The sequence below is a fragment of the Phasianus colchicus genome, chromosome 29 (assembly GCF_987193195.1).
Source record: "Phasianus colchicus chromosome 29, bPhaCol1.hap1.1, whole genome shotgun sequence".
Taxonomy (NCBI): Eukaryota; Metazoa; Chordata; class Aves; order Galliformes; family Phasianidae; genus Phasianus; species Phasianus colchicus.
The window spans coordinates 1,131,812-1,202,644 of NC_143464.1; the positions used below are offsets into that span (position 1 = coordinate 1,131,812).

The 70,833-nt window shown below is 49.6% G+C and overlaps 5 protein-coding genes across 5 annotated transcripts in view; 2 read left to right on the plus strand and 3 right to left on the minus strand.

The window, feature by feature from the left end:
* The first annotated feature begins 26,423 nt into the window (after positions 1 to 26,423).
* On the plus strand, positions 26,424 to 27,356 carry LOC149914463 (olfactory receptor 14J1-like). Its single transcript, XM_090126653.1, has one exon. It carries the CDS (start codon positions 26,424 to 26,426, stop codon positions 27,354 to 27,356), a length of 933 nt encoding a protein of 310 aa, XP_089982779.1.
* A 5,023-nt stretch (positions 27,357 to 32,379) lies between these two features.
* LOC149914464 (olfactory receptor 14C36-like) lies at positions 32,380 to 32,994 on the minus strand. The gene has a single exon (XM_090126657.1). It carries the CDS (start codon positions 32,992 to 32,994, stop codon positions 32,380 to 32,382), a length of 615 nt encoding a protein of 204 aa, XP_089982783.1.
* Positions 32,995 to 40,251: 7,257 nt separating this feature from the next.
* LOC149914465 (olfactory receptor 14C36-like) lies at positions 40,252 to 41,208 on the plus strand. Its single transcript, XM_090126361.1, has one exon. It carries the CDS (start codon positions 40,252 to 40,254, stop codon positions 41,206 to 41,208), a length of 957 nt encoding a protein of 318 aa, XP_089982487.1.
* Positions 41,209 to 49,758: 8,550 nt separating this feature from the next.
* On the minus strand, positions 49,759 to 50,715 carry LOC149914466 (olfactory receptor 14C36-like). Its single transcript, XM_090126644.1, has one exon. It carries the CDS (start codon positions 50,713 to 50,715, stop codon positions 49,759 to 49,761), a length of 957 nt encoding a protein of 318 aa, XP_089982770.1.
* Positions 50,716 to 67,767: 17,052 nt separating this feature from the next.
* LOC116241207 (uncharacterized) overlaps positions 67,768 to 70,833 on the minus strand; it is a 9,262-nt gene continuing 6,196 nt past the window's right edge. Inside the window, exon 3 of the mRNA XM_090126362.1 lies at positions 67,768 to 68,736. Coding sequence (XP_089982488.1) covers positions 67,768 to 68,736 — 969 coding nt within the window. The remainder of the gene's footprint in view (positions 68,737 to 70,833) is intronic.

Sequence of the window (70,833 nt, forward strand, 5' to 3'; positions counted from 1 at the left end):
AAACTATTGTAAGAATTAAAAAATAATCAAGGAAAAAGAATGGAAATATTGCATGATGCCATTCCCAGCTTTTCTTGAGTTTGTGGTACTTATGTGAAGATGATGAAGATATAATCAATGCTGAAAAAACATATATATAAATAACTTCCTGAGGACAGCCTTGAGCTCCCAGTTCCTCATGCTGTAGATGAGGGGGTTCAGTATTGGAGGCACCACCGAGTACAGAAATGAAACCACCAGGTCCAGGGATGGGGAGGAAAGTGATGGGGGCCTCAGATGGGAAAACGTGGCAGTGCTGAGAAACAGGGAGACCACGGCCATGTGAGGGAGGCACGTGGAGAAGGCTTTGTGCCGTCCCTGCTCAGAGGGCATCCTCAGCACGGCCCTGAAGATCTGCACATAGGACACAACAATGGAAACAAAACATCCAAATAAGACAAGGACGCTACACATAATAAGTCCAAATTCCCTGAGGTAGGACTGTGAGCAGGAGAGCTTGAGGATCTGGGCAATTTCACAGAAGAACTGATTGATGGCATTGCCTTGGCAGAGAGGCAGGGAAAATGTATTGGCAGTGTGCAGCAGGGAATAGAGAACCCCAGTGCCCCAGGCAGCTGCTGCCATGGTGGCACAAGCTCTGCTGTCCATCAAGGTCCCGTAGTGCAGGGGCTTGCAGATGGCAACGTAGCGGTCATAGGACATGATGGTGAGAATGAAATACTCTGCCGATATCAGAAAGACAAACAGGAAGGTCTGGGCAACACATCCAGCATAGGAGATGTGCCTGGTGTCGCAGAGGGCATTGGCCATGGCTTTGGGCAGAGTGGTGGAGATGCAGCCCAGGTCGAGGAGGGCGAGGTTGAGGAGGAAGAAGTACATGGGGGTGTGCAGGCGGTGGTGGCAGGCTACGGCTGTGCTGATGAGGCCGTTGCCCAGGAGGGCAGCCAGGTAGATGCCCAGCAAGAGCCAGAAGTGCAGGAGCTGCAGCTGCCGCGTGTCTGCCAACGCCAGCAGGAGGAACTCGCTGATGGAGCTGCTGTTGGGCATCTGCTGCCTCAAGGCATAGTCACCTGTTTGAGGAGGGAAAAAAGGGAAAATGTTACTCCAGATTTCTCCAAGCAAACCGTACTCAGTGACTTCTGAAACCTCCTACACTGCCTCCGTCCTTTCTGCAAGACCTCTCAACTCTGGCTGCTGCTGGCTGATGGTGCCACAGAGTACAAGGAACTCTGCTGCAGGCTGTGGATGAGTCAGCTCTGTTCTACAGCAATAAAACAATTGAAAAATAGAGTAATCTCAGATTAAAAACCTGAGGTATCAAGGAGCTTTCCACAAATTTCTCAAAACTGGACAGCAGAGCTCTGTCAATATATTTTCTTCAGTTGCCTCAGCATTCATGAAAAGTGTTTTTAAGGTAGAAATCCTTGATCACTGTGAGACACTTCAGGTGTCAGTGTCACTTTTGATGTCAGAGAGGCAAAGAGCATACCCTGCACTTCCAAATGATTGGTCCACCTGATCTGCTCTGTGTTTGCACCACTGGAGGATGGTCACACTCTAGGAGTTAACCTGACAAGACTCTGGTTGCCAGTAAGAGCAAAGGTTAGTTGTGCAGAACTCCAAGTCTCTTGTCTTCCTTACTGTACCAGAGGAAGATCTCAGCTCTCCCTTTCTCTCCTGGGACACTGCCGTCCAGCAGCATTTCCATGGCCTTAGCACTGAGGCATCTTCTCCATGGTGCTGCTGGAGAACACAGAGCTGCCGTGGCAGAGCTGCAATATTTTGCAGGGCTGACTTAAGCCCAGGAGGAACCACAGGAGCAGAGTCAAAAGCCCAGAACGTGGGGTGTCCTAGAAAGAGAGTCAGCTCATTCCTCGCCCTAAAGTCAGCATTTATCAGAGAGGTGAGCCCTTAATGCAACTCTTAATCAAGTTCTCATGCACTAGGAATGGATGCACAGGCTGATTGTAAAAACAGGCCAGGGGGTTGCTGTAGGGAAGGTATGTGCACTGCAGGGATGGCAGTGAGGTGCCCATTTTCCTCTCCCAGCCCTTGCAGTCAGCACTCTTCTCTCCCTCCCTGTCCATGTCTCTGCTGCCTGCAGCTGTCCCTGCCTGCAGCTGCTTCTCTGTCCCCACGTACCCTACCTGGGGCTCACAGGTACATTACAGACGCTGTGTGCACAGCTCTGCCCTGCCAACCCCTCTTGGCCCACGGGAATCTCAGTGTTTGCAGGTGCCAAGGGTCAGGTCACACACATCCTGGTGACACTGGACACAGGGCAATGGTGATTTGTATGGATGCAGGGGCAATAAAGAAATTTGCTGCGAGGCCTGGTAACTCTCAGTGTGATAGTATTGGAGTCTCAGTCTCTTCTCTGAAATCACAAACTCCATTCCCACAAAGCCAAGTGAAGAGAAAACAGAAAGCACAGGCTCAGGAAAGCCCACCCTGAAGCATAACAACTGCCTTATTCTCCCTCTTGCAAAGTGCCCTCAGAAGTGCACTGGAGTTCTAAGCCCCTGCAACAGGGAGCAGCTGTGGCAGCAGAAGGCACATGCCCTGCCCTGCCCTGCTTCCCCCCACACGTCTCCCCGCAGCGTCCTGGGCAGCTCCCCGGGCAGGCTGAGTGCTGAGTGCTGAGTGCTGAGCGCTGAGCGCTGAGTGCTGAGTGCTGAGTGCTGAGTGCTGAGCCTGGCAGGCGGCAGAGTCCCTGGCCCGGCACACAGCCCCCGGGGCACAGCAGGGACCTGCTCTGCAGGACAGCCCTGGGCACCCGGCTGCAGCCCCGGCTGCACAGCCTGCAGCCGTCCTGGGACACGCAGCCCTCAGGGCTGTCCTCTGATGCTGCAGCATGGAAGCCCTCAACTAGTGTGGGTCTTTTTCACTGATAAAGAAACAGTGTCAGCTGCCTCATCTGCAATGGAATGTCCCAAATGTAGTGATCCTTGCAATAAAAGCCACTGCACTGCCTGCAGTGAGAGACTTACCTTATCAAGGGCTGTGAGAAATGCTCCTCCAGTGGACTCTCAGCCTGTTAAGATGCCATGCAGGCTGCAAGCTCTCCTCCTTCTTCTCTCTGTCACCTGCAGATCATGCTCCCAGTCCTGCTGTGTGCTGCACAGGAGCTGCTCCTGGGCACAGCTCTTTCACTGCAGCACTGACGACTTGTAGGAGCTCCCTCTGTCCCAGGAGCCCAGCACAGCTCAGCAGCAGATGATGCCATTTCTATCCAACCCACTGATCTCCCCTGAGATGTCCCTGGGTCTCCATGGCCAACAGCTCCTGAAAGACAACAGCACCATGACTGTACTTTGAAATCTTTGTACTGTACTTTAAATTAACCACCAAACGTCCAGTGGACAGTGACTAACTCCAGACATACTTAGTCCTACCAGAGTGTGATTGCTAAAACAAAAAGGGCACACAGAGCAGGACAGGGAGGGGTGGACTAACCCTGGGCAGGGCACTGATACAGCTGAGGCAGTGCAAGCACCTCATCCCTACATGGAAACCCAGCAATGGAAATGGGATTCTGCTCCCCACGGACCAACAGGAGCTGGGATTCCTCTGGTTGAGTTCAGGCATGCACAAGGAGTTGCCTGCATGTGAGCTCCTGCTCTGAGTCCTTGGTCCTTCAGCAGGGAGTCAGTTGCTCACACACAGACCCTGGGTGATGACCAAGGTGCCTGGGGTGCTCCTGGATGTGTGCTTGTGCTTGGGAAGTGTGTGGGAAATCCCTGAGACAAACACCTCCTTCCTGAGCATCAGCTGAGAGCCAGAGAGGGGATGGAGATATACTTGGCCATCTTGTACGACAACAGACCCCTTTGTTTAGGGCACCTGAGTGTGCCTTTTTACTTGTCTCCATGGAGCATGCAGTTATGCAGCTGGCGAAAGGGATGAGCTCTCAAAAGAAGAGGCAGATCATCTCTGTTCTCCATCTGCTGCCTGTTCTGGAGCTCAAGGCACTACAGAGCTGACACACATCTTTGTTCTTCATCTGATGAAACCTCAGTTTTCTATGGGCTCTCATGTGACTGGCCTCAGAAGTCATGGCAGTGTCCTGGGCTGTCCTGCACACTCACATGCAGCTGCAAATGCAGCACAGAGCCTTTAGGAAAGCCATGCCCTCAGAGTGTCTGTGCTGCTTGGACAACTCCAAGCCTCACAATGGGTCCGATGCCTGTGTGCCACCTTCTGAACACAAATACCATAGATGCGCTCCTCAGCCATGCTAAATCTAATGATGTTTCCCAATTGGCATGTGTTTTGCACTGTTGAAAACACCCAAATATGATGAGCCGGAAATTTTTGTGCAGTTTCAGGCTTGAGCTCTTGTTTGGACCACAGAGACACAATTATATGGCTTCCACAACTGGACTGCAGCACCAGGGGGATACAGAGTCTTTACAGTGGATGGGTGAGGAGACAAGGAAGGACGACTGCCCTCTGTGAGAGTGCACTGAGCTCTTCCTGGGGATGGCAGAGCAGGTCAGAGTGAATGGAAATGGCAAAGAGAGGAACCACAGAATCACAGAATTACCAAGGTCGGATAAGACCTTCAAGATCATCCAGTCCAACCATCATCTATCACCAACAGTTCTCACTAAACCGTGTCTCTCAACACAACATCCAAACGTTCCTTGAACACCTCCAGGGTTGGTGACTCCACCACCTCCCTGGGAAGCCCTTTCCAGTGCCTGACCACTATTTCAGAATAGTACTATTTCCTAACGTCAGGTCTAAATCTCCCCTGGCACTGCTTGAAGCCATTCCCTCTAGTCCTATCACCAGTTACACGAGAGAAGAGGCCTTAGCCCAGCTCACTACAACTTCCCTTCAGGTAGTTATAGAGAGCAATAATTTCTCCCCTGAGCCTCCTCTTCTCCAGACTGAACAATCCCAGCTCCTTCAGCCTCTCCTCATCAGGCCTGTGCTCCAGACCCCTCACCAGCTTTGTCGCCCTTCTTTGAACCTGCTCCAGAGCCTCAATGTCTTTCTTGCAGTGAGGGGCCCAAAACTGGACCCAGTACTCAAGGTGCAGCCTCACCAGAGCCCTCCATGAACCCATGCTGACTAACTATGGTTATCTATGGAGACTCGATCTTGCTGTGGTGAGCCTTAAACAATGGGTAAAATTAGATTAGAGCTTATTTTTTCCGTTGTGGTTTGCAAAAGGCTTTAGTGAGCCTTAGGCAGCGGGTAAAATTTAACCCCCTTCCATCAGTGTGTCATCGTGAGAGCCCATCCTGCAACCCTAGAAAACCAGAATCCTGGAATACTAGAGAAACCTTAGAAAATTACAGTTCTAGAGACCTGAAAGCCTTGAACCTAGAATCCTGTAATCCTATAAATCCTAGAAACCTAGAATTCTATAAACTGAAGAAATCTAGAATCCTCGCATCATGGAATCTTAGAAACCTACCTAGCATACAAAAAACCTAAATCCTGGAAACATAGAACCCTATAATTCATTAATCCTGGAAACCTGGAATCCTACTTCATAGAAATCTAGAAATCTAAGAAAGCTATAATCCTACCATCCTGCAAACCTAAGAAAAGTAGAAATTTAGAATCCTACAGACAAGAATCCTACGTGCTTAAATTCCTACACTCCTACAACTCTAGAATTCCAGAAGCGTCAAATCCTAGAAACACAGAATCCTATAAATGTAGAAAGCTAGAATCCTAGCATGCTAGAATGTGAATGTCCTAGACTCTCAGAATCATCGAGGTTGGAGAAGATGAGGTCATCGAGCCCAACCCAGGACGTGCCATGCCATGGAAGTCCCTCACCTGCTCCCCAGCAGCACAGGCTCAGGGCCCAGCAGGGTGACACAGCACAGATCTGGTGACAGGTCACAGCTATGGGTTTAGCGGTGGACTTGATGGTGCTGAGTTAACAGTTGGATGACCGGAGAGGTCATTTCTAACCTCAATGATGCCATGATGCCATGATGGGGAGATCACTGCAGGGGGAGATCACAGCCTGAGAACTCAGACCTCATACATTTTACTTGTTCAGTGTTGTGCTGTTACAAAAGCCTGAGTATTTCTTTGTAGATGTCCTCAAACCAGCCAAGGGGTTTTCCTGAGGAGAACCTTTCACGTGGAATTGCTATCAAGTGTCATCCACCTGCTTTGTGTTTATCACAAAAACAGCCCGTTCTTCACCTCGGTCAATATTCCTCAGTGATGGCAGCACGGGCAGTTCATTGGTTCTTTCCAAAAGAACTCCAGAGCAGGAATAATGCCACGCTGTATTTAAATATAGTGAATAAGGCAGCACTGCTAAGCTCTGACAAAGATTGTGCAGAGCAGAATCAGCCCAAAGGAAGCTCTTCCATCTGGCTGCTCTCTGGGCAATTTCCAAAGCAAACACTGAACTGCTGTTTTCAGAGAGGACCCACAACAGCTCTCTTATTTATGGGAAATGCCCCCTGAAGCTGTGACCAGCTGGCTGTTCTGTCGGATGGAGCACTTCACATTGGCTTATCATCTTTCCTTGACAAATCCTTGAGCTGTTTGCAGTTCTAAGCCATTTATCAGTGCTCTATTATTTCCTTCCTTTCATCTGGATAAAACAAGCTTCACTTACAGCCATGACAGGAGGCTGTATCATGATGACACAAAGCCCATAGGACACCTTTGTTCTGCTGAAGCTCAGGCACACAGCCCGGTGACTTCAGAACCTAATGCCAATTTTCACCCCCAGCCTTGGATTCCCTGCCTGTGTGTCCTCATGACAATCTGTCCTCATGGACAGAGGCAGCACTACTGCCATGTCAGACATGCGGCACAGATTTCTGGATGAAACGTGGGGACTTCTGAGGCTGGCTATTTAAGAGAGCAGAAAATACATGACACATCTCCTGATGTGACCTTAGGGGTCTCGGCCCTACTAAATGATTCCATGATTCTGTAATTCTATGGTACTGTGATTCTGTGGTTCTGTGCCTCCATGACTCATTGATTCTATGAGTCTGTGACTTCTGTGGTTCAGGTATTCCGTGATTCTGAGATTCCATGATTCTAAAAGTCATGGTCTTTAGGTTTGGTAAGGAGGAAACGTGTCTGCCATAGCCCAGGCCTGTTATTCACTCCTGACCTCCTGCATGACCACAAAGGCACTGAGTGGACACTGCCAGCCTCCCTGTGCTTATGTGTCCCCAACACCCACCTGTCCCCACAGACTTCCAGGTCCCTGTCACCAACCAGCTCCCATTTGGCTGCATGTCCCCATATCCCCATATCTTCATGATTTCCCCATATTGTCATGATATTCTCATGTTCCCATGATGCCCCCATATCTCCATGATGCTCCCATATCTTTGTGTCCCCATATCCCTATGTCTCCTTGCTTTCCAAATATCTCCCTAATTTCCTCACTGCCCACATCCCAGTTGCCCTCTCACCTCCCCCAAATGCTATATCCCCAGTTCCCCAAACTATCAGCCCAACAACTTGCATCACAGGACTCAAGAGAAGTCAGGGATGAATCCTTGGACAAAGCCTTGATATGGGGACGGTGGTCCTGGGGACAGAAAGGCTGGGGTGTGCTAGGTGCTGGTATCTGGGAGCTTTGGGCTCAATGCCATGGGGATCCCAGCACTCAATGTTCTTCCTCTGATCCTTGGTTGCCTCCTGTGCCCCGGGGCTGGGGCAGGGGATGGCTGCATGCCAGGTCAGTCTGTGCCCATGGAGCCTGCCAAACCCAGGGGCACTTGGGGGTTGTCGGAGGGACAGTGGGAGGATAAATGCAGCCCTTGCTTCCTGCAGCCTCACCCAGCTCCCAGAGCACAGAGGAAGATGAAGGCAGCTGCGCTCAGCCTCGTGATGCTCCTCGCTGCCCTGTGCTGCACAGTGGAAGCTCAGGTGAAGCATCCATGGGGGATGTGGGCTGGGGCTGGAGGGGATTGGCCATGGGGGTCCCTGATGCCAAGGTCTCTCTCACTCCCTCTCCTACTCCTCTCCCCACAGCCACTTGTGCAAGCACCGGAAGTTGTTGTGGTGAGTGCCCGGTCAGCCACACAGATTGTGTCCAAGGGTTGCCCTGCAGGGAGCTCCGCAGGGACAGGTGGAGTCTGCCCCTGCCTGGCAGAGGCCACCCCTCAACTTGGAACATCCAAATTCCTTCCATTTGCACTCTAGTCCCCTTTTCTTTGGGTCCCCAAATGCCTTCTCTTTGGAGCTCCAAATGCCCTCACTTTCTGTCCCCATATCCCATCCTTTTGGCACCAACAAATCTCCTTCCTTTGGCATCCCAATTCTCATCTGTTTAGGTCCCCAGTCCCCTCTCTTTCATTTTCCCCCATTCACCTCTCTTTGATATCCTCGTTCCTCTTCATTTGGTACTCCCAAGTCTCATCTCTTTGTCATCCCTATTCCCCTTGCTTTGGGCCCCCCAAGCTCCTGTCCTGTCCCTATGTCCTACCCCAACCCTGGGTTTCTCCATGGGCAGAAGTGCAGACAGAACTTGGCAGCCACAAGCGTGGGGGCAGCCCTAGGGCCAAACAGGGGGCTTGGGTGGGGACACCCAATCTCACAGTTCCCTCATGGCTGCCCCTTGGCTCTTCTTCCCCAGGAACCACCACCTGTCGTCGTTGACATTCCTGGTCCTGTAAATTGAGAGGTGACCCTGGGATAAGAACAGCGATGTGTTGCTGTCCTCTCTGTTTTCCTTGGACTTGGAGACACCCCTGGGCCCCAAGGCCAATGTTTGGCTCCCTCCCGCGGTGGGCAATCAATGGGCAGGGGAAGGAGGCAATGGAGGGCAGTTGGGGCTGAGCAGGCTACAGGACCTTGCTTTGGACACGGTGTTCTAGAACCCACAATGGGTCCCTGTGCCTTCAGGGCCTCTCAGTGTGTCCCTTTTCCCTTGGTGTTCCCAGTGTGTTCCAGCATTTCCCATTGTCCCTCGGTGTGTCCCTACACCTCCTTTCTCCCCAGGTCGTGCTCAGCAGAGCAGAGGAGAATCCCCCACGTGAGAAACGCGCGGTCCTGGATCTGCGTGTCTAGGTGAGCAGCACGGGGACACCTGCAACCCCACAGGGCACTTGGGGACCTTGGGTGTCCCGTAGCCCTGAGGACCAGGGATCAGGGGCTGGGGATGGATGGTATGGAGGGGACTGTCCCTGGCCTGCTCCAGGGGGACCTGGGCACTGTCACCTCCATACCTTCCCTTGCACTCTATGGGGCAGTGCAGAGGAGGGGATTTGGAAGGGGCAAGCTCAGGCTGCCCTATGGATAGCCAAGGGTCAGCGTGCAGGTGGGACAGGAGCTGTGGCTGCTGTCCCAAGGGGACCCACATCCTGCCCTGGGCCTGTTGGCTGCTGCCAGCCCTTCTTCTCCTGCCCTAAGACCTTGGGAACAAACCCTGCAGGGACAAGGATTCTCCTCACCTCTGATGGCCTTTGACATTCTCTGATGACCAGCGCTGACCTCTGATGACCAAGGTTGCCCTCTGATGACCAATGAAGACCCTGATGATTAATGACACCCTCTGATGATCAATAAATCCCTCAGCAAAGCTACACTCTGTGTCTGTGTCCTTGTTCTCATGCTCAGCAGGGACTGCTTGGACCTGGTCCTGCCCGGCAGTGGCCACCCTGAAGTGCTGGGAGGGGTCCCCAGCTCCATGCCATGCACACAGTGACCTACACCCCTGTGGGCTTCCACACTCTCTCATCATCTGCTCCAAAGTCCTGAAGGTTGGAGCTCCTCATGCTGCCATGCAGCCTCAATACCCTGCCTCTGTTTTCTCCCAGATCCTCCTCCAAACTCTTCACCCTTTGCTCTACCTCTGTATGGCCACAGTGCGATCACATCACTCTCCTTTAGCCCCCTCTTTTATTGCAGCTACCTGTCCCTCCTTTGGGTCTGCTTCATTCCTCTTCCCTCAGTCCCCCTATCCCCTACCCTGCCACATAAAACAAGATCTGCATATCCCCACCCATGGACTCCTCAAATATCCTGATGATCAGTGACGCCCTCTGATGACCAGTGACACCCGCTCTTGATTAATGAGGCCTTCTGATGGTTAATGAACACCTCTGACAATCAATGGAACACTCTGACAACCAACAAAGCCTTCAGATGACCACAGACACCTTCTGATGGCAAAATAAGCCCTCTGACGATCAGCAGATTGCTCCTTCACGCGCAGGGAAGGGAACAGTGGGAAAGAAAGATTCTGACATCATAGTGGGAGATAGCATGGTTTGCTCATCATAGCGTAATGGTTTGCTTCTGATTTAATCAGAGAATCTGGAGAAGAGTGTGGGGCTGCATCTGACTTCCCTGAGAGACACGACTGTAGTTGAAGAGATGAGGCAGGTGATAATCTGCAGACAAAGCAGTACTGCCTGATGTTGGTTAGGGTGAGCCCCCTCGACCAGTTTGATGACCAGGGGTCTGGAGATCATAGAATCCTAGAATCACCAAGGTTGGAAAAGACCTTCGAGATCATCCAGTCCAACTGTCCACCCATCACCAACAGTTCTCACTCATCCATGTCCCTCAACACCATGTTTTCACATTCCTTACACACCTCCAAGGTCGGTGACTCCACCACCTCCCTGGGCTGCCCATTCTAGGGCCTGACCAGCCTTTTGGTAATGTAGTATTTCCTAAAGTCCAGCCTGAATCTCCCTTGGAGCAACTTGAGGCCATTCCCTCTTGTCCTATTACTGTCACGTGAGAGAAGAGGCTGACCCCCAGCTCACTGCAACCTCCCTTCAGGTAGTTACAGTGAGCAATAAGGTCTTCTCTGAGCCTCCTCTTCTCCATGCAAACAATCCCAGCTCCCTCAGCTGCTCCTCTTAACACTTGTGCTCCAGACCCCTTACCAGCCTTGTTACCTTCTGTGGACTTGCTCCAGGCCTCAATGTCCTCCTTGCAGTGAGGAGCCAAAAAGTGAATGCAGCACTGAAGTTACAGCCTCACCAGTGCAGAGTACAGAGGGACCATGACTTCCCTACTCCTGCTAGCAATGCTTTTTCTGATGCAAGCCAAGATGCCATTGACCTTCTTGGCCACCTGGGCACACTGCTGGCTCATGTTCCTACGAGCATCGACCAGTACCCCCAGGTCCACTTACTCTATGCAGTCTTCCAGCCCCTCTGCCCCACACCTGTAGGGTTGCCTGGGGTTGCTGTGGTCAAAGCCCAGGACCTGGCATTTGGCTTTATTCTATTTCATCCCATTGGCTTCAGCCTGTCAGATCCCTCTGTAGGGACATGCAATCCCCAGGCAGATCAACACTTCCTGCCACCTTGGTGTCATCTGCAAGTCATGGATGATGGCAAATGCCTTATGGGGGTGATTACAGCAGTGGGAACAAAATAACTGGCAGTGGAGGGGTAAACCTATTTGGACTGCTGAACTGTGCAAAGATATTGCTGCTCAAATAAAGAATATGGTTGCAAAGGTGCACCATGTGGATGCACATGTGCCCAAGAGTCGGGCACATGAACAGCAAAAAAACCATCTGGTAGACCGAGCTGCCAGAACTGAGGTGGCTCAGATAGACCTGGACTGGCAGAAAACAAGGGTGAATTATTTCTAGCTCGGTGAGCCCATGAGACCTCGGGCCATTAAGGGAGAGAGATGCAACACATAAGTGGGCTAGAGACCGAGGGGTGGACTTAACTATGGATGCTATTGCACAGGTATCCATGACTGTGATACATGTGCCACAATTAAACAAGCCAAGAGGATGAAACCTCTCTGGGGGGAAGGGCGATGGCAAATGAATAAATATGGGGAGGCATGGCAGGTTGATTCTATCACCTTGCCATGATCCCGCAGTGGTAAGTGTTATGTGCTCACCATGGTGGAGGCAACCACTGGGTGGCTTGAAACATATGCAGTACCCCATGCTACCGCCCGAAACACCTTATTGGGTCTTGAGAAACAAGTCCTGTGGCGACATGGCACCCCAGAAAGAACTGAGTCAGATAATGGGACTCATTTCAAAAATTCTCTTGTAAATACTTGGGCCAAAGATCATGGCATTGAGTGGATTTATCATAACCCCTATCATGCAGCAGCTTCTGGTAAAATTGAACGCTACAATGGGTTGTTAAAAACTATGCTGAAAGCAATGGGTGGCAGAACATTTAAGCACTGGGAGAAGCATTTGGCAGAAGCCCCCTGGTTAGTCAATACCAGAGGATCTATCAATCGTGATGGTCCTACCCAATCCAGCTCCCTACATACCGTAGAGAGAGATAAAGTCCCTGTTGTACCTGTAAAGAGCATGTTGGGAAAAGCAGTTTGGGTTCTTCCAGCTTCTGGAAAGGGCAAACCTCTCCGCGGTACTGTTTTTGCCCAGGGACCTGGATCCACTTGGTGGGTAATGCAGGAAAATGGGGATGTTCAATGTGTGCCACAAGGAAACTTGATGCTGGGGGAGTACAGACAGTAATTCTATGTGTATGTATATAAACGTGTGTGTGTAATGCATTTTAATCATTTTTGTTTGTATACATGTATATATATGTAGTATATATATATATATATATATATAGGATATAGTGATGTAGAGCAAGGGGTGGAATGTCATAGTTTTATGTTTTTTGGTTTTCAGTATTCCATATCATACCATCATGTAGTGCACTGGGAGCGGAAGTGTTAATGCTCCAATTCCAGGTACCTATCCCTATACATCACAGAAGTCATGGGATCTGACCTTTCTGGGTGGGGCGCTCTCTTACTGCCTGGCAGTGGGTGCTGGAGGGTGCTTTCCTAGGTGTTCCAAGCTTTCCAGCTTTGACTCGGTCTCAGGAACTCTCTCTCTCCTATCTTATTTATTAGTCTCAGCTTCAATTAGATTGTATTATATTGTTATCTTGCATTCCGATATCACAGTTAGTAAGGTAAATTTTCCTCCATAGATCACTGCCACTGTTTTTTTCCTTCCTTGAGCCCAGCTCCCATCTCCCTGTCCCTTTTCCCTTTCCCTTCCAATTTTGTGGGGCTGGGGGAGGACCAAGGGCCTACTACCCCCTGTCTCAGGCATAGATTGAGCTATTTAACTCTGTGAGAGTGAAATATTTCGGCTGTGTACACTCCCTCTTCCGGGCCTACCCACACTTTACTCTGGGTGTTTCTCTCACTTTACTTTGAGTTTACTCACCCTTTGCATGGGGCTTGCACACTCTGTACTCTGAGATTACTCTGTCTCTACTCCGGTTGGACTCACACCTTACTCTGGGTTTTACTCACACTTTACTGCACTGGGCTTACCTCAAATTTTACTCCAAGTTTACTCGCACTTTACTCTGGGCTTACTCACAGTTCTTTCTTGAGTGTGTTGGAGTCACACTTTACTCAAGTTTTACTCACACTTTTAGTCAACTTTCCTCACACTAAAGTGTTCCGAGTTTTCTCACACTCTCGGTGTACTCACATTTTTCTATCTGTTTTACTCACACTTTGCACCAAGCTTGCACATTCTTTACTCTGGGATTACTCTTACTCTTCTCCGGGTGGACTCACACCTTACCCAGGGTTGTATTCACACATTACTCCATGTTTATCATCACTTTACTTCAGGTCTTCTCACTCTTTACTTGAACTTACCTCACATTTTACTCCAAGTTTACTTGCACTTGACTCCAGGTTTACTCACACTTCCTTTTTTAGTGTGTTTGACTCACACTTTACTCAAAGTTTACTCCAACTAGTCTTCAACTTCATTCACTCTTTACTCTGGGTTACTCACACTGTCCTCCGGGTTTTACTGACACCCTACTCCGGGTGTGTACGCTCTCTCTTCTGGGCCTACCTACACTTTACTCTGGGTGTCACTCACACTTGACTCCGAGTATGCTCACACTTTTCTACCTGTTTTATTCACACTTTGCGCCAGACCTCCACACTCTTTACTCTGGGTTTACTCTGATTCTACTCCCAATGGACTCACACCTTCCTCTCTGTCTTACCCACACTTTACTCCACGTTTACTGACTCTTTAATCTGGGTTTTCGTACACTTTACTTGGGGTTACCTCACACTTCTTTGTTCAGAGTGTTTGACTCACACCTGACTCTGGTAGACTAGAATAAGAGTGAAGCCAGAGAAAAGAGTGTGCAAGCCTTGTGCAAAGTTTAAGTAAAACCATTAGAAAACGGTGAGTAAACCAGGAGTAAAGTGTGAGTAAACACAGAGTAAAGTGTGAGCGACTCCTGGAGAAAAATGTGGGTAGGCTCAGAAGAGAGAGTGTACACACCCAGAGTAGGGTGTCAGTAAAACCCAAAGTGTGAGTAAAGCCGGAGTAAAGAGTGAGTAAAGATGAAGAAAAGTTGGAGTAAACCTTGAGAAAAGTGTGAGTCAAAAACACACTAAAAAGGAACTGTGAGTAAACCCGGAGTAAAGTGTGAGAAAGCTTGGAGTAAAGTGTGAGCTTACCCCAAATCAAGTGTAAGAAAACCCTGAATAATGTGTTAGCAAACATGGGACAAAGTGTGAGTAAATGCCAGAGAAAGGTGTGAGTCCACCCGGAGTAGAATAACAGTAAAACCAGAATAAAGACTGTGCAAACCTGGTGCAAAGTGTGAGTACAACAGGTAGAAAACTGTGAGTAAGCCATAAGTCAAGTGTGAGAAATACCCAGAGTAAAGTGTGGATAGGCCCGGAAGAGAGAGCGTACACACCTGGAGTAGGGTGTCAGTGAAACCCACTGAAAAGTGTGAGTAAACCCAGAGTAAAGTGTGAGTAAAGTTGAAGAAAAGTTTGAGTAAACCTTGAGTAAAGTGTGAGTCAAACACTCAGCATAGAAGAGTGAGTAAACCCAGAGTAAAGTGTGAGTAAAGTTGGAGTAAAGTGTGAGGTAAGCCCAAGATCAGTGAGAGAAAACAAGGAGTAAAGTGTTAGTAAATGGGAAGTAAAATGTGAGTAAAACCCAGAGTAAGGTGTGAGTCCACCCAGAGAAGAGTAAGAGTAAACAGAGTGTGCAAACCCGGTGCAATGTGTGAGTAAATCCCAGAGTTAGAATGAGTTAAAGACACTCAAAAAAGAAGTGTGAGTAAACCTGGAGTAAAGTGTGAGTAAACCCGGAGTAAAGTGCAAGGTAGCCCCAAGTGAAGTGTGAGAAAATACTTAGTACAGTGTTAGTAAACATGGAGTAAACGGTGAGTAAAACCCAAAGTAAGGTTTGAGTACACCTGGAGTAATGTAAGAGCAAATGCAGAGTAAACAGTCTGCAAACCTTGTGCAAAGAGTGAGTGATTCCTTGAAAAATCTGTGAGTTAGCCAGGAGTGAAGTGTGAATAAACCACAAGAAATGTGTGAGACAAACACGGAGTGAAGTGTGAGTAGAACGGCTGGGGTGGGGCAGAATTCTGCGCCACGAGAATGACAACAGTGTGACACCAACCAGCCTCTGCACAGGGATACAAGGAAGCAGTGAGGCCCCATTACCATAACCATAGCAAATCTCCTCACAAACCATAGCCAAGGGAACAAAGACGTTATTGCTGTTGGAGCCCTCCATCCTCACCAGCACCCACTGCCTTCTCCTCTGCAGGATTTCCAATGCTGTTCCAGCCCAGCCCCTATTTCCCTGTAATCTGCAGACGCCCACCTCTCCTCCCACCCCGCTCTGGGTGGAGAGATCATTTCACTGCATTGCGATCATTTCACTGATGTATCTCAAGCCTCTCGGAACTTCCTTTGAAACACAAAGCCATGCTGAGTGGTCCCTCAGCATGGCCCCACATCATCACCCTTCCAGTGACATTTCTTCTTCCCCATGCCCAGTCTTGAGCTTTCAAGCTGCACTTTGAGGGAGTTTCCCCCCCCCACCCCCCTTCCACATTTCTACTACCAAGGTCAACTCCATCATGTTGGAAATCACTTCCTCATGGATATGCCACAAATCAGCTTTCTTGTGGCCTGTCAGCCATTGAGAAGAAGGAACCTCACCATCATCTTCCAAGGCACGTGCCAGCTTCTCAAGTAGACACGACCAAGTCACGTCCCTCCTGCTATTGAGGTGTGTACACACGCAGAAGAGCCATCACAATCTCTTACACAAACCTCCTTCGTCCTCTATAGGCGCTACCAGGTGCTTCGGCAAAGAGGATCCCACAGTCAGCAGGCACTGACAGATGTGATCCTGGAAGCACAGACCCCAGCCAGGCGCCAAGGGATGGCCCGTCAGCTATTGCAGGCTGCAGTCACTGCACAGTTGGATTAACAGCCGAATGCTTCATGCTGGATTATGGGGTGCTGAGAACAGCTGACCCCAGCAACTCCAGAAATGTCTCACAGGAAGAAAGACAGACAAAGTCATTGCATTCCCTTTGCTCTGATAAGACTCACAGAGAGCCTGGTTCCTCTTGTACAGTGTGTCTGGGTTACACTGCATAGGTACAAGCCGGATAGAAATGGATAGGTGTAATGAAGTTTCAGTGAAAAAGTTTGGAATACATAAAACACAGAATAAAACATTCAATAAATAACACTTAAGAAATGAATGCTCAAACCAAAAGAGAACAGCGTGATTATGTTAAAATCTGAATTACAAGTCACGTATAGAAGAAGGTGGGCAGTTCATTGCTTTCAAAACACATTTGTCCATTAGTTTCCACAGAGCATCCTTGAGCTCCGTGTTCCTCATGCTGTAGATGAGGGGGTTCAAAACTGGAGGCAACACCGAGTACAGAAATGACACCAACAGATCCAGAGGGGAGGAAGAAATGGAATGGGGTTTCAGGTAGGCAGCCATGGCAGTGCTGAGAAACAGGGAGACCACAGCCAGGTGAGGGAGGCACGTGGAGAAGGCTTTATGCCGTCCATGCTCAGAGGGCATTCTCAGCACGGCCCTGAAGATCTGCACATAGGAGAACAGAATGAAAGCAAAACAGCCAAAACAAAGAACACTACTAGCCACAAGAAACCTAATTTCCCTAACGAGACCCAGTTTTGAACAGGAGAGCTTGAGGATCTGAGGGATTTCACAGAAGAACTGATCCACAGCATTGCCATGACAAAGAGGCAGTGAAAATGTGTTGGCAGTGTGCAGCAGAGCATTGAGAACCCCAGTGCCCCAGGCAGCTGCTGCCATGGTGGCACAAGCTCTGCTGTCCATCAAGGTCCCGTAGTGCAGGGGCTTGCAGATGGCAACGTAGCGGTCATAGGACATGATGGTGAGAATGCAATACTCTGCTGAAAAGAAAAAGAAAAAGAAAAAGACCTGTGCAGCACATCCTGCATTTGAGATGTGCCTGGTGTCGCAGAGGGCATTGGCCATGGCTTTGGGGAGAGTGGTGGAGATGCAGCCCAGGTCGAGGAGGGCGAGGTTGAGGAGGAAGAAGTACATGGGGGTGTGCAGGCGGTGGTGGCAGGCTACGGCTGTGCTGATGAGGCCGTTGCCCAGGAGGGCAGCCAGGTAGATGCCCAGCAAGAGCCAGAAGTGCAGGAGCTGCAGCTGCCGCGTGTCTGCCAATGCCAGCAGGAGGAACTCGCTGATGGAGCTGCTGTTGGGCATCTGGTACTTCTGGGCACCAGGACCTATTCAAGGAGGAAAAAAGTCAAGGACAAGTCTTTCTATGTGGGCTGTGTTCATTCAGCTCCCTGATGTGATCTACATTTCGTGAGTTTGTGTTTGCCATGAGGGTCTCTGCACTTTTAATCTCAATGAAGCAGACTTGTCCCTGTACATAGGAACGTGGTGATCGTGTGTGGGAAGATTTTTGTTTCAGTATGTATCAGATAAAATCACTACTAATGCAAAAGTGCTGGTCTGCATCTGAACCTTAATGCCAAAAATATGTAGGTCAAAAATAGAAGTTCTAGGGATCGCTTTTTCCTACAAATTCTCATCCTGCTCACCATGCCCAAGGAGTGTTTGCTGAAGTCTGAACAGTTGTAAGACCTAAGAGGCAAAGGGATTCACTGCTGCTTAGCGCAGGGGAAGGGGAGCTGACTGGGTTTCTTTCCAATTGCTCTGAGCTTGACTACTTAGCAGACGCAAGACGATTGCATTCCCATAAAGTTCTGAAGTCAGACCCAGCTCAGAAAACAGGAGTCCTCTGCCCATCACTGTGTATTCACCCTCTCTCAATGTACTTCAGCAGTGCCTCATCACCACACATCTTGCAAATGACCCCTAACACTGATTTCACCAACCCCACAGCATTTGCATATTGCATCTCTCTGCTTCTTCCCTGCACTTTGATCGCCTGACTAGGGGAAATATTTGCATCCTGAAGGTCAGCTCACAGCTCTGAAGGACAACTCAGGGAGATGTGTCCTACTGATGGCATCTCATTAAGGGAAAGCCAGCTCCTTCCCAGCCTCACAGACTGCATTGCCCACAGCCCCAGGCAGTGGCTCTCAGCCCCTGTGCACTGCAGAGGGTGATGGACACGTGCCTGGGGAGATGCTGCTCTGCTCTGCTGGAGCTCTGCCTGCACAGGAGGTGGTTCACGCATCGGACCCCATGGTCATGTGGGCAGAGACTTTTCTAGGTGGGAGCTTGCCCAGAAGAAGGTCCCTGCACTGAAGGGGGTAATTCCCTGATCATATCTCTGTGGTCTGCAGATTTTCATCCTGAGGGCTGTTTTCCTGCCATTTCCCTGACTGAGCATACAGACACCAGCCCAAATCTCTGCATTCCTATTTGCTGTCCAGAACCCACTCCGTCTTCAGATTCATTTTTTCAAGTGAAAAAGGGAACCTAAGAGAGCTCCCATGGCTTTACTGAAAGAATATATACGTTAAAGGAAAGCAGAGAGGTAAAATGCACTTAAGGGTTCTCTCTTGATGTGCCCTCAGGGCGGAGCTCTGATGCTGCAGCAGGGAAGCCCTCAGCTGGAACAGCTCTTGTTCCATGATAAAGAAACACAGAGTGTATGCAGCCTGATCTGCACTGGGATGTGCCAGATTTGGTGATACCTGTTGGAAAAGTGTTTGCATTACCTATAGTGAGAGACTTACCTTGTCAGTGGCTGAAAGCAATGCTCCTGCAGTGAGGTCGCAGCCTGCTCACACCCCACACATCCTGTAATCCCTCTCTCCTTTCTCTTCCATCTTCATGTCACCTGCAGAATGTGCCCCTAGTACTGATGCACAGTACACGGGAGCTGCTCTTAGTCAGAGCTGTGTCTCTGCAGCACTGCCCACTTGTAGGAGCTCCCTGTGTCCCAGGGTCCCAGCCCAGCTCAGCAGCAGAGGATTTCATTTCTATCCTCCCAATCATCTCCCATGCGATGTCCCTGGGTCTCCGTGGCCAACAGCTCCTGAAAGAAAACAGTGTCATGATTGTACTCTGAAATATGCTGAATTAACCACCAAATGTCCAGTGGACAGTGACTAATTCCAGACATATGGTTAGTCCTACCAGAAAGTGTTGCTGTACAAAAAAGAGCACACAGGCAAGGACAGGGATGGGTAGACTTGCCCTGGGCAGGGCAGTGATCCTGCTGAGGCGGTGCTGGCATCTCATCCCTGGATGGAAACCCTATGGCAGAAATGGGTTTGGGATTCCTCTGGTTCAGTTCAGATGTGCACAAGGAGTTGCCTGCATGTGAGCTCCTGCTCTGAGTCCTTGGTCCTCCAGTGGAGAGTCAGTTGCTCACACACAGAGCCTGGGTGATGTCCGAGGTGCCTGGGGTGCTCCTGGATGTGTGCTAGTGCTTGGGAAGTGCTTGGGAAATCCCTGAGACGGACACCTCCTTCCTGAGCATCAGCTGAGGGCAAGAGAGGGGTTAGAGCTATTCTTGGCCATCCCAAATGACAACAGACCACTGCATTTAGGGCACTGGAGTATGTCTTTTTTACTCATCTCCATGGAGCATGCAGAGTTATTCAGCTGACTGTATAGATGAGCTCTCAAAAGAAGAGGCACATCTTCCTCTGTTCTCCATCTGCTGCCTATTCTGGAGCTCAAGGCACTACAGAGCTGACACACATCTGTGTTCTTCACCTGAAGAAGCCTCAGTTTTCTATGTGCTCTCATGTGAATGACATCAGAAGCAGCCTAGTGTCATACCAGTTCCCTGGGCTGTCCAGCACACTCACATGCAGCTGCAAATGCAGCACAGGGCCTTCAGGAAAGCCATGCCCAGGAGTGTCCACGCTGCTTGGACAAATTGGCGCCCCACAGTGGGTCCCATGATTATGTGCCACCTTCATAGATACCATGGATGCACTGAATCCTATAATGCCTCCTGAACAGGACGATTTCTTATGTGGTTTTACACGAATGAGAACACCAATATGTGCTGGGCTAGAAAGCTTTGTACACTTGCAGGTCTGAGTTCTTGCTTGGATCACAGGGACGTGGTTTAATGGCTTCCACAACTGGACTGTAGCACAAGTCTTTATGATAGATGGATGAGGAGACAAGGAAGGGCAACTGCTCTCTGTGGGAGTGCACTGAGCTCTTCCTGGGGATGGCAGAGCAGCCAGGTCAGAGTGAATGGCAATGGCAAACCGAGGAGACCAACAGTGTCTGCTCCTGGCTTCCTGATCAGGAAGAGCAAGTGGAAGGTGCCCTCTGCAGACAGATGGGAGCCTGATGTTGTCAGGCCCTTGTCCCCTTTGGGGGCCTTTTTCACTCCAGTATCTGCTGCAGGGACGGCACAGCAGGGCATACAAGATCCAGGATATCCTTGGACAGCGCAGCTGACAGTTTCTTCGCCAAACCTCAGAGGAACCAAAGAGGAGAGGTGCTCTGCTGCATCTCATACTCACCGGCAAGGAAGGGCTGGTGGAGAAGTTGAAGGTCAAAGTGAACCTGGTCTGCAGTGGCCATGGGATGGTGGAGCTGAGGAGTCTGAAGGGAGGGCAAAAGTCAACCTCACACCTTTGGGTTTCAGGAGAGCACACCTTGGCTTCTTCAAGTGTCTGTGGTGTACGGTACAGAAAGAAAGCAGATATAGGAATTGGAAACAAGAAGGGGTCAGCTGGGAGCAATGCAGAGTGTTTGTCCTAGTGCACCTGCTGAGATTAATTTAGAAAGTCTAAAGCTCACACAGAATTGAACCTGCCCAGACATATCAAAGACAGAAGGGCTTTCAGAAATTTATACACAGCAAAAGGAAAGCTAGGGTGAATGTGAGCTCACAGTGAAATGGGGCATGCTACCTGGCATGAAGGGCGTGAAGCGTCCTGTGCTGCATGTGACCTTCTAAAACAAGGTCTGAGAACGTGAGAAGATCTCAGTACCACAGTGTGACCCAGATAGTGGGAACACTGAGAGCTGCCATGGACAATTCTCGGCAGGGAAATTCTGGGGAGCGCCAGGCTCTGTTCAAAACACAGATGGATTTTCTTTTATTTTTGAAGCTGTAAGTCTGAAAGATGTTCATGTCAATAAAACTGAAGCAATTGAACTGAATTGAATGGATTGAAGACCAAGACAGAAATCAGTGAAAATGAGTTAACGCACCTCTCAAGTTCTGAAATACTCATGAGATCTGTTTTTTTTTAAGTTGAAAATTCAAGTCTTTCAGGGGATTTTGTGTCCTTTCTATCTTATTCCAAAAAGAACAACATTTTGCAGAACTGTGTTAGCAGGAAACACAAGCCTTCAGGTACAGGGACACAGACTGTGTTTCACTGTTCATCATGAAGGATTTCTGTTTGTTGGAAAAAAGAGAAATCTTTCATTGCCCATGTGCAGCTGGTTCTCTGAGGAATTGGTGCCAGTGCCAGTGCCCTGTGACTGATGCCCAGCATCCAGCGCTGCTCTACCCTGCTGTGTATTTGATGTCCCTCATCCTCCAGGTGTCTCCAGCTCTCCTAAATCAATGACCATGGTTCAGGGCAAGTTTTCTGCAGGCCATCTGGACACATGCTCTTCCCACTGCTCTACAAATTTTTCCTTCCCTTGCTCTTTGTTCACTCAGATACCTCCCAGTTATCTGGCTGATCTGTGAACTTCAGGGAGATTATTGGAACTTGCTCCATCTCTGCAAAGTCTGATGGACTCTTTGATCAACTCCTTAACTGTCTATCTATGTCTTCCTATCTCTGCCTAACATATTTCTTGTACAGATATTCCCAGTAAAAGACAAACCTCATTAGGTGTGGTTTGGACAAGGCATGCAGTTGATTACATTGTTCTACTGTTCATTCAATTGCATGATGTATACAGCTGATGGCAAAAAAAAAAAAAAAAAAAATCTTTCATTTCCCATGTGCAGCTGGTTCACTGAGGAAAGCCAGTGGGAGTTGGTGCAAATGAGGTTTAACACCGAGTGGAGGAATGCAGAGAAGTGTGATGTGAGAAAAACTGATGCAAGTCCCATGGGGCCAATGGGAGTAGAAATGGGGTGGAGTAGCTGGGGAGGACATTTGTCCACACAGTGATGGGGCAAAGCTCATTAGGGGACATCCTGGGTCAATATAATTTACAAAGTGCTGCTGCAACTTCTTGTTTAAACCCAACTATAAATAAATAAATAAATAGTCTTCATAAATGCCCATCATTGTCTTCCTCTTTAAGCACTTTCGAGATACCTCTCCAGTTTGCTGTACAAGTTCTGAACACCTGAAGAAAATGACAGGAAGGCACAAGGCACAGGAGGGATCTTCAGGTTGTAATGGGCCCCACGGGACTTTTGCTGCTGAGTCCATCCACCTCCAGTGCTGAGAGAAGATTGCAAGAAGTGCTCAAGAAGCCAAAATCAGAAGGAACAGTGAAGTTTCCTGGAGTATTAATGGGCCCCACTGAGGGCCATTGACAAGCCAGCTTCCCCAGGGACTTGTTAGAGCAGATAATTGGAAGCCATGATTGCAGGCAGACCAAGGCACTGGGATGGTGGCTGTGATGCTGAGCTAAGCCTCCTTTGTCTTCTGAAGCAGAAAGGCCAAGGCCTGATCCCCAGAGCCTTGGCAGGGAGATCGTGTCCCTCTCTCCTGCTGGCTCAGGGCCCTTCCTGGGGCAGTGGGATGGAGGTTTGTCTTATGTCACATGGAAGACCAGGGCACAGCAGCTGCCAGACTCTGCATGGGGTGCAAGGATGCCGTGAGGCCCAAGTCCCATGTGAGCAGTGTGTCTCAGCAGAGGATGAGGCATGTGAGAAGGGCCCAGTCTGAACAAGCAGTCAGTCACAATGAAACCTTGAACTCCAGATCTCTCACCTCTTCTGCCCTCCTTTGGACAGTCTCCAATAGTTTTATGTCCTTTATTTTCTTTGTGTTCTGTGGTGCCCAGTAGTGCTCCCAGTGCTCCAGGTGAGGCTGCAGCAGTGCAGAGCAGAATGGGACAATCCTTCCTGCACACAGCTGGCGTTGCCATACTCAATGCATCCAGGGGACAGTTGGCCTTCCTGGCTGCCTGGGCACACTGCTGACTCATGTTTGATTTGATGATGACCAGGACCCCCAATCCCTATCAGTGGGACTGCTCTCCAGTATCCCATTCTCCAGTCAGTGACTATCTTCAGTGTTGCCCCTACCCAGGTGCAGAATCTGGCACTTGTTCTTGTTATAATTCATGTGCATTTTATGTTTACCCAGTTCTCTTACTTGTCCACATCTTCCTGAAAGTCTTCTCTACCCTCAGTAGAGGAAACAGCTGTACCCAGCTTTGTCTCATCAGCAAATGTACTCAAAGCATTTTCTAGTCCTGCATGCAAGTCATTGAGGAAACCTTATAGAGAAGTGGCCCTCAAGTGGAGCCCTGGGGAACCCTGATAGCGAACGTCCACCAGCCTGAGGGAACCTCATTTAATTTAACCCTTTAGAGCCAGACCCATCGGCCAACTGCTCATCCATCACATTATGTTTCTGTTTAGCCCTGTGCAGGAAAATTTGTCTGGAAGAATTAAGTAATAGTATCAAAAACTACGGTGAAATCTTCAATGGTAACATCAACTGGCTTCCTTTGGTCAACTAGATGTGTGATCTTGTCATAAAAGGACATTAAGTTTAATAAGACCTTCCTCTAGTGAATTTGTGTTGGCTGTGACCAATGACAGAATTGTCCTTCAGGTGTTTCTCAGTAACTCCCAGCATATTTTTTTTCCATAATTATACCAGGAACAGAAGTGAGACTGACAGCTCTGTAATTGCCTGTGTCCTCTTTCTTGCTCTTGTTTAAAACTGGAACGTTTGCCAGTTTCCTGTCAGCTGGGAACTCCAGAATTTGCCACAGATGGAACAGAGAGGAAGATTTGGCTCTTCTGTTCTGAGCTCATCCATTTGGGCAGCAGAATGACACAACATGCTCCATGGGGACAGGTGCAAAAGGCACAGTGGGTGCCCCAAGCACAGGGCTGTGGTGGCATTTAGGATGGCCAAGAATACTTCCCTTCTGGCCCTCAGCTGATGCTCAGGAAGGAGCTGTCTGTCTCACAGATTTTCCACCACAGTTTACAAGCACGAGCACACAGCTAGGATCACCCCAGGCACCTTGGTCATCCCTGAGTGTGTGTGTGTGAGCAGTGCAGTCCCTGTTGAATAAAGAGCAAGGATTCAGATGAGGGGCTCACACACAGACACCTCACTGTGCACACCTGAACTCAGCTAAGAGGACTTCTGGCTCCCATGATCCTGTGAGGAACAGAATTACATTTCAGCTCCAGGGTTTGCATCTGAAGATGAAATGCCTAAACTTAGTGTTAGGGTGAGATGGCCTGATAGAAACAGGACAAGGGGAAATAGCTTTAAATTTAAAAGGGGACTGAGGTTAGATGTTAAGAAGACATTTTTTTACACACAGGCACTGGAAAATGTTGCCAAAAGAAGCTGTGTATGACCCATCTTTGGAGACATTCAAGGTCAGAATGGATGAGATTCTGGGCAGCCTGAATGTGTGTGTTTGGCATCTCTGGCCATGGCTAGGGACCAGAACTGGGTGATCTTCAAAGTCCCCTCCAGCCAAAACTTTTCTATGGTTCTGTAATGTTACGACTGCATTTACAAGTCATGAATGGAGCATTTCCAGATTTGCCATTTGTTTCTCTCATGATAAAATTTCTTCTTGTAGGAACAACTGTGCTTTCGGAATCCAGTGGATGTGTTGATTAATTGAGCTGACTTTGAAGTACATTCTGTAGCTATGACCCTACTGCGTTGCAGGAGCTCTCAGTTCAGGAGGGCCATGGATACCTCCAGGGAGAGAAGGAAATCACATTCTCTGCTGCTGAGCTGGGTTGGGCTCCTGGGACACAGGGAGCTTATAGTAGTGGGCAGCACAGCAGAGAGACAGCTGTGCCCAGGAGCAGCTCCTGTGCAGCACACAGCTGGACTGGAGACATGATCTGCAGGTGACTGGGACAGAAGGAAAGAGCTTACAGGCTGTGAGGTACGTTTGCAGGCTGTGAGATCACTGAAGGAGCATTGCTCACAACCCTTGACAAGGTAATTTCTCATTGCAGGCAATGTTGTGGCTTTTTCTGCGGGGATCACTTTGCTGGTGACATCCCATTGCAGATCAGGCTGCAAACTCTGTTTCTTTATCATGGAAAAAGACCTGCTCCAGCCAGGGCTTCTGTGCTGCAGCATCAGAGCACAGCCCTGAGGGCTGCGTGTCCCAGGACGGCTGCAGGCTGTGCAGCCGGGGCTGCAGCCGGGTGCCCAGGGCTGTCCTGCAGAGCAGGTCCCTGCTGTGCCCCAGGGGCTGTGTGCCGGGCCAGGGACTCTGCCGCCTGCCAGGCTCAGCACTCAGCACTCAGCACTCAGCACTCAGCACTCAGCACTCAGCACTCAGCACTCAGCCTGCCCAGGGAGCTGCCCAGGGCACTGCGGGGAGACCTGTGGGGGAAGGAGCCCCCCGGCAGGGCAGGGCAGGGCAGGGGCCCTCTGCTGCCACAGCTGCTGCCTGGGCAGGGCGATCACAGCTACACTGCACTGTAGGCTGTTTCCAAAGGCACTTTGCAAGAGGAGTAAGAAGGCAGGGATTTTCCATTTTCTGTACATAGGAAAGGGGAAGTGTTTTAGACAGAAGTCTGAAAGGAGCTGTGGAATATGAAAACTGGGAATCCTGAATTGTACATTTCTCATTCTGCTGTTTTATGAATCATGTCCTCAAGTGCTTTCAGTTTCTCCTCTCCCAAAGGACAGCACCACCTGAAATTATCGTAATTCTCTGCAGACGAGAACAATGCACTTTGTCTGCAAACAGGCAGCTTTCTCTAAGAGAACTTTGAATGCACAAAAGTTGACATGGGCACTCTGTGTGCAGACAGGTAAAGACATGAGACATGGAAATGGCTTGTAAAATATCCAGGCAGCTGAGATATGATCAGAGAATGACAGGAAATAAGAGCCCCATAAACTTCTACTTATTAAGGTACGGTGAAGCTCATTAAAATAAACTCCCGTAATGGAGTTAAATGAACATTATCCATAGACATAGAAAAACTTCTGTATAGCAGTGGGAAGAGTGTTTGTGCGAATGGTCTTGACTTCTGTCATTATTTTCTGCACTGTGCACAGGACTCCATGCCCAGGAACTGCAGATGCCCAACAGCAGCTCCATCAGCGAGTTCCTCCTGCTGGCGTTGGCAGACACGCGGCAGCTGCAGCTCCTGCACTTCTGGCTCTTGCTGGGCATCTACCTGGCTGCCCTCCTGGGCAACGGCCTCATCAGCACAGCCGTAGCCTGCCACCACCGCCTGCACACCCCCATGTACTTCTTCCTCCTCAACCTCGCCCTCCTCGACCTGGGCTGCATCTCCACCACTCTGCCCAAAGCCATGGCCAATGCCCTCTGGGACACCAGGCACATCTCCTATGCTGGATGTGCTGCACAGGTCTTTTTCTTTCTCTTCTTCACCTCAGCAGAGTATTGCATTCTCACCATCATGTCCTATGACCGCTACGTTGCCATCTGCAAGCCCCTGCACTACGGGACCTTGATGGACAGCAGAGCTTGTGCCACCATGGCAGCAGCTGCCTGGGGCACTGGGGTTCTCTATTCCCTGCTGCACACTGCCAATACATTTTCCCTACCTCTCTGCCAAGGCAATGCTGTGGATCAGTTCTTCTGTGAAATTCCCCAGATCCTCAAGCTCTCCTGCCCTGGTTCTTACCTCAGAGAAGTTGGGCTTATCATATTTAGTGCCTTAATCTTTCTTGCTTGTTTTGTTTTCGTTGTGCTGTCCTATGTGCAGATCTTCAGGGCCGTGCTGAGGATGCCCTCTGAGCAGGGACGGCACAAAGCTTTCTCCACGTGCCTCCCTCACCTGGCCGTGGTCTCCCTGTTTCTCAGCACTTCCACATTTGCCTACCTGAAACCCCCATCACTTTCTTCCCCATTTCTGGACCTGGTGCTGGCACTGTTATACACAGTGGTACCTCCTGTAGTGAACCCCCTCATCTACAGCATGAGGAACCGGGAGCTCAAGGATGTCCTCAAGAAACTATTTCTATGTATGTTTTTTCAGCATTAATTATATCTTCATCATCTTCACATGATTACCACAAACTCAAGAAAAGCTGGGAATGGCATCATGTAATATTTCTTTTTTCTTTTTTTTTTCGATGTTAATTTTTTAAATTCTTGCAATAGTTTTTACTCCACTTAAATAATATTATTAATTGGTATTTCCCATGTACATTTTTTTTTTCTTACTCCTGAAATCTTTACTATTCTTCAAGCACTTGGCTGTTTGAGTAGATTTAAAATAATAATAATAAAAATAAAATGTAGATTATCATCTGTATCTCAGAGAGCAGCCCTGCACACAGAGGGCTGCAGGAACCAAGAGCCCAATGCCACACGTTGCAGCAGCCCTGGTGTCTGTGGGGTTGCCCCTCACCGCCCGCTGGGCGCTCCCTCTCTGCTGCCTTGGAGTTGTGCTGCTGCTTCCCTGGAGCCACGGCCATGGGCAGCAGCAGGACGTGCACTTTTCAGTGCTGCTCTCTTTGCACCACCTTTGCACGCTGTTCTCCTTTCTCCTTGCACTTGTGTCAGCCCTCAGGTCCTGCATTACGTAGCAGACCAACAAAAAAAGGACGCTTTGCCTGCGGTGTGCCTGGAGTTGTTTTAACAGCTTGGAAGAGCATTGCCATGTCAACAGACTGAAGGCTGGACACTTGGGGAGGAGGGAATCCTGTGAAAAATGAGACAGCCTTGCTCTGTCCAAACGTTCCCATTGTGCTGTATGAAGTTGTGACTGCAAACTTGTTTTTGATGGACTTGTTTATTGCCGGCTCACTCACAGCCCTGGATGGCACACCTGTAAACCTAGGAGCCACAGAAGGATGCCAGAGAGATCCTTGAGGTCCTGTTTGGAGACTTTCATGCTTCAAAACTATGAGAAAGCACGCTTACAAGTCAAGGACCCCCCACTTCTCTCTGCTGGATCAAAGCTGGAACCAGGACCTGTGATGTCTTTCTCTGTCCCTCTTTCCTCCCTACCCCCCTACTCTGTCTCTCTCTATTCTTTCTCTTCCTCTCATAGAGTTGTTAAGTAACACAAGGCTTACTTTGATTTCTTATAACATCACAAGGTGTAGCTGCACATGGAAATAAGTGTAGAAGTGCCAGTACCTTACAGATAACTGCAGTGCACAGATTCACATTAAACTGATGCCTGTGTCTGGACACTGAGTGTCAGTTTCACTGTTATCCAACCAGGGGTTGCAAATCAGCTGAGGTTCCCCATCCGCGCTCGTTGTGTAATCAGTGCAACCCACTTACTCCAAGTGGCATCAGTTGCATGATGGGTGGAGGGAACCTTTCGTTTAAACATCCAGTTCAGCACTGGCAGTCGAGGTGCCAGAGGAGCTGTGTTTCAGTACCGACCACTTCAGAAGCAGCCCGAATCCCCTCATATGCAGCTAAGATCTCCTTCTCAGTTGCAGTGTAGCACTCTTTGGACCCTCTTTATACTCGCCTCCAAAATCCCAGGCATCATCCTCGGGTCTCTCCTGAGGATCTTTACCACAAACTCCAAGTGGGACCTTTCTCTCCAGCAGCAGTGTACAGGATGTTCTTTACATCCTGTCCCAGCCATACTGGCCCTAGGGCCATGGCACGGGCTATGTCCTCTTCAATCTGTTCAAAAGCCTGCTGCTTTTGAAATGTGAAGTCATTTTTCATCCGCGTCACCTGATGAAGGAAGTGCACAATAAGGCTATAGTTTGGAACATGCAGTCTCCAAAAGCCCACTACACCCAGAAAAGACTGTGTCTCTCTCTTGCTAGTGGGTGGAGACATAGCAGTGATGTTGTTGGTCACATCTGCTGGAATGTGATGACGCCCATCTTGCCACTTTATACCTAGGAACTGAATCTCCTGGGCAGGTCCATTCACTTTGCCTCGCTTAATAGCAAAACCAGCTTGCAGAAGAAGTTGCATTATTCGCTCTCCTTTTGTGAAGATGACTTCTGCTGCACCTCCCCACACAACAGTATCACAAATGTAATGCAGGGATCCTTGAAATGCCCACCTCACTCTTTACTCCAAGTTCTCTCACACATTACTCTGGGTTTATTCACATTTTGTGTGTGTGTGTGTGTTTTACTCACACTTTCCTCAGCATTTACGGAAACATTTCTTCAAGTTTACTCACACTTCACTCTGTGTTTACTCAAACTTTTCTCCGTTTTTTACTGACACCCTGCTCCGGGTGTACTCACGCTCTACTCCTGGTCTACCCACACTTTGCTCCTGGTCTTTCTCACACTTCAAGTTTATTCACACTTTAGTCCAGCTTTATTCACACTTCTCTACGTGCTTTACCCATACTTCACTCTGGTTTTTACACACACATTTCTTTAGATTTGCTCTCAATTCACATCCAGTTTTCTCTTCCGTCCTCCCCATGGGCAAAGAACCCATAGTTCTGTGGTGGCACCAACCTTTCTGCCACTTATTCAAAGCCTGCCATTTCCTAGACTGCTCTGCATCCCTCACCATCCCAGAAGAAGGAGAGAGAAAAATACCACTTGTGAAGCCACTCCTTCAGCCATTCGCCCTAAGCCCTGAAATCCTTTTGCATAGGTCGCAGGCTTCCCTGAACAGTTTCATCACTGCTTACCTGAACTATCAAGAATGGGTAGTAATCAGAGGAGCGAACCAGACCTGGGACTTTTCTGGTGATGCTGGTGGTGCAGGGAGGCCCCAGGGAGGCCACGCACTCTGGGAGAGGTGGAAGGGCCGAGAGCTAGTAGATGGGTTTAACAAATGGATCACAACAGCAACGATCTGAGGAGGAATGGTAATTTACTAAATCCTACTGAACCAAAGCGTGCCCAAAGTGTGAGTCCCCACGATAGTACAAGGGAAGCACATGCCCTTCTCTGCTGCAAACTGAGTGGGGCCTGAGGGAGAGCCACTGCGGTGCAGTCTGGATCTCCACCTATCTTCTTCTTCACACCATGTGCTCCAGGGAATTCTGCCCCTCCCCTCCCATCAGAATGCTCAAAATGCCCATAAAAGGCAGCAAGTGGAACCAGAACGCTAACTCTTTAACTCCCACTGCTTCACATGATGTTTTGGTGTGGAATACTGACATAAAAAAAAATCACAACACCACAACAGCCAGGACCTCACCACCCTCTCTCTGAAAAGATCCTCCCAGTCTCTAATCTAAATCTCAACTCTTGTAATTTAAAACATTTGTACCTTGTGATATGTGCCCATGTTAAAAGTTGATTTCCATCTTGTTTCTGAGCTCTCGGTGAGTACTGGAAGGCTGCAATGTGTTCTCCTCCAGGCTGTTTCTTCTCCCATCTCCCTCAGCCTGTCTTTCCAGGAGAGGTCCTCCAGCCCTCTGATCACCCTCGTGGCTTTCCTCTGGACCTTCTCTAAAAGCTTTACATCATGCTCCAGATGGGGCCTTCTGAGGGCTGAGTAGAGAAGGACAGTGCCCTCCCTTGCTCTGATGACCACCTCTCTGTTGATGCAGCCCAGGGTGCAGTTGGCCTCTCAGGCTGCAAGCACACACTGCTGGCTCCTGTTAAGGTTTTCATCTACCATCTCGAAGTCCTTCCCCTCAGGGCTGCTCTCTAGGAATTCAACCCTCATGCCTGGGATTGTCCCGACATAAGTGCAAAAACTGGCATTTGATCTTGTTGAACCTCATGCTGTTTCTTTGGGCCCACTTTTCAAGCCTGGCCAGGTCCCTCTGGATGGCACCCCTTCATTCTGTCATGCCAACTGCACCACACAGCTTGGTGACATCAGCACACTTGCTGAGGGTGCTCTCTGTCTCATCATCCATGCCTCTGATAGACGTTGAACAGCTCTGGTCCCAAGGCTGACCCCTGTGGACATAACTTGTGATCAGCCTCCACCCGGTGGAGCCGATTTCCCAGAGAGCCATTTACCACAGTCCTTTGGCTGCGACCTTCCAACCAATTTCTTATCCAATGAACACTCTGCCCTTCAAATCCATCTCACACATCTCTCCACAGAGATAAGGAAGTGATGTGGGACCATGCCAAAGGACTTCCAAAAGTGCAGGGAGATTTCTGTACCACTCTGTGTAACTGATGTACTGACAAAGCATCCACATTATCATTCTGACCATAAAGAACCAGGACATGTATTGAACTGTGGGGAAAATACTGATTTCTCATTTAGATCCTTGTAATATTGAGCTAAAGAAAGCATTGTAGATCCTAGGACTAAGGCTGTGTTATAGTAAAACACATCTTTTTGCAGCACACACGAAGAAATTGTTTATTAGATTGATTCTTTGCTTACAAGTGGCACCTGGTAGATAAGTGTGTTTCTGTAACTTAGCAACCTTCCCTTCAGTACCCAGAGAGCTGTTATTGGAATGGTCTGGAGTTCAGCAAAGGAATCATTACCAGAGCTGCAGTGACACAACAGACTGGGTCTGACAACAAGAACAGAAATAACAACTTGTACACAGGGGTAATTTGGGAAGTTATTATTAAATATTAGGGAAAAAAAGTCAGGACATGAGACAATAAAGATTAAATAGAAACATGGCATATCACTTGGATTAGAGTAAATAGGTAAGGAAGAAGAGGATGTGAAATCCTAACTAACAGTGAGCAGATGTATGTGTTGGAAATAATTTATATTATATTGAATAACAGTAACATGTGTTGTGGGTTAGGTGCAGTTTCAAATAATATATAAACTAATAATTAATAAATAATATATCAATTACATTGATCCCATTTGCTAATCAAGCCTATATCAGCTCCACGGTGCCCACTGGCATCTCATTTGCCTGCAGACACAGAGGTGGAACATGGAGGCTGTGAGAAAGGCAGCACTGAGCCAGAGTTCCTGTGGGCTCCAGGAGAAAAAGAGCACGGTGATGCCTCAGTACAAGTAGAAGGAAGCCAAACATATGTGTAGGACCGTGATAACCACTAATGATAATTACACACACACACTTATATGAACAGCAAAGAAAAATGAAGTGATAAACATAAATAAATATTATAATCAGTAAGGAACATAAGTTTGTTATTGCACAGACTGAGTCACTTGTTGAGACAGATGTGAAGTTTATGCCTGCTGAAAAGTGACCAGGGCATCATTTTCCTCACCGCGTTCTTGAGCTCCTGGTTCCTCATGCTGTAGATGAGGGGGTTCACTGCTGGAGGCACCACCGAGTACAGAAATGACACCACCAGGTCCAGGGATGGGAAGGAGATGGAGGGGGGCTTCAGGTAGGCAACCATGACTGTGCTGACAAAGAGGGAGACCACGGCCAGGTGAGGGAGGCACGTGGAGAAGGCTTTGTGCTGTCCCTGCTCAGAATGCATCCTCAGCACGGCCCTGAAGATCTGCACATAGGAGAAAAGAATGAAAACAAAACACCCAGATGCTAAAGAGGCACTGATCACAAGAAGCCAAATCTCTTTGAGGTAGGAGTGTGAGCAGGAGAGCTTGAGGATGTGGGGTATTTCACAGAAGAACTGGTCCACTGCATTGCCTTGGCAGAGAGGCAGTGAAAATGTGCTGGCAGTGTGCAGCAAAGCATTGAGAACCCCAGTGCCCCAGGCAGCTGCTGCCATGGTGGCACAAGCTCTGCTGTCCATCAAGGTCCCGTAGTGCAGGGGCTTGCAGATGGCAACGTAGCGGTCATAGGACATGATGGTGAGAATTAAATACTCTGCCAATATCAGAAAGACAAACAGGAAGGTCTGGGCAACACATCCAGAGTAGGAGATGTGCCTGGTGTCCCAGAGGGCATTGGCCATGGCTTTGGGCAGAGTGGTGGAGATGCAGCCCAGGTCGAGGAGGGCGAGGTTGAGGAGGAAGAAGTCCATGGGGGTGTGCAGGCGGTGGTGGCAGGCTACGGCTGTGCTGATGAGGCCGTTGCCCAGGAGGGCAGCCAGGTAGATGCCCAGCAAGAGCCAGAAGTGCAGGAGCTGCAGCTGCCGCGTGTCTGCCAACGCCAGCAGGAGGAACTCGCTGATGGAGCTGCTGTTGGGCATCTGCAGTTCCTGGGCATGGAGTCCTGTGCAGAGTGCAGAAGATAATGTCAAGATCATTCTCAGAGGCACTCCTTCTGCTATAATTTTTTTTTTTTTCTTTCTCTCTGCACAATGTTCATTTAGCTCCATAACTTCAATTTAATTTCATGAAGTTTAGCATTCCATAAGCAGAAGACGAGTATGCAGCTTATATATTTTTCTCATTTTTTAATCTTATCCCATCTCCCTGGATATTTTCATCTCTTTCCCTGTCTTTAACCCAACTGCTTTTAAAGCACCCAGTCCCATCCTATGTGCCATTACATTTCTGTTAGAGAAAGCTGCCCGACTGCAGGTTAATTTCATTATTCATGTCTGGAGAATACGACAGTATGGTAATTTTGTTCTATCCTTCAAGAGAGGAGAGGCTGAATGCACATTGTGTGACTGTTCACAGAATGAGTGAGAATAGTGTGAATCAGGAGTCTCAGAGATGTGTTCTAAGTGAACAGCCCCATCTAGATTTCTGCCTCCAGTCCTTTCCCTTCCCCTGCCTTGTCTCTCCTCTTGCACAGTGTCCTTAGAAACATGCTGGCATGCAGTGAATCTGTGAGTCCCCCGCCCCAGGCAGAAGCTGTGGCAGCTGAAGGCCCCTGCCCTGAGGGGGGAAGCCCTCATATGGAACAAGTCATTTTCATAATAAAGAAACACAGACTCTCTGCATCCCGATCTGCAATGGGAAGTCCCTGATTTAGTGATCCCTCCAGTAAAAGCAGCAGCACTGCCTGCAGCCAGAGACTTACCGTGTCTATGGCTGTGAGCAGTGTTCCTTCCGTGAGCTCACAGCCTGCTCACACTCCACATAGACTGTAACTCTCCTTCCTCTCTCTTCTATCCTCATGTCACCTGCGGATCATGCCCCCAGCCCTGCTGTGCTGTGCAGAAGAGCTGCTCCTGGGCACAGCTGTCTCTCTGCAGCACTGCCCCCTTGTAGGAGCTTCCTGTGTCCCAGGAGCCTGGCCCAACTCAGCAACAGAGGATGTGATTTTTTTTTCCCCAGGTAATCTCCCTTGAGATGTCCCTGCATCTCCATGGCCAACAGCTCCTGAAAAACAACCGTGTCATGACTTTACTTTCAAATCTGCTTAGTTAACCACCAGACGTCCAGTGGACAGTGACTAATTCCAGACATATGATTAGAGAGTGTTTGCTGAAACAAAAAGGACACACTGAGAAGGTCAGGAAGGGTGGACTTCCCCTGGGCAGGGCACTGATCCAGCTGAGGTAGTGCAGGCATTTCATCGCTAGTTGGAAACTCTGGGGCTGAAATCAGATTCTGCTCCCCACGGACCAACAGGAGTTTCAGGGATTCCTCTGGTTCAGTTCAGATGTGCACAAGGAGTTGCCTGCATGTGAGCTCCTGCTCCGAGTCCTTGGTCCTTCAGCGGGGAGTCAGTTGCTCACACACAGACCCTGGGTGATGACCAAGGTGCCTGGGGTGCTCCTGGATGTGTGCTAGTGCTTGGGAAGTGCGTGGGAAATCCCTGACTTAGACACCTCCTTTCCTTCCTGAGCATCAGCTGAGGGCCAGAGAGGGGATGGAGATATTCTTGGCCATCCTAAATGATATCAGACCCTTGCATTGATGGCAATTTATGGCACTTGTGTGTCTTTTTTCACTTTTCTCCATGGAGCACGCAGAGGTATGCAGCTGACTAAATGGATGAGCTCTCAAAAGAAGAGGCAGATCTTTCTCTGTTCTACATCTGCTGAATATTCTGGAGCTCAAGGCACGACAGAGCTAACACATCTGTATTGTTTAACAGAAAACACTTCAGTTTTCTATGGGCTCTCAAGCAAACGGTGTCAGAAGCAGCCACGTCATGTCATGTCATGCCAGTTCTCCAGGCTGTCCAGCACATTCACATGCAGCTGCAAATGCAGCACAGGGCCTTCAGGAAAGACAGATCCAGGAGTGTCTGTGCTGCTTAGTCAACTTGACGCCCCACAGTGGATCCAATGCCTTTGTGCCATCTTCATAAATACCATGGATGCACTGAATCCAATGACCCATCCTGAATAGGTTGTTTTCTTCTGTGCTTTTTCACTAATGAGAACACCAGCACATGCTGGGCTAGAAAGCTTTGAAGAGTTGCAGACCTGAGGTCTTGTTTGGATCTCAGGGATGTGGTGAAATGGCTTCCAAAAGAGACAAGGAAGGGCAACTGCCCTTTCAGAGAGTGCACTGAGCTCATCTTGGGGGAGGCAGAGCAGCCAGGTCAGAGTGAAGGGCAATGGCAATGGCAAACAGAGGAGACCAACGGTGTCTGTTCCTGGCTTCCTGATCAGGAAGAGCAAGTGGAAGGTGCCCTTTACGTGCAGATGGGAGCCTCGTGTTGTCAGGCCCTTGTCCCATTTGGGGGCTTTTTCCACTGCAGTGTCTGCTGCACGGACAGCAGAGCAGGGCATGCACCATCCAGAAGAACCCTGGAGAGCACAGCTGGCAGCTTCTTGACCAAGCCATAGAGGAACCAAAGAGCAGAGGTGCTCTGCTGCATCTCATACTGCCAAGGAAGGGTTGATGGGGAATGTGAATGTGAAAGAGAAGCTGGTCTGCAGTGGCCATGGGATGGTGGAGCTGAGGAATCTGAAGGGAGGGCAAATGAGAAGCTCACACCTTTGGGCTTCAGGAGAGCACACCTTGGCTTCTTCAGGTGTCTGTGGTGTACAGAACAGCAGGGAAAGGCACTGAGGGAATAGGGTCAAAAAATGTGGCAACTATCTAAGCAACTTGGCTTCCAAGCAGAATATTTCCATTCCGAGGAAGAGGAAGGCAAGTTAAGATGTCAGAAATCCTGCATTATTGTGAATTGATTGTGTTGCTCTAACCCAAACACAGAAAGGAAGCGTACAGGAAATGGAAACAAGAAGTGAGCACCTGGCAGCAATGCAGAGACTTTGTCCAGTGTTCCTGAGATGAGTCTAGGAAAGTCAGAGTTCAACTGCAATTGAATGTGCCCAGGCATATCACAGACAAGAAGGGCTTGTAGAAATATGTAGTCTACAAAAGAAAGGCTAGCGAGAATGTGGGCCCACAGTAGAATGGTGTAGGGAACATGGTGAGACAGGACATGGAAACGTCTCTGATACTCATTTCCTTCCTGACCTCACGGTTTATTAGTTGGTCTGGTCTTCTTGGAATCCTAGGAGGCAGAGACAGGTGGGAATTGTTGGTGCATGGCAGATGTGTCCTTGGTGAAAGAAGAGGTGATCAGGGAATACCTAAGCAAACAGGATTCTGAGTTGGACGAGACTGACAGGAACCACAGAATCCTTGAGTGGCTTGGATCAGAAGGACCTAAAAGACCATCCAGTTTCAGCTCCCTTGCTGTGGGCAGCGCTGTCATCCAGTACATGAGGATGCTTGGGGCCCTTGACATCTTGAACTTTGCCAGGGATGGGGCATCCACCACTTCTCTGGGCTACCTGTTCCACAGCTGTTCCATGCCTCACAATCATGATCTTAGAAGTGTTAAGAATTCCTTCCAAATGTTTAATGTTAGTATCTCCTGTAATTAATAAATATTCTTCCTTGTTTCAGAATTTGGAAATCTGGTAAGAAATCAAGTTTCCAGTTATTTAATATGAAGAAGATAATGGGTGGAAGATGGAGGGAAGGCATTATCCAGAGCATTGCCTCTACAGTTCAGATCCCCAACACAAGGCTGATGAGAGCAAGACAAAGTGAGTTTGGGAAGGTTCACTCAAGGTGACTGGGGATGGAGCACTTCACATGTGAGGAGAGACTGATGGAGCTGGGCTTGTCCAGCAAGGAAAACGGAAGCCTGATGGGGATCTGTCCACACAGTGACAGAGCAGAGCTCATTAGGGGACATCCTGGGTCAATATCAGTTGCAAAGTGTTGCTTTAAATTCTTGTTTAAACTGAACCATAAGTAAATAAATATACAGACTTCATTAATGCCTGTTGTTCTCTTCCTCTTTTAGATGTCTCCAGGTACCTGTCCAGTTTGCTGTACAAGTTCTGAACACCTGAAGAAGATGACAGGAAGGCACAAGGCACAGGAAAGCTCTTCAGGCTGTAATGGGCCCCAGGGGGCATTTGCTGCTGAGTCCATCACCTCCAGTGCTGAGAGTAGATTGCACGAAGTGCTCAAGAAGACAAAGTCAGAAGGAACAGTGAAGTTTCTTGGAGTATTAATGGGCCCCACTGAGGGCCATTATCAAGCAAGCTTCCCCAGGGACTTGTTAGAGCAGATAATTGGAAGCCATGATTGCAGGCAGACCAAGGCACTGGGATGGTGGCTGTGATGCTGAGCAAAGCCTCCTTTGTCTTCTGAAGCAGAAAGGCCAAGCCCTGATCCCCAGAGCCTTGGCAGGGAGATCGTGTCCCTCCCTCATGCTGGCTCAGGGCCCTTCCTGGGGCAGTGGGATGGAGGTTTGTCTGATGTCAGATGAAAGACCAGGGCACAGCAGCTGCCAGACTCTGCATGGGGTGCAAGGATGCCGTGAGGCCCAAGTCCCATGTGGGCAGTGTGTCTCATGCCAGGATGTGGGATGTGAGAGGGGCTCAGTCTGAACAAGCAGTCAATCACAACAGAACTTTGAACTCCCAGGCCCAAGGTGGAGGCACCATTTCCTCACTGGTAGCATTTGGTTCTGGGGATGCCGTGTTTGATGCTCACCCACATGCAGAGCTCCTGTCTGACTGCAACACCACCATGCTCATATCAGCTGTGACGACACAGTGGAGCTGAAATCACTGACCTTGTCTCCCCTTTACAGCACAGTGACTCTGACATCACTGTAATAATGATCACTGCCATAACTCAGTAATTCTGACATCACTGCTCTCCACACTTTTGAGAGAACATCGTGACTGTGTTACTGAACTCCTACCACAGTGACACCACAGTCATTCCAACCCACCGTGCTTGTATCCAGCTTGTCATGGAATCCTAGCACAACCCACAATGGGAAGGACCCATAGTGATCATCAGGTCCAACGTTTGGCTCCACACACCCGTCCTAAAAGCAGAGCATATGACTGAGTGTGTTGTCTTGTTACGGAGTTACCTGGATCAATGTGTGTCCGTGACAGAGGGCTGAAGGCTTGGCAGTACCACTGGCCAAAAAATAAAATAAAATAAAATAAAATAAAATAAAATAAAATAAAATAAAATAAAATATAAAAAAAATTTATAATAATAAAAATAATAAAGAACAGCATCAATGATTGAAGAAGGAAACTTATTTTTACTAAACATGATACTGGAATGTAAGATAACACAATGTTATAAAATAAAATTGGAATTTAGGGTAATAACTCAAATATAATGAGAGAGCAAGTGTCTGAAACCAAAAGCCTTACTTTGAACTGAAGGCGCACGGCTGGGGCGCGCAGCCACACACTGCCAGGCAGCGAGCAAGTGAGAGATCCCAGGTCTTCCTCCCACGGCCTATCTTCCCCTCTGAACTCAGAGTCCCCTGGGATATGCGGTTCTTCTTCTCTTCTGAGAACCAGGTATCCAGAAAGTTGTCCGTCCACAGAACTGGAGTATTAACTCTTTAATTCCCGGTGCTTTACATGATGTTATGATGTGGAATACTGATAACAAGAATCATAAAACCATGACACCAGATGGGGCATTGGCAGCTTTGCTCGGCACACACAATTTTTTAGGACAAACAATGCTTCTGGAATCAAACTGTCTACTGGTGATTAATTCATCTGACTTCAAAGTACGTTTTGCAGAGATGACCCTGTTGTCTATCGGGAGCTGCCAGCCCTGCAGCCCCCAAGTCATCTCCAGGGAGAGCAGTGAGGAAGAGAAAATGACATCCTCTGCTGGGCTGGGCTGGGCTGGGCTCCTGGGACTCAGGGAGCTCCTACAAGTGGGCAGCGCTGCAGAGAGACAGCTGTGCCCAGGAGCAGCTCTTCTGCACAGCACAGCCTGCAGGTGACAGGAGGAGAGGAGAGAAAGGGCAGAGAGCTTATAGGATGTGTATGGTTTGAGCAGGTGTTGAGTTCACTGCAGGAGCACTGCTCACAGACTTTGACAAGGTAAGTCTCACTGCAGGCTTTGACTCTGCCGCCTGCCAGGCTCAGCACTCAGCACTCAGCACTCAGCACTCAGCACTCAGCACTCAGCACTCAGCACTCAGCACTCAGCACTCAGCCTGCCCGGGGAGCTGCCCAGGGCGCTGCGGGGAGATGTGTGGGGGGAAGGAGTCCCACGGCAGGGCAGGGCAGAGGTCTTCTGCTGCTACAGCTGCTGCCTGGGGCAGGGGGATAACAGCTACACTCACCACTGGGTGTTTTTTTTCCAAGGGTGCTTTGCAGGAGGAGAGACAAGGCAGGGATTTTCCAACACCTGTTCTTAGGGAAGGAGAATGAGTTGGAGGCGGAATTCTGAAAGGAGATGTGAAATATGAACACATCTCTGAGAATCCTGAATTGTACCATTCACAATTTGCCCTTATATGAACATTCTCCTAAAGTGCTTTCAGCTGAAACTGCTATCGTTTTCTGCTGACATGAATAATGCTCTTATCCTGAAAACAGACAGCTTTCTCTAACAGAAATTTAAGTGCAGAAAAGAGGTAGGGATGGGCACTGTGAGTGCAGACAGCATAAAGATATGAGGGATGGAAATTGATTGTAAGAGGAAATTATCTAGGAAGCTGAGATATGATTAGGAAATGAGAGGAAAGTAAGAGCTCTTTCAGCTTCTACTTCTTAAGGTACACTAAAGCTCATGCAAGGAAATTGAAGTTATGGAGTTAAATGAACATTTTTCAAAGAGAAAGAAACATTTCTATAGTATAGCAGGAGGAGAGTGTCTGCAAGTTATCTTGACTTCTGTCATTATCTTCTGCACTCCGCACAGGACTCCATGCCCAGGAACTGCAGATGCCCAACAGCAGCTCCATCAGCGAGTTCCTCCTGCTGGCGTTGGCAGACACGCGGCAGCTGCAGCTCCTGCACTTCTGGCTCTTGCTGGGCATCTACCTGGCTGCCCTCCTGGGCAACGGCCTCATCAGCACAGCCGTAGCCTGCCACCACCGCCTGCACACCCCCATGGACTTCTTCCTCCTCAACCTCGCCCTCCTCGACCTGGGCTGCATCTCCACCACTCTCCCCAAAGCCATGGCCAATGCCCTCTGGGGCACCAGGCACATCTCCTATGCAGGATGTGTTGCCCAGACATTCCTGTTTGTCTTTCTGATATCGGCAGAGTATTTCATTCTCACCTTCATGTCCTATGACCGCTACGTTGCCATCTGCAAGCCCCTGCACTACGGGACCTTGATGGACAGCAGAGCTTGTGCCACCATGGCAGCAGCTGCCTGGGGCACTGGGGTTCTCCATGCTCTGCTGCACACTGCCAGCACATTTTCACTGCCTCTCTGCCAAGGCAATGCTGTGGACCAATTCTTCTGTGAAATTCCCCAGATACTCAAGCTCTCCTGCTCAGATGCCTACCTCAGGGAAGTTGTGCTTATTGTGGTTGGTATCCTTGTGTTTTTTGGGTGCTTTGTATTCATTGTTGTGTCCTATGTGCAGATCTTCAGGGCCGTGCTGAGGATGCCCTCTGAGCAGGGACGGCACAAAGCCTTCTCCACGTGCCTCCCTCACCTGGCCGTGCTCTCCCTGTTTCTCAGCACAGGCATGGTTGCCTATTTGAAGTCACCCTCCATTTCCTTCCCATCCCTGGACCTGGTGGTGTCATTTCTGTACTCGGTGCTGCCTCCAGCAGTGAACCCCCTCATCTACAGCATGAGGAACCAGGAGCTCAAAGATGCTCTGCGGAAACTGATGACCAAATGTGTTTCGAAAGCAGTGAATTGCCCACCTTTTTCTATCTAAGAGTTGTAATACAGATTTTAACGGAATCAAACTGTCTTACTTGGTTTATGTATTAGTTTCCTAAGTGTAATTTATTGAATGTTTTATTCTGTATTTTGTATATTCTAATGTTTTTCACTTAAATGTCATTATCCACATCAAGTACTACTCTGTTTGTACCTGTGCAGTGTTGCCCAGTCACAGTGTACATAAGGAACCAGGATCTCTGTGAAGCTTATCCAAACATCGGGAATGCAATGACTTTTTCTGTCTTACTTCCTGTGGGACATTTATGGAGCTGCCAGGGTCAGCTGTTCTCAGCACCCCATAATCCAGCACGAAGCATACAGCTGTTAATCAAACTGTGCGGTGACTGCAGCCTGCAATAGCTGACGGGCCATCCCTTGGCGCCTGGCTGGGGTCTGTGCTTTCAGGCTCACATCTGTCAGTGCCTCTGACAGGCCAGCAGCAGCACCTGGTTTGCACGTTGGTTGTCAGATCCCCTCTTCCTCAGTCCCTGTGAGACCTTGTGTAAGAAAATGTCTTGGATATGGGTTCCATCTCAGAGGCTGAAACATTTCCCTGAAGTCTCCCTTCTGTGCTTCTTTCCATTTGCCACACAGAGGTGGGCACTGCCTCCACGATGACCGAGGGTAGCTGAAGCACACATGAGAGCCCAGGAAAGGTTCCCCGGGACTCTCAGGAGACATTCTGAAGCATGAATTTGTAGGTAAGAAGTGCAACTGTGGGGTAGCACAGAGCTGCTGGGCAGGTGGTGCAGGTCCTCCTGCAGAGCTCTGTGTCCTTCTCCTTCCTGAGTCAGGTGCCACTTCCATCTCAGGAATGGAACAGCCAACAGAGGTGAGACAGAAACTTTTCAAGAAAAGGCTCAGGGTTGCATGAGAGACAGAATTCAGTGGTGTGGTGGTGGTGTGTTGAGCTGAAACTCAACCCCACAGACCCTTAGCCTTGCAGCTCCTGTGGCTTGGTGACAGTGCTGCTGTGTGGCTGCAAACACAAGCAAGGACATGCAGTGAGCACTTCTGTCACACAGTTTCCACCACAGCAAATCCATTGTTAATGGAGATCTCCTCATGGCAGTGCTTGAAGGCTCAGGGCTTCTTTAAAAGTTGCTGACAAGAACATTCCCAAGGAATGGACTGCACAGATTCCCACTCTCCCACTCATGCTAAGACCAAGCTTTAATTGCTAGCATTAAAATATTGTATTTAACTCTAGCCTTCCCTGCAGCCCAAAACAAAACACCTATCCGTAATGCTTACCTGTACCCAGTGTTCTGAAAAATTCAGCAGAACACCATGCCCTCTCACTAAACTTTTGCTTAATCTCTGCCCCAAAATGGTGAGTTCTAACCCCTAACCCCTATCCTGAACACCCAACACCCACAGACCCTGCTCTTGTGCTCTGCCCTCCTCACCTTCAACTCCTCCCCTAACCCTAAACTTTGGGTACTTGGCTCTTCAGGGAAGAGCAGGAATGGTGGAGTCTTAGAGTCACCATCCCTGGATGTGTTTAAAAACAGTTTGGATGTGGTGCTCAGGGACGTGATTTAGCTGAGGGATGTTAGAGTTAGGGTAGGATGGTTAGGTTGGACTCGATGATCTTGAAGGTCTTTTCCAGCCTGAGTGATTCTGTGATGCTATGGAAGGGGCCCCCTTCCCCGCTCACCCTTCAAACTGTCACCGCCCAGCAGCTCTGCAGCCAGCAGTGCGCTCCCAGCCACCTCCACAGCCACGTGCCTCCTGCGGGCCCACGAGGCTCTGAGGCAGAGCTGCTGCACCCCTGTGCATGCACACGCACGTGTATCCACACACCTGCACACACACTTTGTGCAAACGCACGCGCGTGTGCAAGGACACCTGTAATGAAGGCACTGGGGCACAGCTGCAGCCCCATCCCGAGATGCGGGTTGCTGCGGGATTCCTCGTTTGGACGCTGCGGGGTTAACCCGGAGCCGCAGTCTGAGGGACACTCCTCATGTGCTCTGCAGATGGAAGATGTGCCAGGAGCCAAGGCAAGACTTTCACAGACAGCGCAGGGGTGGCGTTCCTGGGCCGGGCGGGGACATGCAGAGCAGCGCCCACTGCCCTGGGATCTGCAGCACTGCACAAGGGCTCAGGGCGCAGCACTGCGGCACAGCTCCCCGAGGACGCCGGGTTCAGCACCAGAGCCCCAGTTGGGCTATGGGGGGCCTGGGACGGTGATGGGGGTCCTGTCAGGGACTGTGGGGGGCTGTGAGATCCCTGGCGGGCCCTGGAATGGGTCAGGGGGGTCCGAGGGAGGAAATACAGGGTTGAAAGGGAGCCCAGTGGGGGACATGGGGTGCTGCTGGGGATTGTGGGGCTCTGTGAGGTACCAGCCAGACTTTGGGGGAGGTGAACTGGGTCTGAGAAAGTCCTTGAGGAGATCTGGGGCTCTGTGGGGTGCTATGGGGGATACAGGGACATGGGCTGGATATGAAAACACAGCCTGCAGGGGCAGAATGCTGCTCTCAAGTAGGCAGGATGTTGGCTGCAGGTAGGACACAGGGGTATGGAGTTGTATGGGGACACGGGGGGAACGGGGGGATGTGGGGAGCATTTTGGGGTAAAAAGGGGGGATGTGGGGCAGTGTTGGAGCGCATTTCTTTTTTTGTGAGACTGTACAGGGGGTCCCTGGACCCAAAGGTGGGGCCCTGAGCCATAACCCCACATGAGCCAGAACCCAAGAGGACCACGTAACCCTGTATGTGTGTGACCCCATGGCTGCACGTGACCCACAGCCCTGTGTGAACCATACCCCCCACACCACACTGTGACTCCCTGACCCTGCCTGCCCCCATCACGCTGCAACCCCTGACATGTGGCCCCAGAACTCTGGGATCCTTGCCTCCACCTCACCTTGACTATATAACCCCATGTGGCCCATAACCCCATGTCACCCCAAATGCCCCTACCATCCCATATGACCCCATCACTGTGACCCACAATCTCATCTGACCCCATAACACTGAGCCACCCCATAACCCGACGTAACCCCATAACTCTGTGACCCTTCAGGACCCTCATGTGACCCACGACCCCCTGTCCTCACCCCATGTGGCCATAGAACCAGCTGTGTGTGGGGAAAAGGCATCTCCTCCTTCCTCAGAGTGGGGCTGCCCCAGAGGTGCCCCAAGGAAGACATGGGGCGGGTTGCAGCCATACGTCTCAGTTTGGAGAGCTGGGAACTGGACAAAGGGGCCACAAGAAGGACAGGAATGCTTCTGCAGGGAAATACCTGTCACAAGGGTTGGTGGGTTGGTAGCTTCTGTTCCTCTAAGTGGACGAGAACAGAACAAACTGATCCCACTGAGACTGGGGAAGGCACTGGAGCTTGGCTGCTGCAGTGCTGTGTAGCAATGAGGGAGACTTGAACCAGGAATGGAGCTGGGATGGACTGAAGCAAATCAACTCCTTCACAAGACAGTGGGAGAAGAAATCCAAGTCAGCCGCAGAACAAACAGCAGAACTCCTTACAAAAAAAAGGTATCCCAGATTGGGGCTGTTGGAGCAGGAATGGACAAAGAACTCTGATGGCAGCGCGGCACGAGAAGGAAGGAATGCATGGTGGTGCAGAAGGAGAAGGATGGAGAACATCAGTGGTGGGATTCCCCTTTTGCACGGTCACCCACCGCTACGGGACTCTGCAACAAGAAGCTGCACCCTGCTGTGGTCAGCATGGCTGTGTGTGTCACCTGTGTGCTGCTGGAAATCATCTGAGCAATAAGAAATGAGCTTTGCTGCTGCACCGAGATCTGTGCCTAATGGAACATCAGATGAGAGCGTTTCTTGCACATCCCAAAGGCACTTGGGGGGATCTGCTGGGATGTGGGGAAGCCGTGCGGGGTTGTGGGGCAGTTAAAGGACGCCTATGGGAGGGCTATAGGGGCACTCTGGGGCAGCTATGGGACACACCCACAGCTCAGTGGGGCTGATGTTCCCTCACACGCAGCTGGTGGGGAATCTGCTCTGATCATGGGACCCCCTCCATAGCCCCCCATTGCCCTTTTGACCCCCATCTTGCCCCCCAACATGTGGGCAAGATGAGGGTCGGGGCAGATAGAGACTGCTGTTCTACAGCAGCCCCACAGACACCCTCCAGTACCGCCTGAACAACCCAAGAACTGACCCATCACTGTCCACAGCCTCATATGGGCTGATGGTGCTCATAGGGCTATGGGTCACGTGGAGCCTTGGGGTCACGCCGAGTTCTATGGGGTTATGGGGTCATGTGGGGTTATGGATCACGTCTCCACCTTTGGGCCACAGGGAACCCCAGTCCCCTCTCAGGAAGAAATCAATACATGCACTCCAACATGGCCCACATCCCCCATTCTGACCCCAAGGGCCTGGAGCATCTCCCCTGTGAAGAAAGGTTGAGTGAGCTGGGTCTGTTTAGCCTTGAGAAAAGAAGACTGAGAGGGGACCTGATCCAGGTCTATAAATATCTAAGGTGTGGGGGGCAGAGTGTCAAGGCCAGACTCTTTTCAGTAGTATGTGGAGACAGGACGAGGGGAAACGGCCAGAAGCTGGAGCATAGGAAGTTCCGCACCAATGTGCACAAGGACTTCTTTACGGCGAGGTGACGGAGCCCTGGAACAGGCTGCCCAGGGAGGTTGTGGAGTCTCCTTCTCTGGAGATATTCAAGACCTGCCTGGACGCCTACCTGTGCGACCTGGTGTAGGGATCCTGCTTTGGCAGGGGGGTTGACTCCACGATCTCTGGAGGTCCCTTCCAACCCCTACGACTCTGTGATTCTGTGACTCTGTGAAGAAGGGCTATGGAGAATTGCTCTGAGTTAGAGGATGGATGAGAAGGAACATGCTCTGCTTGCCCTCCTGCTGCAGTTTCGAGGGGGCTCTGGTCTCCTGCAGGTCCTATCGGAAAGCTGCCTGTTCCAGAAAGGACCTCTGAGGCCTCTGGAGATGGCGTGGGATGCTTGTGATCACACAGTGGGGTTTTGCTCCTTATCATTTATCCTTCAATTAATGTGTTTCCTATTAACATTTATCATTTCCTATCTACCTATGTAAAGTACTTCTCCTATTGGGAAGGTGAACCACACTGGTGGGATATGGCTGAGGAGCATGCTCTGTTTTTAGGGAAGTTGTATTGTATTTTATTGTTGCTTGATTTAAAGTTGGAAACCTGTCCTGTGCCTGTGCGCAGACAGTTCTCTAAGGAAAGCAGGTAAAGGAATGGTCTGAAGGAACTGTAACATCCAGCTGCAGACTTCAGTGGAGAATTCTGCTGTCGGGAAAAGTGATGCAAGTGCCAGGTGGCATACAGCAGACACGTCAGGCCTGGGGAGGTGAGCAGTCAGGTTGTCCGTACTGAGTCAGACCTCAAGCAATTGCTTTTCCTGCCTATGCAGATCTCCTTAGGAGACTCTCTGGATCAACATCAGTTGGTGAAAGATGCTCCAAAAGCAACAAGATGCACTACTTTAAATCAGAACAAAAAGAATTATCGGGTGCCCTTTGAAATCTTCTTCCTTTACTACATTAAGAAACCTCTCCACCTAGCTGTATAAATCTTGACTTTAAGCATATTATGAAACAGACATGGCTCACTGCAACTTTCTGCACTTCAGAGAGACGCGTGGTACATTTGATGCCAGGTCTATCAACTTCAGGTACTGAGAGGCGGATGCTGTAAGCACTTGAGAAAGTAAAGGTGGAAGAAAAAGAGGAGGGATCTTGGCGTAGTAATGGGGCCCACTGAGGGACATTACCAACACAGCCTCCCTTGGACTTGTTAGAGCAGGGAATTGGAGGCAATGATTGTAGTTAGGTAAAGCACTGTGCTGAGAAATCTTCTGGTTTGTTTGATGAAGAAAGACAAGGCCTGACATCCAGACCCCGGAGGGGAGATCCATCATATGTGAGGGAATGAGCTCAGGGCTCATCCTGGGGTTGGTGTGGTGGGGCAGATTGTACTCCATGTGAAGGACAGCAGTGTGACACCTCCCAGCCTCTGCACAGGGATGCCAGGAGGCATTGAGGCCCCATTACCATAACCATAATAAATCTCCTCACAAACCATGGCCAAGGGGACAAATATTTCATTGCTTTTGGGCCCTCCATCCTCAACAGCACCCACTGCCTTCTCTGCAGGATTTCCAATGCTGCTCCAGCCCAGCCCCTATTTCCCTGTGGTCTGCAGACACCCACCTCTCCTCTCTGCCCCGCTCTGACCCTGGCACTGCAGTCATGTCACTGATGTCTCTCAAGCCCCTCTGAACGTCCCTTGAAACACAAAGCCATGGAGTGATCCCCCAGCATGGCCCCACATCATAACTCTTCCAGGGATGTTTCTTCCTCCTCATGCCCAGTCTCTAGTGTTCAAGCAACACTATGAGGTAGTTTTTTCCCCCCTTTGCTCATTTCCACTACCAAGGTCAACTCCATCATGTTGGAAATCACTTCCTCATGGAAACGCCACCCATCATCTTTCTTGTGGCCTGTCAGCCGTTGAGAAGAAGGAACCTCACCATCATCTTCCAAGGCACGTGCCAGCTTCATGGACAGACACAACCAAGTCACGTCCCTCCTGCTATGGAGTTGTGTCCTCACACAGAAGAGCCATCACAATCCCTTACACAAACCTCCTTCTTCCTCCATGGGCCCTACCAGGTGCTCAGGCAGAGAGGATCCCACAGGCAACACGGCAACCTGGCACTTTCTGTCGGCCTCTCAGGGACACTGCAGATGTGATCCTGTGTGCACAGATCCCAGCCAGAAGTCAAGGGCAGACCACCAGCTGCTTCAGGCAGAAGGCAGCACACCATTCCTTTCTGGGACACGCTGCTGGGGCTGGCCTGTCAACTGCACACACAGAAGTGACCTCACAGCCACCTTCACAGCCTCGTGCCACCTGCAGGCCCATGAGGGCCTGAGGTAGAGCTGAGCTCATGGCAGCATTCCTACCCACCTCTTCCTTATGGCCTCAAGCTGATCAGTCACACGTCACCTCCTGTACAGACGTCGCCTCACATTCATCACTGCATTACATGGATTTGCTCTAAGACTCCACCATTCCTGCTCTGCCCTGAAGGGCCAAGTACCCAAACTTTAGGGTTAGGGGAGGGGTTGATGTTCAAGAGGGCAGAGCGCAGGAGCAGGGTCTGTGGGTGTTGGGTGTTCAGGATAGGGATTAAGGGTTAGAAGTCACCTTTAGGGGCAGAGATTAAGCAAAGGTTTGGTGAGAGGGCTTGGTGTTCTGCTAAGGTTTTCAGGACAGTGTTAGGGTACAGGTAAGCAATACGGATTAGCGTTCTGTTTTGGGCTGCAGTGAGGGAATTTAACAATTGTTAAATACAGTACTATAATGCTAGCAATTAAAGCTTGGTTTTAGCATGAGTGGGAGAGTAAGTGTGGGAATCTGTGCAGTCCATTCCTTGGGAATGTTCTTGGCAGCAACAATTATAGAAGCCCTGAGCCTACAGGCACTGCCATGAGGAGATCTCCATTAGCAATAGACTTGCTGTGGTGGAAACTGTGTGACAGAAGTGCCTACTGCGTGTCCTTGCTTGTGTTTGCAGCCACACAGCAGCACTGTCACCAAGCCACAGGAGCTGCAAGGCTAAGGGTCTGTGGGGTTGAGTTTCAGCTCAACACACCACCACCACACCACTGAATTCTGTCTTTTAGAGCAACCCTGAGCCTTTTCTTGAAAAGTTTCTGTCTCACCTCTGTTGGCTGTTCCATTCCTGAGATGGAAGTGGCACCTGACTCAGGAAGGAGAAGGACACAGAGCTCTGCAGGAGGACCTGCACCACCTGCCCAGCAGCTCTGTGCTACCCCACAGTTGCACTTCCTACCTTCAAATTCATGCTCCAGAATGTCTCCTGAGAGTCCTGGGCAATCTTTCCTGGGCTCTCATGTGTGCTTCAGCTACCCTCGTCATCGTGGAGGCAGTGCCCACCTCTGTGTGGCAAATGGAAAGAAGACTGAAGGGAGACTTCAGGGAAAAGTTTAAGCCTCTGAGATGAGAACCCATATCCAAGACATTTTCATACACAAGGTCTCACAGGGACTGAGGAAGAGGGGATCTGACAACCAACGTGCAAACCAGGTGCTGCTGCTGGCCTGTCAGAGGCACTGACAGATGTGAGCCTGAAAGCACAGACCCCAGCCAGGCGCCAAGGGATGGCCCGTCAGCTATTGCAGGCTGCAGTCACCGCACAGTTTGATTAACAGCTGTATGCTTCGTGCTGGATTATGGAGTGCTGAGAACAGCTGACCCTGGCAGCTCCATAAATGTCCCACAGGAAGTAAGACAGAAAAAGTCATTGCATGCCTTTTGTTTTGATAAGCTTCACAGAGATCCTGGTTCCTTATGTACACTGTGACTGGGCAACACTGCACAGGTACAAACAGAGTAGTAATTGATGTGGATAATGACATTTAAGTGAAAAACATTACAATAATTAAAACACAGAATAAAACATTCAATATATTACACTTAGGAAACTAATACATAAACCAAGTAAGACAGTTTGATTCTGTTAAAATCTGTATTACAACACTTAGATAGAAAAAGGTGGGCAGTTCACAGCTTTTGAAACACTTTTGGTCATCAGTTTCCGAAGAGCATCTTTGAGCTCCTGGTTCCTCATGCTGTAGATGAGGGAGTTCACTGCTGGAGGCAGCACCGAGTACAGAAATGACACCACCAGGTCCAGGGATGGGGAGGAAATGGAGGGTGGCTTCAAATAGGCAACCATGCCTGTGCTGAGAAACAGGGAGAGCACGGCCAGGTGAGGGAGGCACGTGGAGAAGGCTTTGTGCCGCCCCTGCTCAGAGGGCATCCTCAGCACGGCCCTGAAGATCTGCACATAGGACACAAGAATGAATACAAAGCACCCAAAAAACACAAGGATACCAACCACAATAAGCACAACTTCCCTGAGGTAGGCATCTGAGCAGGAGAGCTTGAGGATGTGGGGAATTTCACAGAAGAACTGATCCACAGCATTGCCTTGGCAAAAAGGCAGTGAAAATGTGCTGGCAGTGTGCAGCAGGGAATAGAGAACACCACTACCCCAGGCAGCTGCTGCCATGGTGGCACAAGCTCTGCTGTCCATCAAGGTCCCGTAGTGCAGGGGCTTGCAGATGGCAACGTAGCGGTCATAGGACATGATGGTGAGAATGCAATACTCTGCTGAGATGAAGAAGAGAAAGAAAAAGACCTGTGCAGCACATCCTGCGTAGGAGATGTGCCTGGTGTCCCAGAGGGCATTGGCCATGGCTTTGGGGAGAGTGGTGGAGATGCAGCCCAGGTCGAGGAGGGCGAGGTTGAGGAGGAAGAAGTACATGGGGGTGTGCAGGCGGTGGTGGCAGGCTACGGCTGTGCTGATGAGGCCGTTGCCCAGGAGGGCAGCCAGGTAGATGCCCAGCAAGAGCCAGAAGTGCAGGAGCTGCAGCTGCCGCGTGTCTGCCAACGCCAGCAGGAGGAACTCGCTGATGGAGCTGCTGTTGGACATCTGCTGCCTTTTGCCACAAGAACCTTTCCAGGGAATACAAAAGTTAAAGACAGAGATTTCAGTGTGGAAAATGTTCATTCAACCTCAATGATGTGAGCTACATTTCTTGACGTCGAGTTTGCCTTGAGGGCTTCTGCACTTTTTCTCTCCAGGGAACAGTCTTGTCCCCATAGGGACAGGAAAATGTGGTCGTGTAGGGAAAGGTTTTCATTTCAAAATGTGTCACATGAAGTCAATTCCAATAGGGAGGTGCTTGTCAGCATCTGTGGACTCAATGCCAGAAATATGTGGGTTACAAATGGAAGTTGCAGTGATAGTTTTTTCTGCACTCAGTGTGTCCATGGAGTGTTTGCGGAATTGAGAAATTCGGAGCACTTCTGCTGTACTCAATATGCATGCCTATGAGACCTGAGAGGCAAAGGGATTCACCTCTGCTTAGTGTGGAGAAAGGGGAGTTGGTTGGGCTTGTTACTAATTGCTCTGAGATTGTCAGTTTTGAAGAGGGATAATGATTACACTCCCAAAACATTGTGAAAAGAAGGCAGACCGAGCTGAGAGCAGAGGAATCCACTGCCCATCACTGAATATTCATCATTTCTCAACGTACTTCAGCAGTGCCTCATCACCACGCGTATTGCAAAGGAAACCTAACATTCGTTTCACCAGCCCCACAGCATTTCCTTGCATATTGCATCTCTCTGCAACTTCCCTCAAATTTGTTGTCCAGGCTATGGGAAAGATTTGCATTCTGAAGGTTGGCTCACGGCTCTGAAGGGCACCTCAGGGAGATGTGTCCTAATGATGGCATCTCATTAAGGGAAAGCCAGCTCCTTCCCAGCCTCACAGACTGCATTGCCCGCAGCCCCAGGCAGTGGCTCTCAGCCCCTGTGCACTGCAGAGGGTGATGGACACGTGCCTGGGGAGATGCTGCTCTGCTCTGCTGGAGCTCTGCCTGCACAGGAGCTGGTTCACGCATCGGACCCCATGGTCATGTGGGCAGAAACGTTTCTAGGTGGGAGCTTGCTCAGAGGAAGGTCCCTGCACTGAAGGGGGTAATTCCCTGATCATATCTCTGTGGTCTGCAGATTTTCATCCTGGGGGCTGTTTTCCTGTCATTTCCCTGACTGAGCATACAGACACCAGCCCAAACGCTCTGCGTTCCTATTTACTGTCCAGAACACACCCTGTTTGCAAGGCACTATCTAAGTGCATGTTTATTTTTTCAAGTGAAAAAGGGAACCTAAGAGAACTCCCATGGCTTTATTGAAAGAATATATACGTTAAAGGAAAGCAGAGAGGTAAAATGCACTTTAGGGTTCTCTCTTGATGCGCCCTCCAGGCTGTGCGCTGATGCTGCAGCAGGGAAGCCCTCAGCTGTAACAACTCTTATTCCATCATAAAGAAACACAGAGTGTATGCAGCCTGATCTGCACTGGGAAGTGCCAGATTTGGTGATCCCTGTTGGAAAAGTGTTTGCATTACCTATGGTGAGAGACTTACCGTGTCAATGCTCCTGCAGTGAGGTTGCAGCCCGCTCACACCCCTTATATCCTGTAATCCCTCTCTCCTTTCTCTTCTCTCTTCATGTCACCTGCAGAATGTGCCCCTAGTACTGATGCACAGTACACGGGAGCTGCTCTTAGTCAGAGCTGTGTCTCTGCAGCACTGCCCACTTGTAGGAGCTCCCTGTGTCCCAGGGGCTCAGCCCAGCTCAGCAGCAGAGGATTTCATTTTTATCCACTGATCCCCCCGGAGATGATCCTGGGTCTCTGTGGCCAACAGCTCCTGGAAGACAGCAGCATCATGATTGTACTCTGAAATCTGCTGCATTAACCACCAAATGTCCACTGGACAGTGACCAATTGCATACATATGGTTAGTCCTGCCAGAGAGTGTTTGCTAAAACAAAAAGGGCACACAGACCTGGACAGGGAGGGGTGGACTTCCCCTGGGCAGGGCAGCGATCCAGCTGAAGCAGTGCAGGCATGTCATCCCTATATGAGACCAGAGAAAGATTAGGAATACTTGTGGCAATCCTGAATGAGAACAAACTTCCTGCATTTATGGCATCTCAAAATGTCTTTTTCACCCGTCTCCATGGAGCATGGAGAATTTTGCAGCTGACTAAATGGCTGGGCTCCCAAAAGAAGAGCCAGATCTTTGTTCTCCTTCTGCTGCACATTCTGTATCACAAGGCACTGCAAAGCTAATACGCATCTTTATTCCTCAACTGATGAAAACCCACGTGAATGGCATCAGAAGCAGCCTAGTGTTGTGCTGATTTCCTTAGTTGTCCAGCAAACTCACATGCAGCTGCAAATGCAACTCAGGGCCTTCAGGAAAGCCATGCCCTAGCAGAGTCCGTGCTGCTTGGACAGCTCTGAGCCTTACAATGGGTCTAACGCATGTGTGCCACCTTCTGAACAAAAATAACATAGATGCACTAAATCCAATGATCCATCCTGGGTAGGTTTGTTGTCTTATGTGTTTTTACACTAATGAGAACAGCAACACATGCTGAGCTAGAAATGCTGGTAGAGTTGCTCTTGTTTGGACCACAGGGACATGGTTAAATGGCTTCCACAACTGGACTGTAGCACCAGGGGATACAGAGTCTTAATGATGGATGGATGAGGAGACAAGGAAGGGCGACTGCTCTCTGTGAGAGTGCACTGAGCTCTTCCTGGGGATGGCAGAGCAGAGAGGACAGAGCAAATTGAAACGGCAAACAGAGGAGACCAACAGTGTCTGTTCCTGGCTTCCTGATCAGGAAGAGCAAGTGGAAGGTGCCCTCTGCAGACAGATGGGAGCCTCATGTTGTCAGGCCCTTATCGCCGGTGGGGGCCTTTTTCACTGCAGTATCTGCAGCAGGGACAACACAGCAGGGCATGCACCATCCAGAAAATCTCTGGAGAGCACAGCCGGCAGCTTCTTGACCAAGACATAGAGGATCGGAAGAGGAGAGGTGCTTTGCTAGATCTCATACTCACCAGCAGCAAGGACCCATGGGGAATGTGATGGTCAAAGAGAACCTGGTCTGCAGTGGCCATGGGATGGTGGAGCTGAGGAGTCTGAGGGGAGGGAAAAGGACAAACTCACATCTTTGGACTTCAGGAGAGCACACTTTGGCTTCTTCTTCAAGTCTGTGGTGTACAGTACAGAAAGAAAGCATGTAGGAAGTGTAAACAAGAAGTGGTCAGCTGGGAGCAGTGCAGAGTGTCTGCACTATTGTACCTGCTGAGATGTGTTTAAGAAGGCCAAAGTTCAAACACAGCTCAATCTGCCCAGGCATATCAAACACAATAAAGATTTGTAGAAATACATAGGCAGCTCAAGGAACACTGTGGCCAGTGTGTACCAACAGTAGAATGGGGCAGGGTACCTGGCATGAAGGGCATGAAGGGCATGAAGGGCATGATGAGTCCTGTGCTGCATGGGACCATCTAAAACAACAACTGAGAAAGAAGAAAAAAGCTCATTACCACAGTGAAACTCCATTTATACAAAGACTGAGAGATGTCACGGACAGCTCTGGGCAGGGAAATTCTGGGGAGCAACAGGCACCGTGCAAGACACAAATGGATCTTCTTTTCTAAGCTGTAAGCCTTAAAGATGTTCATTAATGTCAGTAAAATTGAAAAAAAAAGAATTGAAGACTAAGATAGAAATCAGTGAAAATAAGTTAACAAGATTCTCACTTGTAGTATCCTCAGGAGTCCTCTCTCTTTTGACGTTGGAAACACAAGTCTTTGAGAAGATCTTTGGTCTTCTATGTTTTTATTTTTTCTTAAATACAGTGTTTTCCAGAACTGTGTTTGCAGGACACAGATGCCTTCACGTACAGGGAGACAGACAGTGGTGCCAGTGCCAATGCCCTGTGACCAATGCCCAGCATCCACCACTGCTCTACCCTGCTGCGTATTTGATGTCCCTCATCCTGCAGGTGTCTCCAGCTCTTGTAAATCAATGACCATGGTTCAGGGCATGTTTTCAGCAGGCCATCTGGACATTGCTCTCCAGATTTCCCATCCCTTGCTCTTTGTTCACTCTGATACCTTCAAACTATCTGGCTGATCTGTCACCTTTAGGAAGATTTCTGGAACTTGCTCCATCTGTCCAAACTCCGATGGACTCTTTGATCTGCTCCTTAACTGTGATTATATCTATCCCTTCCTCTCTCTGCCTAACTCATTTTTTGTACAACTATTCTCTGTGAAAGACAAACCTCATTAGATGTGGCTTGGACAAGGCATGCAATTGTTCATTCAATTGCATCATGTTTACAACTGTTTGTTGGAAAAAAAAAAAAAAAAAAAAAGAGAGAGAAATATTTCATTACCCATGTGCAGCTTATTCTTTGAAAAAGCCAGTTGGATTTGGTGCAAAGGAGTTTTAACACTGAGTTGGGGACTGCAGAGGAGAAGTGTGATGGGAGGAAAAGTGATGGAAGTCCCACGGGGCCAATGTGAATAGAAATGGAGTGGGGTAGCAGAGGAGGACATTTGTCCATACACTGACAGAGCAAATCTCATTAGGGAACATCCTGTGTCAATATCAATTGCCAAGTGCTGCTGCAACTTCTTGATTAAACTCAACTATAAATAAATAAATAAATAGACTTCATTAATGCCTGTTGTTCTCTTCCAATTTTAGATGTATCCAGACACCAGTCCAGTTTGCTGCACAAGTTCTGAACACCTGAAGAAGATGACAGGAAGGCACAAGGCACAGGAGGGCTCTTCAGGTTGTAATGGGCCCCAGGGAGCATTTGCTGCTGAGTCCATCACCTCCAGTGCTGAGAGAAGATTGCACGAAGTGCTCAAGAAGACAAAGTCAGAAGGAACAGTGAAGATTCTTGGAGTAGTAATGGGCCCCACTGAGCCCATTCACAAGCCAGCTTCCCCAGGGACTTGTTAGAGCAGATAATTGGAAGCCATGATTGCAGGCAGACCAAGGCACTGGGATGGTGGCTGTGATGCTGAGCAAAGCCTCCTTTGTCTTCTGAAGCAGAAAGGCCAAGCCCTGATGCCCAGAGCCTCGGCAGGGAGATCGTGTCCCTCCCTCCTGCTGGCTCAGGGCCCTTCCTGGGGCAGTGGGATGGAGGTTTGTCTGATGTCAGATGAAAGACCAGGGCACAGCAGCTGCCAGACTCTGCATGGGGTGCAAGGATGCCGTGAGGCCCAAGTCCCATGTGGGCAGCGTGTCTCATGCCAGGATGTGGGATGTGAGAAGGGCCCAGTCTGGACATGTACTCAATCACAAGGGAACTCTGAACTTCAGATGTCTCAGTGCTCGAGCCCTCCATTGGACTGTCTCCAATAGTTTTATGTCCTTTATGTTCTTTGGTGCCCAGAACTCCACCCAATGGTCCAGCTGAGGCTGCAGCAGTGCAGAGCAGAGTGGGACAAACCCCTCCCTCACCCAGCTGGCAATGCCATGCTCAATGCACCCAGAGGACAGCTGGCCTTCCTGGCTGCCTGGGCACACTGCTGACTCATGTTTGATTTGATGATGACCAGGACCCCCAATCCCTTTCATTGGGACTGCTCTCCAGTATCCCATTTCCCAGTCAGTGTGTATGTCCAGGGTTGCCCCCACCCAGCTGCAGAATCAGGCACTTGTTCTTGTTATACTTCATGTGGTTGTGCCTATCCAGTTCTCTAACTTCAGCACAGCTCTCTGTAAGTCCTCTCCACTCTCAATGGAGGAAACATTTCCACCGAATTTGATGTCACCAGCAAACTGGCTCAAACATCTTCTAGTCCTACATGCAAGTAATTCACAAAAACATTGAAGAAAAGCGGCCTTCAAATGGAGCCCTGGGAAACCCTGCTAGTGACCATCCACCAGCCTGATCGAACTCTACTTAATGTGATCATTTGGGCAGGATCCATTGGCCAACTGCTCACTGCTCACCCAGCAGTTTTTTCTGTCTAGACCTATGCAGGAAATTTTGTCCAGAAGAATTATCTAAGAAAGAATATCAAAAGCTCCACTGAAATCGTCAAGGATAACATCAGCTGTTTTACCTTGGTCAACCAGATGTGTGATTTTGTCATAAAAGGACACTAAGTTTAACAGGAACTTCCACTCATGAACTTGTGTGGGCTGTGACCAGTGACAGAATTATTCTACTGAGGTGTTTCTCAGTAAATACCAGCATCTTTTTTTGCATAATTATACCAGGCATAGAAATGAGACCGACAGCTCTGTAATGGCCTAGATAATCTTTCTTGTTCTTATTTAAAACTGGAACAACGATTGACATCTTCCTGTCAACTGGGTACTTGCATGACCCTAGACTTCATCTGATGCCTCTCAAATGAGAGCCCAGAGCAAACTAATAAGGTGTCGTCAGTGAAAGAATGTAGATGTGACATATAGCTTTGTAACACCTTGAACTCCAGAGGATGCCACAAATTCTATGAGAAAGAGTATCAAAAGCTCCACTGAAAGCAGCTGGCTTCCCTTGGTCAACCAGATGGGTGAGCACTTCACAAAAGGACGTTAAGTTAAACAGGACCTTCCCCTCACTAGCAAGCATTGCCTGTGACCAATGACAGAATTCTTCTTAATTCATCCTCTTCAGGTGTTTTTCAATAACTCCCAGCATTATTTTCTCCATCACTTTAACACACTGAGAGACAGTGAGACAGACAGGTCCATAATTGCTGGGGTCTTCTTTCTTACTTTTCTTTAAAACTGGAACAATGTTTGCCAGCTTCCTGTCAACTGGGAACTGGCATAACCCCAGACTTCTTCTGATGCCATTCAAGTGAGAGCCCAGAGCAAACTAATAAGGTGTCATGAGTGAAAGACTGAAGATGTGTCATAGCTTTGTAATGCCTTGAACTCCAGACTATGCCACAGATGGAGCAGAGAGGAAGATCTGGCTCTTGTGTTCTGAGCTCATCCATTTGGGCAGCAGAATGACACGACATGCTCCATGGGGACAGGTGCAAAAGGCACAGTGGGTGCCCCAAGCACAGGGCTGTGGTGGCATTTAGGATGGCCAAGAATACCTCCCTTCTGGCCCTCAGCTGATGCTCAGGAAGGAGCTGTCTGTCTCACAGATTTTCCACCACAGTTTACAAGCACGAGCACACAGCTAGGATCACCCCAGGCACCTTGGTCATCCCTGAGTGTGTGTGTGTGAGCAGTGCAGTCCCTGTTGAATACAGAGGAAGGATTCAGATGAGGGGCTCACACACAGACACCTCACTGTGCACACCTGAACTCAGCTAAGGGAACTCGCAGCTCCCATGGTTCTGTGAGGAACCGATCCCATTTCAGCCCCAGGTTTTCTATCAGCTGATGAGTTGCCTAATTTTAGGCTTAGGCTGTGATGGTCTGATATTAACAGGACAAAGGGCAAGGACATTAAATAAAGAACTGGAGATTTAGTTTATCTGTTAGGGAGAAATTTTCTGCTCAGAATATATGGCACAGGTTGCCCATAGAAGTTTTGTGTCCCATCCCTGGAAGCATTCAAGGTCAGGATTGATGCAATCCTGGGCAGCTTGATCTTGTGATTGACAGCCCTTGCCCACAGATGGGGGCTTGGAACTAGGTGATCTTTCAAGTCCCCTCCAACCTAAGCAATTCTGTGATTCTGTAATGTTATTACAGAATCTGCACTTCCAGATCATGAATGGAGGATTTCCAGATTTGGCATTTGCTTCTCCCTTGGTCAAACTTCTTTTAGTACAAATAACGGTGCTTCTGGAAAACAGTGGACATCCTGATTAACTGAGCTGACTTTGAAATACATTCAGCTGTGATGACCCTGCTGCCTTGCAGGAGCTGTCAGCTCAGGAGGGTCATGGATATCTCCATGGAGAGAATGAAATCACATCCTCGGCTGCTGAGCTGTGCTGGACTCCTGGGACACAGGGAGCTTATAGAAGTGGCAGCACTGCAGGGAGACAGCTGTGCCCAGGAGCAGCTCCTGTGCCCCATGCAGCAGGTCTGTGGGCATGATCTGCAAGAGACAGGGAGAGGAAAGAAGGAAGAGAACTAACAGGCAGTGTGGCACGTTGGGCTGTGAGCTCATGGAAGAAGCATTGCTCACAACCCTTGACAAGGTAAGTTTCTCATTGCAGGCAATGTATCAGTTTTTATTGCTGGAATCACTAAATTTGGGGCATCCCATTTCAGGATGTAAACACTCAGTGTTTCTTTATCCATCAACTCCAGCTGAGGGCTTCTGTGCTGCAGCATCAGAGCACAGCCCTGAGGGCTGCGTGTCCCAGGACGGCTGCAGGCTGTGCAGCCAGGGCTGCAGCCGGGTGCCCAGGGCTGTCCTGCAGAGCAGGTCCCTGCTGTGCCCCAGGGGCTGTGTGCCAGGCCAGGGACTCTGCCGCCTGCCAGGCTCAGCACTCAGCACTCAGCACTCAGCACTCAGCACTCAGCCTGCCCGGGGAGCTGCCCAGGATGCTGCAGGGAGATGTGGGGGGGAAGGAGGCCCCCAGCATGGCAGGGCAGGGCAGGGGCCTTCTGCTGCCACAGCTGCTGCCTGGGGCTGGGGGATCGCAGATACACTGCACCCCAGAGTGTTTCTAAGAGCACTTTGCGAGTGGAGTGACAAGGCAGGGATTTTTCATTTCTTGTTCTTAGGGACGAGGAAAAAGTCGTAGGCAGAAATCTAAAAGGAACTGTGAAATATGAACACATCTCTGAGAATCCTGAACTGCACGTTTCTCAGTCTGCTGTTATGCAAACAATCTCCTAAAGTACTTTCAAACTCTCGTCTTCCAAAGGACAGCACCAGCTGAAATTGTCATTGTTTCCCACAGAGATGAATAATGCACTTATCCTGCAGACAGGCAGCTTTCTCTAACAGAAGTTTAAGGGCACAGAGGTAGATATGGGCACTCCAAGAGCAGACGGGATAAAGATATGAGACATGGAAATTGCTCAAAGATGGAAAACATCCAGGAGGCTGAAATATGATTAGGAAACGAGAGGAAATTTAGAGCTCCTTAAGCTTCTCCTTCTTAAGGAATGGTGAAGCTCATGAAAATAAATTCAAGTTAAAGAGCTAAATGAACATTTTCCATAGAGAAACAAAATACTTTTATAGCATAGCAGAAGGAGTGTCTGTGTGAATGATCTTGACTCACCATTACTTTTCTGCACTCCGCACAGGACTCCATGCCCAGGAACTGCAGATGCCCAACAGCAGCTCCATCAGCGAGTTCCTCCTGCTGGCGTTGGCAGACACGCGGCAGCTGCAGCTCCTGCACTTCTGGCTCTTGCTGGGCATCTACCTGGCTGCCCTCCTGGGCAACGGCCTCATCAGCACAGCCGTAGCCTGCCACCACCGCCTGCACACCCCCATGTACTTCTTCCTCCTCAACCTCGCCCTCCTCGACCTGGGCTGCATCTCCACCACTCTGCCCAAAGCCATGGCCAATGCCCTCTGGGACACCAGGACCATCTCCTATGCTGGTGGTGCTGCTCTGGACCCACTCCAACAGTTCCACATCCTTCTTGTGCTGGGGACCTCAGAGCTGGATGCACTACTCCAGCTGGGGCATTACAAGGGCAGAGTAGAGGGGGACAGTTCCCTCCCTCCACTGCTGGGCACTCCTATCTGATGCAGCCCAGAACACAGTTGACCTTCTGGGCTGCACATTGCTGACTCAAGTCCAGCTTTTCACTCATCAGGATTCCCAAGACCTTCTCTGCAGGGCTGCTCTCTACAAGATCTTCTCCCACTCTGTAGAAATATCTGAGATTGCCCTGACCCAAGTGCAGTGCATTGTGCTTGACCTTGTTGAATCTTATTAGGTTCATGTGGGCCACCTTCTCAAATCCAACCAGGTCTCTCTGAATGGTGTCCCTTCCTTCTGCTGTGTCAATTGCACCCTTCAGCTTGGTGTGATCACCAAACTTGCTAAGGGAATACTTGATCCCACTGTCTATGCCATTCATAAAGATGTTGCAGATCACCTGTCCCAAGGACAACATTCGTCACAGGCCTCCATCTGGACATAGGGCTGTAGATTTGACTTGAATTTCCAGGGGTGTGTCTACACATCTTTTGGTTACATCTTTTGGTTTTGATTTTGATTTCAGGGAAGGAAATTCTCTGGGCAGCCGGTTCCAGTGATCAGCAGCCCCCAGTAAATAAATTCTTCCCTGGACTTGGGTGAAATGTTATGTGTTTCATCTGGATCCATTTGCCCCTTGTCCTTTTGCTAGGCATCACTGAGAAGAGCCTGGCTCCCACTTCTTCTGGCCTCCCGTCAGATGTTTATATACACTCAAGGTACGTCTCCTTGGAGCTTCTCATCTCCAGGCTGGACATGCCCTGCTCTCATAGCCTCACCTGTTAGGAAGGTGAACCCAGTCCACTTTTTGAAGATCTTTGTTGGTCCTGCTTCCCTAAGCCAGTGCTCCGTGTGTACTGGTGAGTGAGTGATGTTAGCAGTGCTGAACAGAGAGGAACGATCCCCTCCCTTGATCTGCTGGCTATGCTAGTCCTACTGCTGCCCAGCAGCTTTCAACCTCCTTTGCAGAAACAGCACATTGCTAGCTGATGGTGAGCTTGTTGTCCACAAGGAGCCCAAGTTCCTTCTGACAAAGCTGCAGGGAACTCTCATTCAATCAATTCCCCTCCTGCACTGATGCTGGGCATTTCTTCTCCCTGTGTACTGAGTCTCCTGTTCCCATAAAATAAAAGCCTGTTGCTGATAACCGCTGCACAAACAATTGCTGACAGCCGGAACCTGTCCAGTCCCCAGGGCTCTCCTCCTTACCAGCAGGACTGAGGAGAATATGACACTGGTCACTGTGATGTTTGGAATCGAACTCTGTAACCCAAGTAAGATTACAAAGCAGGTCTGGTTTATTCAGCGGTGCGTGTACACTGGGTGCACATGCCAGACCCAGTGTCTGACATCCCTTATTTTTCTGACAAGCTCTACATTCTTACTTCTATAAATTATCTCTAAGTATTGTCCCTTCCCCCCCCCCCCCCTTGTTTTCAGTCACTGTGAAGCTTTCTTACATTTTTATGTTCACTTATGGGGCCCTTCTCACCTTTCAGGACCTGCCCAGGAAATTCAGTTCCTAGATATAAAGTGGCAAGAAGGACATCGTCACATCCCGACAGATGTGATATGATTAACAAAATCTCCATGATTCCGCCCATGTCTAAGAAAGAGACACAGACTTTTCTGGGTGTAGTGGGTTTTTGGAGAATGCATGTTCCAGACTGTAGCCTCACTGTAAGCCCCCTGTAGCAGGTGACTCCGAAGAAGAATAATTTTGCATGGGGTCCTGAGCAGCAGCAGGCTTTTGAACAGATTAAACAGGAGACAAGTTCTACTTGGAGTCTGTGGGAAAGAGCCTCAGGAGAGACCCGAAGCTGACTCCTGGGATTCTGGAGTCAAGCATACAAGGGGTCCGAAAAGTGCTACACTCCAACTGAGAAGGAGATCTTAGCTGCGTATGAGGGAGTTCAGGCTCCTGCTGAAGTAATCAGTACTGAACCACAGCTCCTCTGGCACCTCGACTGCCAGCGTTGAACTGGATGTTCAAGGGAAAGGTTCCCTCCATCCATCATGCAACTGATGCCACTTAGAGTAAGCTGACTGCGCTGATTACACAATGCAGATGTGCAAAACAGAGTGCAGATGAGAAAACTCAGCCGTTCAGGAATCCTAGGGATGATCATGGACTGGTCTGAGCATAAAAATGTTTGGAACGTCACGAGCAGAAGAAGTACTGTGTGCTAAAGAGGAATCACCATACAATGAAATACCAGAAAATGAAAATATGCCCTGTTCACTGATGGATCGTGTCGTATTGTGGGAAAGCATCGCAGATGGAAATCTGCTGTGTGGAGCCCCACACGACACGTTGCAGAGGCCACTGAAGGGAAAGGAGAATCAAGCCAATTTGCAGAGGTAAAGGCTGTCCAGCTGGCCATAGATGTTGCTGAATGGGAGAGGTGGCCAATGCCTTATCTTCACACTGACTCATGGATGGTGGCAAATGCTCTATGGGGGTGGTTACAGCAGTGGGAGCACAATAACTGGCAAAGAAGGGGTAAACCTATTTGCCCTGCTGAAATGTGCTCAGATATTGCTGCCCAAATAAAGACTATGGTTGTAAAGGTGCACCATGTAGATGCTCATGTGCCCAAGAGTCGGGGTACTGAAGAACAGCAAAATAACCATCAGTTAGACCAAGCTGCCAAAATTGAGGTGGCTCCAATAGACCTGGACTGGCAGAAAACAAGGGTGAATTATTTCTAGCTCGGTGGGCCCATGAGACCTCAGGCCATCACGGGTGAGATGCAACATATAAGTGGGCTAGAGACCGAGGGGTGGACTTAACAATAGACGCCATTGCACAGGTTATCCATGACTGTGATACATGTGCCACAATTAAACAAGCCAAGAGGATAAAAACTCTCTGGGGGGAAGGGCGATGGCAAATGAATAAATATGGGGAGGCATGGCAGGTTGATTCTATCACCTTGCCACGATCCCACAGTGGTAAGTGTTATGTGCTCACCATGGTGGAGGCGACCACTGGGTGGCTTGAAACATATGCAGTACCCCATGCTACTACCCAAAACACCATACTGGGTCTGGAGAAACAAGTCCTGTGTCAACATGGCACCCCAGAAAGAACTGAGTCAGATAATGGGACTCATTTCAAAAATTCTCTTGTAAACACTTGGGCCAAAGATCATGGCATTGAGTGGATTTACCATATTCCCTACCATGCACCAGCCTCTGGTAAAATTGAACGCTACAATAGGTTGTAAAAAACTATGCTGAAAGCAATGGGTGGCGGAACATTTAAGCACTGGGAGAAGCATTTGGCAGAAGCCACCTGGTTAGTCAATACCAGAGGATCTATCAATCGTGATGGTCCTACCCAATCCAGCTCCCTACACACCGTAGAGAGAGATAAGGTCCCTGTTGTACATGTAAAGAGCATGTTGGGAAAAGCAGTTTGGGTTCTTCCAGCTTCTGGAAAGGGCAAACCTCTCCGCGGTACTGTTTTTGCCCAGGGACCTGGGTCCACTTGGTGGGTAATGCAGGAAAATGGGGATGTTCAATGTGTACCACAAGGAAACTTGATGCTGGGGGAGTACAGACAGTAATTCCATGTATATGTATATAGACGTGTGCGTGTGATGCATTTTTAATCATTTTGTTTGTTTGTATATGTATATATATATATTAAGCGTGATGTAGTGATGTAGAATAAGGGGTGGAATGTCATGGTTTTGGTTTTTGCTTATTTGATTTTCAATATTCCACATCAAAACATCACGTACTGGAATTAAAGTGTTAATGCTCTAACTCTACGTACCTATCCCTATACATTACGGAAGTCACGGGATCTGACCCTTCCGGGGGGGGCGGTCTCTTACTGCCTGGCAGTGGGTGCTGGAGGTGCTTTCCTGGCCGTTCCAAGCTTTTTCAGGTTTGACTCGGTCTCGGGAACTCTCTCTCATATCTTGTTTGATTTATTAGTCTCAATTCCAATTAGATTGTATTATATTGTATTATTTTGCATTCCGATATCATAGTTAGTAAAATAAGTTTACCTCCATAGTTTGTTGCCGCTGTTTTTTTTTCCTTTTCCCCCTTCCTTCCCATTTTGTGGGCCCAGGCGGGGGGTGGGGAGGGCAGGGGCCTACTGCCCCCTGTCACGGGCATAAACTGATCTAGTTAATTCCGTGACACCCAGTCTCAGTGGGATCAGTTTGTTCTGTTCTCGTCCACTTAGAGGAACAGAAGCTACCAACCCACCAACCCTTGTGACAGGTATTTCCCTCCAAAGCATTCCTTCTTGTGGCCCCTTTGTCCAGTTCCCAGCTCTCCAAACTGAGACGTATGGCTGCAACCCGCCCCATGTCTTCCTTGGGGCAGCTCTGGAGCAGCCCCACTCTGAGGAAGGAGGAGATGCCTTTTCCCCACACACAGCTGGTTCTATGGCCACATGGGGTGAGGACAGGGGGTCGTGGGTCACATGAGGGTCCTGGAGGGTCACAGAGTTATGGGGTTACGTCGGGTTATGGGGTGGCTCAGTGTTATGGGGTCAGATGAGATTGTGGGTCACAGTGATGGGGTCATATGGGATGGTAGGGGCATTTGGGGTGACATGGGGTTATGGGCCACATGGGGTTATATAGTCAAGGTGAGGTGGAGGCAAGGTTCCCAGAGTTCTGGGGCCACATGTCAGGGGCTGCAGCGTGATGGGGGCAGGCAGGGTCAGGGAGTCACAGTGTGGTGTGGGGGGTATGGTTCACACAGGGCTGTGGGTCACGTGCAGCCATGGGGTCACACACATACAGGGTTACGTGGTCATCTTGGGTTCTGGCTCATGTGGGGTTATGGCTCAGGGCCCCACCTTTGCGTCCAGGGACCCCCTGTACAGTCTCACAAAAAAAGAAATGCGCTCCAACACTGCCCCACATCCCCCCTTTTTACCCAAAAATGCTCCCCACATCCCCCTGTTCCTCCCGTGTCCCCATACAACTCCATACCCCTGTGTCCTACCTGCAGCCAACATCCTGCCTACTTGAGAGCAGCATTCTGCCCCTGCAGGCTGTGTTTTCATATCCAGCCCATGTCCCTATATCCCCCATAGCACCCCACAAAGCCCCAGATCTCCTCAAGGACTTTCTCAGACCCAGTACACCTCCTCCAAATTCTGCCTGGTACCTCACAGAGCCCCACAGTCCCCAGCAGCACCCCATGTCCCCCACTGGGCTCCCTTTCAACCCTGTATTTCCTCCCTCGGACCCCCCTGACCCATTCCAGGGCCCCCCAGGGATCTCACAGCCCCCCACAGTCCCTGACAGGACCCCCATCACCGTCCCAGGCCCCCCATAGCCCACCCAGGGCTCTGGTGCTGAACCCGGCGTCCTCGGGGAGCTGTGCCGCAGTGCTGCGCCCTGAGCCCTTGTGCAGTGCTGCAGATCCCAGGGCAGTGGGCGCTGCTCTGCATGTCCCCGCCCGGCCCAGGAACGCCACCCCTGCGCTGTCTGTGAAAGTCTTGCCTTGGCTCCTGGCACATCTTCCATCTGCAGAGCACATGAGGAGTGTCCCTCAGACTGCGGCTCCGGGTTAACCCCGCAGCGTGCAAACGAGGAATCCCGCAGCAACCCGCATCTCGGGATGGGGCTGCAGCTGTGCCCCAGTGCCTTCATTACAGGTGTCCTTGCACATGCGCGTGCGTTTGCACAAAGGGTGTGTGCAGGTGTGTGGATACACGTGTGTGTGCGTGCACAGGGGTGCAGCAGCTCTGCCTCAGAGCCTCGTGGGCCCGCAGGAGGCACGTGGCTGTGGAGGTGGCTGGGAGTGCACTGCTGGCTGCAGAGCTGCTGGGCGGTGACAGTTTGAAGGGTGAGCGGGGAAGGGGGCCCCTTCCATAGCATCACAGAATCACTCAGGCTGGAAAAGACCTTCAAGATCATCGAGTCCAACCTAACCATCCTACCCTAACTCTAACATCCCTCAGCTAAATCACGTCCCTGAGCACCACATCCAAACTGTTTTCAAACACATCCAGGGATGGTGACTCTAAGACTCCACCATTCCTGCTCTTCCCTGAAGAGCCAAGTACCCAAAGTTTAGGGTTAGGGGAGGAGTTGAAGGTGAGGAGGGCAGAGCACAAGAGCAGGGTCTGTGGGTGTTGGGTGTTCAGGATAGGGATTAGGGGTTAGAACTCACCATTTTGGGGCAGAGATTAAGCACAAGTTTAGTGAGAGGGCATGGTGTTCTGCTGAATTTTTCAGAACACTGGGTACAGGTAAGCATTACGGATAGGTGTTTTGTTTTGGGCTGCAGGGAAGGCTAGAGTTAAATACAATATTTTAATGCTACCAATTAAAGCTTGGTTTTAGCGTGAGTGGGAGAGTGGGAATCTGTGCAGTCCATTCCTTGGGAATGTTCTTGGCAGCAACTTTTAAAGAAGCCCGGATCCTTCAGGCACTGCCATGAGGAGATCTCCATTAACAATGGACTTGCTGTGGTGGAATCAGTCTGTGTGACAGAAGTGCCTACTGCGTGTCCTTGCTTGTGTTTGCAGCCACACAGCAGCACTGTCACCAAGCCACAGGAGCTGCACGGCTAAGGGGCTATGGGGCTGAGTTTCAGCTCAACACACCACCACCACACCACTGAATTCTGTCTCTCATGCAACCCTGAGCCTTTTCTTGAAAAGTTTCTGTCTCACCTCTGTTGGCTGTTCCATTCCTGAGATGGAAGTGGCACCTGACTCAGGAAGAAGAAGGACACAGAGCTCTGCAGGAGGACCTGCACCACCTGCCCAGCAGCTCTGTGCTACCCCACAGTTGCACTTCCTACCTACAAATTCATGCTCCAGAATGTCTCCTGAGAGTCCTGGGGAACCTTTCCTGGGCTCTCATGTGTGCTTCAGCTACCCTCGGTCATCGTGGAGGCAGTGCCCACCTCTGTGTGGCAAATGGAAAGAAGACTGAAGGGAGACTTCAGGGAAAAGTTTAAGCCTCTGAGATGAGAACCCATATCCAAGACATTTTCATACACAAGGTCTCACAGAGACTGAGGAAGAGGGGATCTGACAACCAACGTGCAAACCAGGTGCTGCTGCTGGCCTGTCAGAGGCACTGACAGATGTCAGCCTGAAAGCACAGACCCCAGCCAGGCGCCAAGGGATGGCCCGTCAGCTATTGCAGGCTGCAGTCACCGCACAGTTTGATTAACAGCTGTATGCTTCGTGCTGGATTATGGGGTGCTGAGAACAGCTGACCCTGGCAGCTCCATAAATGTCCCACAGGAAGTAAGACAGACAAAGTCATTGCATTCCCGTTGTTTGGATAAGCTTCACGGAGATCCTGTTTTATAATGTACTGTGTGACTGGGCAACACTGCATAGGTACAAACTGAGTAGTAATTGATGTGGATAATGACATTTAAGTGAAAAACATTACAATAAATAAAACATGGAATAAAACAATCAATAAATTACACTTAGAAAACTAATACATAAACCAAGTAAGACAGTTTGATTCCGTTAAAATCTGTATTACAACTCTTAGATAGAAAAAGGTGGGCAGTTCACTGCTTTCGAAACACATTTGGTCATCAGTTTCCGAAGAGCATCTTTGAGCTCCTGGTTCCTCATGCTGTAGATGAGGGGGTTCAGTATTGGAGGCAGCACCGAGTACAGAAATGACACCACCAGGTCCAGGGATGGGAAGGAAATGGAGGGTGGCTTCAAATAGGCAACCATGCCAGTGCTGAGAAACAGGCAGACCACGGCCAGGTGAGGGAGGCACGTGGAGAAGGCTTTGTGCCGTCCCTGCTCAGAGGGCATCCTCAGCACAGCCCTGAAGATCTGCACATAGGACACAACAATGAATACAAAGCACCCAAATAAGGCAAGAATACTAACAACAATAAGCCCAACTTCCCTGAGGTAGGCATCTGAGCAGGAGAGCTTGAGGATCTGGGGAATTTCACAGAAGAACTGATCCACAGCATAGCCTTGGCAGAGAGGCAGGGAAAATGTATTGGCAGTGTGCAGCAAAGCATTGAGAACCGCAGTGCCCCAGGCAGCTGCTGCCATGGTGGCACAAGCTCTGCTGTCCATCAAGGTCCCGTAGTGCAGGGGCTTGCAGATGGCAACGTAGCGGTCATAGGACATGATGGTGAGAATGCAATACTCAGCTGAAAAGAAAAAGAAAAAGAAAAAGACCTGTGCAGCACATCCTGTGTAAGAGATGTGCCTGGTGTCGCAGAGGGCATTGGCCATGGCTTTGGGGAGAGTGGTGGAGATGCAGCCCAGGTCGAGGAGGGCGAGGTTGAGGAGGAAGAAGTACATGGGGGTGTGCAGGCGGTGGTGGCAGGCTACGGCTGTGCTGATGAGGCCGTTGCCCAGGAGGGCAGCCAGGTAGATGCCCAGCAAGAGCCAGAAGTGCAGGAGCTGCAGCTGCCGCGTGTCTGCCAACGCCAGCAGGAGGAACTCGCTGATGGAGCTGCTGTTGGGCATCTGCAGTTCCTGGGCATGGAGTCCTGTGCAGAGTGCAGAAAATAATGACAGAAGTCAAGACCATTCGCACAAACACTCTTCCCACTGCTATACAGAAGTTTTTCTATGTCTATGGATAATGTTCATTTAACTCCATTACGGGAGTTTATTTTAATGAGCTAAACAGTACCTTAATAAGTAGAAGCTTATGGGGCTCTTATTTCCTGTCATTCTCTGATCATATCTCAGCTGCCTGGATATTTTACAAGCCATTTCCATGTCTCATGTCTTTACCTGTCTGCACACAGAGTGCCCATCTCAAGTTCTCTGCATTCAAAGTTCTCTTAGAGAAAGCTGCCTGTTTGCAGACAAAGTGCATTGTTCTCGTCTGCAGAGAATTACGATAATTTCAGGTGGTGCTGTCCTTTGGGAGAGGAGAAACTGAAAGCACTTGAGGACATGATTCATAAAACAGCAGAATGAGAAATGTACAATTCAGGATTCCCAGTTTTCATATTCCACAGCTCCTTTCAGATTTCTGTCTAAAACACTTCCCCTTTCCTATGTACAGAAAATGGAAAATCCCTGCCTTCTCACTCCTCTTGCAAAGTGCCTTTGGAAACAGCCTACAGTGCAGTGTAGCTGTGATCCCCCTGCCCAGGCAGCAGCTGTGGCAGCAGAGGGCCCCTGCCCTGCCCTGCCCTGCCGGGGGGCTCCTTCCCCCCACACATCTCCCCACAGCGCCGTGGGCAGCTCCCCGGGCAGGCTGAGTGCTGAGTGCTGAGTGCTGAGTGCTGAGTGCTGAGTGCTGAGTGCTGAGCCTGGCAGGCGGCAGAGTCCCTGGCCCGGCACACAGCCCCTGGGGCACAGCAGGGACCTGCTCTGCAGGACAGCCCTGGGCACCCGGCTGCAGCCCCGGCTGCACAGCCTGCAGCCGTCCTGGGACACGCAGCCCTCAGGGCTGTGCTCTGATGCTGCAGCACAGAAGCCCTCAGCTGGAGCAGGTCTTTTTCCATGATAAAGAAACAGAGTTTGCAGCCTGATCTGCAATGGGATGTCACCAGCATAGTGATCCCCGCAGAAAAAGCCACAACATTGCCTGCAATGAGAAATTACCTTGTCAAGGGTTGTGAGCAATGCTCCTTCACTGATCTCTCAGCCTGCAAACGTATCTCACAGCCTGTAAGCTCTTTCCTTCTGTCCCAGTCACCTGCAGATCATGCTCCCAGCACTGCTGTGTGCTGCACAGGAGCTGCTCCTGGGCACAGCTGTCTCTCTGCTGTGCTGCCCACTACTATAAGCTCCCTGTGTCCCAGGAGCCCAACCCAGCTCAGCAGCAGAGAATGTGATTTCCTTCTCTCCCTGGAGGTATCCATGGCCCTCCTGAACTGAGAGCTCCTGCAACGCAGTACGGTCATAGCTACAGAATGTACTTCAAAGTCAGCTCAATTAATCAAATCATCCACTGGATTCCGAAAGCACAGTTGTTCCTACAAGAAGAAATTTTATCATGAGAGAAACAAATGGCAAATCTGGAAATGCTCCATTCATGACTTGTAAATGCAGTCGTAACATTACAGAACCATAGAAAAGTTTTGGCTGGAGGGGACTTTGAAGATCACCCAGTTCTGGTCCCTAGCCTTGGCCAGAGATGCCAAACACACACATTCAGGCTGCCCAGAATCTCATCCATTCTGACCTTGAATGCCTCCAAAGATGGGTCATCCACAGCTTCTTTTGGCAACATTTTCCAGTGCCCGTGTGTAAAAAAATGTCTTCTTAACATCTAACCTCGGTCCCCTTTTAAATTTAAAGCTATTTCCCCTTGTCCTGTTTCTATCAGGCCATCTCACCCTAACACTAAGTTTAGGCATTTCATCTTCAGATGCAAACCCTGGAGCTGAAATGGGATTCTGTTCCTCACAGGATCATGGGACCTAGAATCCCCTTAGCTGAGTTCAGATGTGCACAGTGAGGTGTCTGCGTGTGAGCCCCTCATCTGAATCCTTGCTCTTTATTCAACAGGGACTGCACTGCTCACACACACACACTCAGGGATGACCAAGGTGCCTGGGGTGATCCTAGCTGTGTGCTCGTGCTTGTAAACTGTGGTGGAAAATCTGTGAGACA

Coding starts and splice junctions, on each gene's coding strand:
- LOC149914463 (XM_090126653.1), top strand. CDS start 26,424: ATGCCCAACAGCAGCTCCATCAGCGAGTTCCTCCTGCTGGCGTTGGCA.
- LOC149914464 (XM_090126657.1), bottom strand. CDS start 32,994: ATGTCCTATGACCGCTACGTTGCCATCTGCAAGCCCCTGCACTACGGG.
- LOC149914465 (XM_090126361.1), top strand. CDS start 40,252: ATGCCCAACAGCAGCTCCATCAGCGAGTTCCTCCTGCTGGCGTTGGCA.
- LOC149914466 (XM_090126644.1), bottom strand. CDS start 50,715: ATGTCCAACAGCAGCTCCATCAGCGAGTTCCTCCTGCTGGCGTTGGCA.